The sequence below is a fragment of the Dreissena polymorpha genome, chromosome 12 (assembly GCF_020536995.1).
Source record: "Dreissena polymorpha isolate Duluth1 chromosome 12, UMN_Dpol_1.0, whole genome shotgun sequence".
Classification (NCBI taxonomy): domain Eukaryota; kingdom Metazoa; phylum Mollusca; class Bivalvia; order Myida; family Dreissenidae; genus Dreissena; species Dreissena polymorpha.
Genome location: NC_068366.1, coordinates 21,506,875 through 21,578,963, shown reverse-complemented (window position 1 = coordinate 21,578,963; position 72,089 = coordinate 21,506,875). Strand labels below are relative to the sequence as shown.

At 35.0% G+C, this 72,089-nt stretch overlaps 1 protein-coding gene across 6 annotated transcripts; it reads left to right on the top strand.

Annotated features, from left to right (window-relative positions):
- The first annotated feature begins 32,130 nt into the window (after positions 1–32,130).
- LOC127853407 (JNK-interacting protein 1-like) lies at positions 32,131–53,053 on the top strand. 6 transcript variants are annotated; one of them, XM_052387930.1, is made up of 11 exons: positions 32,131–32,354; positions 38,866–39,190; positions 40,514–40,655; positions 44,230–44,581; positions 45,020–45,184; positions 46,590–46,670; positions 48,227–48,324; positions 50,151–50,255; positions 50,687–50,766; positions 51,825–51,923; positions 52,842–53,053. In XM_052387930.1, the coding sequence occupies exons 4-11, from the start codon at positions 44,476–44,478 to the stop codon at positions 52,912–52,914; spliced, it is 807 nt and encodes a 268-aa protein (XP_052243890.1). In that variant the 5' UTR covers positions 32,131–32,354; positions 38,866–39,190; positions 40,514–40,655; positions 44,230–44,475; the 3' UTR covers positions 52,915–53,053. The 6 variants fall into 6 exon arrangements, with proteins under 6 accessions (XP_052243890.1, XP_052243891.1, XP_052243894.1 ...); XM_052387931.1 differs by lacking the exons at positions 32,131–32,354; positions 38,866–39,190 and adding an exon at positions 39,356–39,388; XM_052387934.1 differs by lacking the exons at positions 32,131–32,354; positions 38,866–39,190 and adding an exon at positions 39,433–39,454.
- The last annotated feature ends 19,036 nt before the right edge of the window (positions 53,054–72,089 follow it).

Here is a 72,089-nt window from a genome sequence, read left to right as displayed (position 1 = left end):
TATAAAGCACTTTCGAATAAACTTTTGGTCTTGGAACAAAGAAACTCTTCCAAGATATCGTTTCAGTAAACATAAACTAGAAAACCATTTGCAATATACGTTTTACCATAGAACAAAGCAAAACTTTTCGAAATAGCAATTCAATTGACATCTGACCATTTACCACTTTTCAAGCAAAACTATCGAGGTAGTATTTTCTATTTAACTTTGGCCACCTTGTCGCTGTTCAGTTAAAATGTCGTATCTCATTCATTGAAATGAAGGGGATACGACGTCTTGCTGAACAACGACAATATACAAAACAAGAACATTGGCTATACACTATAAGACAAGAAATATCTTTAAATTCTCACATTTGTATAACTAAATTGAGCAGGCGCCACAAAATAGCAATACGATACCTTCACAGAAAAGCAACTCTAATCGAGGTTACAGAACAGTGTGTAAACACAAACACAAGTTGAAAGTGCAATAGAAAGCAATTCGCTTGATTTCCAAAGATGTATGACGTAATCTTTGCGAACACTTGTGAAAATACATATGACAAATAGAGTTGGGCAAAATGATCACACATGTATCTGAATATACGTTATACTGTATTTGTTTCTCTGCTTTGGATCTGGGTGTCGATATGTTCAAGTAGGATGATTTAATGTATATCATGTCTTTTCCCCTTCAAATTTGAGCTTTAACCTGTGGTTAATGTGATTGTCTTCAGATGTGCTGTGCCAGACGTGCGGAAAAGCGTTTACGCATCAAAGTAGTTTAAGACGGCATTTGCGAACCCATGCAGGCCTTGGGATATATCACTGCTGTGGAAAAGTCTTCCAGGTAAATGAATGCAATTTCTTTTATGTTTACACAATATATAAATACTTTACAAGTTAGGCATTGTCTACGGTTCGAAATATATTGGGTCAATTAGGATCTTTGATTTTATCAATTTAATGATTTAAGCTCTTATTCAGAGTGTAAGAGGGGATGGCTTGGCTAGACGATCCCCACATGGCGTTTGTTATTTATTTACACCTAGATCCGGAAGAAACGCAAAGTGACTCAGCAGTGAGTTTCAAGCCTGCCATACTCGATATCTGATTATAGTTAAATGCAATGAAACGTCTGACTTATGATATTCAAAGGAACTTGAAATTTATCACAAAAGAACGTCTGTATGTTCATAAATGCCAATAGTCCCCCTCTTTATATTAAAAATCCGACTAGGAATGAAACACATTAAAGATATACGGCTAGACCCCAACTGTCAAAAGCACATGCATTCACCGACGAAACAAAGATCGATTGAAATCGTATCGGGTCATTTGATACATAAACAACATTGGTGATTTGTTTGTTTCATGGGTTATTTCATGTGGTTTTGTCAGTTGAGGCTAGACATATATATATCAAATGTGTATCATTCCTGGTTTTTATTTTATATAGGGAGGGGCTATGTTCAAACAAAAACATACAGACGTATAGATTTATAGTAATATAATTTCAAGTTCCTGTGGGATAATGCAGGATAAAACTATGACAAAGGGTAATGGCGTTTTCTGAATGGCGGTTCATCATAGGTCTAAATTCAATTGATGGTAATCTTTTGGATGGTAGTTTTAGCTAGTTTTAGGCATTTATTTTAAGGGGTTTTCCAAATATGACCTGAAAACAAGAGCACCGCCGATCGGCACAATATACGTCCAAAGGCATTTAAGAATATCATAGTGAAGGGCTCGTAACTCTGAAATTACAGAACCGATCCGGTTTTGTGTTTCTTCATGCACAACTAAATAGCATGGAAATCATGCGTGCGAGGTTTGGTTGGTTTAAATCCGTAGTATAGTATGAATGATATAATACACAAACAATCGTTGACAGACGGACGAACATACATACATACAGACGGACGCACGCGCCTTAACATAATGCGACCCTTCGAGCGTATACAAATTCATTTGGCCTATATTTCAGGATTCAGATCACCTTAAACGACACAGAGCGACACATCATGAGGGGCCAAAGAATCACGTATGTACAACATGTCCAAGGTCATTCGCAACGAGGCATCAACTGGCCGCCCACGAAAGGTCAAAGAACAGTAACTAAGAAATTGTGACGTGCACAACGTGTAGAAAGACTTTTAATTCAGAGAAGCTGTTGAAACAGCATGAAGGAAGTCATGCACTTGAGAAAAGATACAGGTGTACCTGTGGAAAGGCATATACGCATATGCCTATTCTTTCACGGCACAGCAAGTCCCACGATAAGAAATAAATATAGTGTTATTCATGACCGAACACTCTAAAAGGCCTACGCATACATAAGTCAGGGGTTGTCCGAATCATTTTCAATCACGGAAATAGTATTTGATTGATTTATATTTTTGTTCATTTTTTGTTCTTCTGTCAGTCTGTAACTGACTTTGTCGTGACCATAAATTTGCAGTGTATTATTATTTGAGCTCACTAGAGCTTAAAGCTCAGGGGAGGTATTGGGACAGATTTTTGTCCGGCGTTAGTCCATCTGTCCAACAATACGATTTTTATTGAGCAGTCTACGACGTAAAAATACCTGAGTAAAAGGGTTACATTTCCAAATAAATTAAAAACACTTCAATCCAACAAGATTACACATATAAAGTTGCTTTAGAACTTAATTTGTTACTTACACAATACAACACTTCTTAGTTGTCAACAATACATACTGTTGCGGACGACATGTCTAGCAATGTTCAATGTTCGAAGTACTGTATTATACAACCGCTAAAGCTTGCTAGTGACGTCACAGTTTGTTGACCTTATTATATCAAATTGATTAGCTGAAATCCTCAAGTGCAGATTTCAGCCAATCAATTCGATATGATAAGGTAAACAAACTGTGACGTCACTAGCAAGCTTTAGCGGTAGGATAATAATATAACTGACTCGTACAGTATTTTACGGATAAATCTACCTCGTGCTGTGAGACACAGTCCTGCACTTGGTAGACGCATCCTCATCATGAATATTAAGCTGCTATAACGGCAGTCACAACATTCAACTGCCAACTCAACAAATGTCATTGGTTTAAACAGAGCAAATGACCAGAAACGTGGTTCCTTCATATCACAATGAAAATGAATTCTTTAGTAATTATTAATATCGCATTTTCTCTAATTTTGAAGCAATTATAAGTGATTAATGTATGTGTTAATGCATTTATTGTAAAATAAAGACAATTGCCTGATCACATTGCCATTATAATGCCCATCGGGTATTATTGGCAGTGTGATGATGCAATTTCCTGTATGTCCCAATAAATGCAACAAAACATACATGAATATTTTTAATATCTGCGCAATTATCATTAGAGAGAAACTATGAAAACTACGTTTTATAACACAGTAAAAACTGTATATAGCGACTCGAAGACCATTCGGGGCATGTCAGACTGGTGGGCGCTAAATAAACGTTGAAAGTAATGACTGAATGTATGCACTGCTTTAAATCTGCATTTTGTGACATCTGATAGTGACCACCACATTTGCTGACGTGATTTTCACTTAATACAGGATTTACTATAACTTAATTGGTTTTGCGTTTGTAAAATGTCTTGCGATGTGTATATATATTTATATATATATATATATATATATATATATATATATATATATATATATATATATATATATATATATATATATACACATTATTATATTATTCATATCGCCCTTATATTTGTATGTTTCAATTAATAGTTCCGGTGCTTTCCTATACGATTTTTCTGATATTATTTTTGTGTTTATTTTGTATCTGAAGCGGAACGCGGAATATGCATACGATATACAATTTAAAGCCAAGTGACAATGTATCTGAAGGCTTGTTTCTCAATTACGATCTCGTACAAGTATATGTGTTTGTTTGATATTATACAATCAATCTTATCATTTCATAATAAATGTGATATATTGTCTCTGATTCAAAAACGATTTTTCTATGATTAAATAATTTTTGTTATTTTAATGGTTTGTTTTTAATTTGGACTGTAACTCCAAAACACATTAAGTGTTAACTCATTTTCGCATAACAGGCTGAACAATACAATAAGGTATTTGTCTGCATTAATTTTTACCTACTTTAAGCGACCACCTGTCCATTTAGACATTAATAGGCAAAAAGGATGGCTGTCGTTTTACAGCATATCACCGTCTGTTTTCGGTATTTGGTCTCATTATCGATCTTTCTAACAAAAAGTATGTATTCATCTCAATTCTTCTTCTTTTATTATAGCAAGCAATTTATTTAAAACTAGTCACACACGACAATTTTAAATTAGGCGCGAAAGGGTTAATAGAAAATCTACGCTTGTCAATGTACATTTGGTGAAAGAAATGTAAGCATTTGTTTGTAAATATTTGTTCACAATGGGTATTTGTGTTTACAAAGTATATTAGAAAATATATATTTGGTGGCCCAGGCTTCCAGCGAGATATAATGCAGTCAATCCTGTTTTAAGCGGCCGTAGAAAACAAGACCTTTCAGACAAATGATTTCTTAATGAGGTTACACGTAATGCAGAAACGTCCGTCTGGAGCTTACTGCATAACGATTGACCAGCATGAATCTACATCCGTTCCACAATGACCCCAGTATTCTCCATAGTAAGATCGATTAAAACATGTACAAGTCTAATGGTACAACGATGTCCTGTGACAATACTATCAGACCTATACACGAACACGTTTGACTAGCAGTCTATGCCCATCCTCATTGTTGGTAACAACTTGCTGTCATTGCGCCGAGCCCTCTCCCACCTTACGCCTAGTGAACCTCTCTGTACAGCGTTCCTGTCTGATGATATACTTTCTTCTTTCTTTCGACCTTTCACCCTGGCTCTTTGGTTTGAATCAAAGAAGTCGTCGCTGCAACAAAACGTATTATGAAAATAAACTTTATCTCAGAATAAATGGAAAAGTGTTTCCAGTCATAACAAATATCGTCGTTTTACACTTTCAAATATGTCAGTATTCGATGTAAAATTACAGAATACTGTTTTCAATACCTTGGTTAACAATAAACCTCGGTTAACCGACCCTGTATCAACAAACATATTAATCTTACAGAAAGACCATTGTTATGCAACTACTAGACATATTTTAAATAATGTGTCTATTTAAATAACATCAACCAATTCTCTAGATATACAGACGGCACCTATTTATCAAACTAAAGCAGATGACATTTTGAATAGCTTCGTGTTTATGCATCTTCTAGATGGCGGATTTGCCAAGAATTTAATGTACTCACTGGATTCCAGCATCATCTATAAACTCGTCGGTTTCGACAGCCTCAAAGTCATCTGCGTCCAGGAGAGGATAAACTGTTCTCGTGCTGGTATGGTAGGAGAAGTGCCTAAAAGTATGTTTATTATATAAAAGGTTATAAGTTCTTGTATTTAACCATAATATTGCTTTACAATTCATCATGGGGTATTATTCTGTTCCTCTCGATCATTTTGTTCTTCTCTAAATTGTGAACGGACTGCTTGGGAGGGAAGCCATTACTACCAATTCATATGTCATTGGGTTGACTCGGAATCGAATCCGGCCCTCCCGCTCCGCTAGCATATGCTCTACCTACTTAGCTATGCTGCCCGTTAAGTAAGTCCATCTTTATACACATATGGATTTAAGTCGATATAGCAATTAGTGCAATTCCAGATCAACTGTCATATCTCTTTGGCATCTCATTAGGAACTTCACATTTTGCTGCTGTTTAAATCCCTTTAATGATAAGAGCACCGCAGAGCGGCACAATATACGCCAGAAGGTCAGTATGCATGGTATTTTCACGTTACTCTGGGATTAGAAATCTGATCTGGGATTGTTTTACTTCATGCACAACTACATGGTATGGTTATTATTTGTGTAAAGTTTGATTAACATTCGTTGAATAGTGTAGGAGATCTAGCACACACGAACTATGTACTCAATATACATGATATTTTAAGTCAAGGGCGCGTAACTCTGGGGTTACAAATCCGATCCGCATCATTTTTTAAGTCAAACACAACTACTTATCAATTAAGGTTATCATTCGTGTGCGGTTTGGTTAACATTCATTGTATATTTTTAGAGATCTAGCGCACACGAGAATTTGATAACACAGACGGACAGACGGACGGACAGACGGACGCACGCGTCATAACATAAAACGCTCGAAGGATCGTATAAAAAGTAAAATAACTTTATTATATACATGTAGATTTCATTAGTTACTTTTATAGCACTGTTATACTAGATACATCTAATTTGGAATTAATACAATTGCAGACGATTTTGAAAGAAATGGGGAAAAACGTTGAAATTATTTAAAATTAAGAGTAACAAGTATTTAAGTCCTGCGAATAATGGTTACCTTTCTTTGTCAAATCGCATATGAAGCTTTTCTATGGCAGTTCCAGTGAAGGACTGGAATTCAGATGCAGATACAGTCCCATGACCTCGCCTGTCGTATAATGTTAGCTCCAAAAAGAATGTCTCTCCAACCAAGCTAGAAAATGCTCTAGTATTGTACGATTTCTGCCGTACAAGTGAATACAGCTGTGTTTTGGCATCTATATTTGCGAGAATAGTCTCCCAAAATTGAGAAGGCCATCCTCTGACATACACTCCTGGTGGGGGGAATGTTCCAACATCTAATCGACTCAAGAGCCGTCGTCTCAACGGCATTCGTAGATGCACTCGATCAGCGGCAGGTATGCCGGGCTCATCCTCTGCTCTCCAACAGTCACGGACATCTTTACACAAACTTGCTTCTTCGATATTACCACTTTTAACCATTTCTTGTTCAACAGACTTACTGAAGTGTGCAACTGCTGTGGGGACAGACATATGATCTATAACACATTCAACCATAGGGAGGGAAATATTTGTTGTTCCTGATTTTGAGACTGTAATCCATGCAGCATTTGAAAATCCATCTAGCCCGCCCTTGCAATATTTTCTCCTTAATCGTGTCATAAGATGACCGGATACAGCTCACCTCAAGTTGGTTCCTAGAGATGTTGTGCGAAGGAATATAAAAGAAATCTTTAATAATGGAGAATGTGCTAGTACACATCTCATCTGATTCTTGAAGGTACAAATCTGATCCGAGCATCGGTGCCCTCTTCCTCCAATCGAATAATCTCTCAGGCCAAATATACTCAGCATATATTATATTTTAATCTGTTTTTCTTAACTTTGACACTTCTGCAATGGCAATATCACACAATCTCTGTACTTAAGCAGTTGTTCTTTTGACATTGGTTCTTTTTCGACCGCTATCGATGTTCGTATCAACATGTTCTAATCCAAGTATTTCGCAGATACTTTTCAACTTTATTGCTTTGTTGGTGCTTTCCTTTAAATGCACATAACCTGCTTTTTTCAGATATCTTACTATGATATTTAAATCAGTATCAAGTAGATTTTTCAGGCTATCAGCGCTTTCAAAAATCAATTTGACATCAATGACTGTCTTTTGATTCTACACACCTCTCTTATTTGCATTTTGGTCGGTTTTTAACATGTTCAAGATAATTTTCGCACGGTCACTGTCTATTTTAAAGACATGTGTTTTGGTTTTGTCATTTACACTGTCACATGGTCCGGTATTCCGGTCTATGATCTGCGCCTCTCACGCCAATGTGCCCGTTCCACCGTTTCTTGTTAGTGCAGAAGGATGGTCTATCATAACGATTTTAGCTTCTCCACTATCACTTTTGTCTCTACAATCTCTATCTTCTTCTCTTTCCAATGAATGGCCTTCATTAATTGTGTCTATAAGTTCTACTGTATCAACTATCACAATGTTATTGTCGGCACCTTCCAACCTTTCAACTTCTTCTGCTAGATCTATTATTTCAACGATCTCGTGCATACTATCGTTTATCTCACCATCTCTTATGACTTCATTTCTTGGATTAGCTTCCGACTTATTCTGTTTCTTACTTCTAGCCTAACGGTTCCTGTGTACCTTAACACTCTCTGATATGTAGGGCACTTTGTCTCCAGTTTCACTGTACAGCGTATATCCACTTATATCTCCACTGTTGTTTTTGGTTATCGACCACATTGGATTCGTATTGCATTTCCGGAGACACAGACGAATCTCTTGTTTTTCATAGCACAAATCTCTCGCCAAACATTCTTCTGAAGCTGTTAGTTAGTCAGCGGCCTATTGGTGGCATCACGAACTGAAATATTGTGCCATAGTCCATCGAACGATATTGCAGGTATATGAATACATTTCTTTGCAAACTCATTACGAACATACTCTGCAACATTTCGCATCGTTGAGCAATCTAGGGAGTAGCCTTTTGTGAACCAGCATACTGGTGCTGCGGTACATCTGGTAGACATTCTGTCTAAAGGACTGCTCAAAAATACAACTGCTTCTGTTGCCTTTTCACGCATCAGCTGAATTTTTTTCTCAAATACAGCAATAATCTGAGAAAGCAAAAGTCCAACTCTTGGGGTTTTAAAGTGGTTTTCCTCATTATTATGTATTAATTTCTTTGCTGTCATAATGCACAGATGGAAAGAATCCTTTCTATTCGACTATATTTGTATCTCTGCAGGCGTCGACAATATCAACCTTCAACTGTTTTACCTCAGGGCTTTTTGCTTTCACGCGCTTCGGATTTTGCGTTTTATACACTTCTTCTTCAATACTGTATGCGGTTTTAAACAGTTCTTGTGTTCTTCTTATAATGAAAACGCTACTAAAATCTGGCCTCAAACAAAGGTACAACAGTGATTCGACGCCTAGTGCATCCATTTCAGATTCACACTGTAGCATGTATCTATGTGGTATAGTTGTATGAATTTCCATGACAGGACATTTAAGTTCAACTGCCATTTCTGTAGAATGCAGACATTTATCACTCCGGAGGCTTCCATTAAGCGACACTACTATAAATGGTTCATTGTTCTGATTTAGATCCTTCTCAACAAAACCCTCCTCACAAACAATCTTATCTGGGAAAATCACAGGTAATACCTTTCCAACAAGCGTTGCCATTGCACTTGGCTCCTTATCTTGTCCGTATTTCATATATCCCTTAACTTGTTCTGAAGGTTCACTTGGGTTTGTTCCACATATACCTTTATCAAAGTGTTCTTTTTTGCTTTTTTAGTCCATCTTATCCTAGTGCTCCATATATGGAACTGCCGGTGACTTTGGTGACCTTTCGCCGTTCATTCCAAGTGGATGTCCTTTGCGTTATTTCTCGAGTTGTTTCTGTAGTTATACTTTCGGCGAGCGAGCAATAGTAATATAATTGTTCAAGATTTCCCGTTCTTCCTTTCAACAGGTCGCCGATTGATTAAGGCATGCGATAAATAGTATGATTTCCTCCAATACTGAGCTTGCCATGATCATGTACTCATCTTTGCCATAGATGTATGCTATCATGCTGCTAATTGCCATGACAAATTTACTGTCCTTCCAGTTGGATTTACCACAACGTTCAATACGTTTCAATTTGGCATATTCTTTCTTTTTTCTCAATGCTTGTATTTCAATTATATCAAGTGAAAGTTTCTATTGGGCTATTTGAAGATTACTGTACAGAACAGAATGCTCTCTTTTTTTGATTTCTCCAATACCATCGCTCTCCCTTTGCGTGATGTTATTTAGAAGTTCTTTGTATGGAGATAGCGTATCTTCTAATACCATTCTCTTGTCTGTCAGACTGGGGCCGTCTTCAAATCTAAAAATGTCTACATCTCCAGACGTTGCTGTTAAGCCTTGTTTTAATTTTTTGCCATCAAATGTCAGACAACAGGAGCATCCATCAAGATTTTCCGACAGTGTGCTTATCATACTCTCAAGAATTCCATGTGACGATGCATTCTCGCTCACTATTTCTGCGAGCCCATATGGATCGAACTGCCGCAGGATGTTCTTTGTTGGGACGGCGAAATTTATTTCTGAATGCCTAGGATGCAGACACCCCTTTTCCCTTTTTTCTGTGACAACTTGACCATGATGTTTTAGGCCGCCCATGAAGTGTACAAAACGCCCTCCGAAGAGTCGGTACCCCAGTTTCCAGAAGACTTTACTCTCCCTGGAGTACCGCATGTCACTTGTACTTTTACACGTGTACCACTCCACTACGTCTTTAAACAGTTTAAACGCTATATTATTCAAGGGAAACTCATCAGTGCTGACCAATTAAAAAAAATTAAAGATAGCTCCGTCAACTCCCTTTTCTTTGACTTTATCAAGTGCACAAGCCCAGAGCGTTTCGGTAGTAGATAAGTCACTGGCTTTAGGTGTAATTGTCTCTGGATTTAGGCTCAGAGTTGCTGTAAATTGATTCACCAGTGACTTTCTTGGTTTTTTCTTCTCTGGTGGTCTTGACGGGGTTTTATTTGAGAGGCCGAGAAGTGGCGACTTTAAACATACTACTGGCGTCGCCGGCGTCGCCCAAACCTGCTTTCTCTTTGTAGACACAGGTGTGAAAGTCTTTGTTTTTGGCTGCTTGAACACCGTGAAGAGAGATGATATATTATTATTATTATTATTATTATTATTATTATTATCATTATTATACCGGATTTATATAGCGCCCTTTTCATGCAAGAGTGCACGTTCAAAGGCGCTTTACATAAGAAAATTTGACGTATCGCAGATACGAATACATTTTGCAACACTGTTTCAAAAGAAATCGATCAAAACTACTCAATTATATTATAAAACTACTCTATTATACTATAAGTACTACGTAAAAACATGCACAGTAACTATAGATTAAAAAGATCAACAAGACACTATAAAACTACCCTATGTGTAAAGCTATAAGACAATTAATGAAACAATAAAATCTTAAACTTAAACAATAAGTACTACGTAAAACAAAAAAAACAACATGCACAGTAACCATAGATTTGAAAAATCGGCAAGACAAACCAGAGACAAAACGGGACAGAGACAAGGGTAACGTCAGGATACCATTACCACGAGTCCACAAACCCCCAAAGGAATAATTATGCATCCTTTAAAAGGGTAAATTCAAGTTCATGCTTATTGAGACAAGGGTAACGTCAGGATACCATTACCACGAGTCCACAAACCCTCAAAGGAATAATTATGCTTCCTTTAAAAGGGATAATTTAACTTCATGATGAATGAGATTTTATATAATGAATTGAATAATCCACTGCTTATATTGCATAAGATTGGAAGAAGATGTGAGTTTTTAGTGCCTTTTTAAATGAATTCAGTGTTAAAGAGCCTCGAATTTTTTATGGAAGTGAGTTCCAGAGTTTGGGAGCAGCGTACATGAAACTTCGCTTCCCGTATGATACGGATTTAATCTTCGTTAGAATCACTAATGAAGTCGCTTCGTTCTTTGATCTAAAGTTTCGCCTTGGTTCGTAGACTTCAAGCAGGTTTTTCAGACATACAGGCGATTGTCCATTTAAGGCTTTGAACGCATTGGTAAGTATTATGAAGTTGATCCTTTTTTCTACTGGGAGCTAGTGTTATTCTTTTAGGATCGGTATTATGTGGGATGTTCTTGTGATGACACGCGCCGCAGTGTTTTGAACATTTTGTAGTTTCTTGATAGCTGATGTTTGGTTTCCATACAGCAGTGCATTGCAATAGTCTAGCCGAGACGTGACAAGTGAATTGACCAATGATTTTGTGGCATTTGGTGTAAGATATTGCCTGATGTGACCTGTTTGCCTAATCTGACCGAAACATGATCTACTTATAGCAATAATATGGTGTTCCATGTTCATTCTTGAATCAAACCAAGCACCGAGATTTCGAACGTATTGCGATGGTTTAATTGTCGAGTTCCCTACTTTTATAGTTAACCCATCTACGTACTTGGCGTTGTTTTGACTTTAAGATACTATGACCTCGGTTTTGTCGGTGTTAAGTTTGAGAATATTTGTATTCATCCACGAGATGATATCGTGGAGGCACTTTTCAACTCGATTTAGTGTTTCGTCTTGGGCTGCTCCATCGGTGGGTTCAAAAGGAAAGGTAGAGCTGCGAGTCATCGGCGTAAAAGTTATGCCCGAGTCCATGTTTTTTGCGAATTTCCCCAACAGGTTTAGTATACATAAAATTTTGGGCCTAACACAGATCCCTGGGGTACGCTGAAGGTCAACAGCACTGGTTCTGATACCTTGCCGTCAATGCTCACCGTTTGGAAGCGGTCAAATAGGTAGGAAGCTACCCACTGTAGTGGTTGTTCAGCAAAGCGAACTGTTGTTCGAGGCGGTTTAAAAGGGTTATGTGGTCGATGGTGTCGAAAGCGGCAGAGAGATCCAGCATTACAAAGACAGTGACCTTTTTCTTATCTAATGAGTGTAGGACATCGTTTTGATCTTTTAATAAAGGTGTTTCTGTTGAGTGAAACTTCCTGTATACAGACTGATTTTCTTCATTTAAATTGTTTTCTGTCAAATGTTCATCTATTCTTTTGCTGACAACTTTCTCCAATAATTTGGAAATATATGGCAGATTCGAAACCGGGCGATAGTTTTGTAGTGTTTACAATCAGGGTTTTTACAAACAACGTACAAATAACCACTGGGGCCATTTTGTAGTTCGCCAACAATGTTATATATTGTCAAAGGAATGGGACACATATTACAAAACTGACCATACTAACATTTGTTTACCAAACCCTCCAGCTCAACGAGTCAATCAATCTTTTTCCATCCCCCACCCACTTCTGCTTACTCTTTTCACGCCATTTAGCAAATGCGAATAGCTTTTACGTGAGTCATTTGCACACAAATGTCCAGCGCATAGCTCGGTAAATGAATAACTGTTATCGAACACAACGTTGTCGAACGGTGGTTGCTTCTTTTTTTATTTTGCAAATCGCTCGCTTTTATTTCGCACTTTCATTTTGCTAAGAAAATGTCAACAACCGTGACGTCATGAACACAAATATTTTATAAAATGAATTTATTTCACGTATATTTGTATTGAATAGTTATTAAATCTTAAAGAGATAAGAAAATTTGACTCTTAAATAAAAAAATACAAATTTATTTCGTGTATTTAGTATATTTTCGGACTTAACCGTAGATATCGCTTATAGCCGAAACGCTTTCCGAATACGGCGATATCGACCGACTATTTCCGATCTCACTTGGCACCTACTACCTTAGTAAGTGACTGTAGTGTAACGGTTATCAATATAGGGATAATACACGTTTTCGAGGGCATGATCATCTGTCCGAGAAAATGTGTATTTTCGCTATTATTGCATCAACAAATCACACATACCAAAATGAATTAAAATAACATTGAAAAAACTATGTTTTGTTCATTCGACATCGACAAAATAATTCGATTATTTCAACACAGTTCAATGTTGTGTTTTACATATGCCTCACTCGGTCATCATCCGAAATGACGAGGCTTTACCTTCGGATAGGCAGTTTTCGATTTAAAATGTGTTTAAACAGTGGATTAATGCAAAGTTGAAATGCAGCCGCGCAAAGTAAGAAATGAGGAATTATTTTGGAATTTACAGCAGGAACGTTGAAGGTACATTAACACTTACATTTACAGCAAAGTCTTTTGAAAGTGTTGAGTAAATAACCTTAACTTCATTGACGTTGCCAATAAATTATAGCTCTTGTCAAGCGAGTGCAGATGGTATAATTTGAAAAGTGGATTGAAATAGTCATTATCCCTGCATGCATAAGGAAACTGGTGCATATTCAGTTCCCCATTTATGCTTGGAAAGTCGTCGAAGGCTGGAGAAGGGAAGTAACTGCGCGTGGACCAGATTATGGATATGAAAAACACATAACAGGGCTTGAACGGCACGTGAATCGCCTTGTTAAAACATGATTTCTCCCGTTCAATGCCTCATTTTGCCAAGTCTCTGCACCCCGCCAGAGGGCATTATAGATAGAGTTTATGCAATAATAAAGCAATAAACCGTGTAATCGCTGTCTTCCTGTAAAATTGAAGAAAATACGCGTTAACCAAAACTCGAACAGCAAAAGTCTGCGCTATTGTTAGAAAAACCACAAAATAAATATATTTTGAATATGTCTTGTTTTTATAAAAAACCAGAAAGTTTCGCGTATTTGCCAAGTCCCTGTGATCTTTCCCCTGTGATCAGTTATTATTTAAACCAATTAGCTTTGCATTATTGGAAATAAATGCTGTAATAAATGTAATAGGCATAAATGCAGTACTTATTTACACTAATTTACACAAAAAATCACCACTATGCAAGATATTCTTAAAGCAAAAATATATACATTGATCCGTAAAATAACTTCTCCTCCCATAAGCGAAAAAAAAGGATTACATACTAGTGGCGGCACTCCAGTGCGAGGCCAATAACGCGCGTGGAATGAAAAGGTTTTGATTGGCTGTTATTTCTGGAAAAGCCCTGATTGGCTATAATATTCATTGACTATAATATTCGCAGGAACAATTAAATCTTCATTAGGAGGAATTCAAAATTCATAGGAAGATAAAATAGCGCGCGTGAAATGTAACGCGTATTTTGATGGTTGTTTTTTTTTTGCACAACCCTGATTGGCTATAACATTTGTAGAAACAATCAAATCTCCCCAAGGAAGAATTCGAAATTCACAGGAAGAATTCATATGTCGCGGCTAAAAGGGTCTTAAGTCACGAATTCCTTAGGAAGATTTAATTGTTCCTAAGGAAGATATATATCTTCCTAAGTACATCATATTCCGTCTTACCCCGACAATTTACTGACCCAGCACTGACCATGTAAGTCTCGGGGATGAAATTTACCGGCAAAGCGTAATTTTAAGTGGGGAAAAGTGTAGTTCGCATCAACCTAAACTGAGCAGTGTTACATCATATACTTCAAAGAGGCGATGATGTTGCCAAGGTTTTGGTAGATTATACTTACATCAGCCATTGGAATAAATGCAGTGTATTCATTCGGGTATGCTGGCGTCATGTAAAAGGTCATTTAAGGTGGAAAGTTGGGTTAAAAAGCTTTGCCGAAAACAAAACACAATACATTACTGATCGAAATTCACACACATAATAAACATAAATTTAATTGTAATCCGCGCTTATACCAGTGCTTGAATACTGCAAAAATAAAGTTTTTGCTATAATGATGCTTCAAATAAGCAACGACACAAGAAACAATGTTAATATTAATATTTGAACGTGTACATTATTTGACAAATATAGTAAAATTTTCTCAGATTATATCTGTTTACTTTAACTATTTTTTCCTTAATATAGAAAGTTTGCGTTATTGTCAGTAATGCTCGATTTGTCATTGTCGGCTCGGGTACTACTTAAATACCCCAACGGGTACTTTAATGTTCTCCGGGTACAGAAAATATACTATCACGTATCCGGCCAAATAGTTGTTATTCGGAACTCTCCAGTGTGTTTTTTTGATATTTGAGCACGCGCGGTAGGTAGAAACAAAAGCTGACTAGCATATTTTAAAATATAGTGAATCAATAACTTCTCTTATCGCTGAATATTAAAACAACTTGTTCTGCTCAAACTTTCTTTATAATTGATAAAAATACCATGATTTAATCATTTTTCTTTAGATGAACTAATCTTGAACGTTTTTAGTTTGTTAGAATACTATGTAACACGATATAATGCTGCATGTACATGTAAACAGCTTCGGTCACGTAACTATGTCATTGCATATACTGTGCGTAGGCCTGGGCTTCAGTTTTAATGGAAGTTTGTCAACGAAACTATCAAGACATTGCCTCCAATATATATATATATATATATATATATATATATATATATATATATATATATATATATATATTATACTATTCAAATATATTTAAAATCCTACAGACAAGTACAAAACAACAAAAACCTAACTATCCTCAGTCCATTAGTAGTACTAGAACTAATATATCGTTCCATATCAGTTGGGTATTTTTATGTCTATTGATATAGCTCTATTGTGATGCTTTGCTTTAATCTACTCTGAAAAGTAAAGAAAATTATTCGCTTAAGACTTAGACCTTTAGATTAGAAGGCACATCACTAACGAGCTTTACCATACATGGCTTTTATTTGCTCTATCTATAAAGCATGCCGAAAAAACAAGAACACGAAAACTGTTTTCAGAAGAAATATAGCATACATGTGTATGTCAAGCCGTTTGCATAGGTCCTTCATTACTATACAGCTGACAAAGTCTGTTTTTCGTGTCTTTAAGGATGTTAGCTACTGGACCCATTCGTATACATGTAGACGGCTGTTCACCTGAACGGTGTATTTAGACTTTAATCCTGTATTAAACGTACATGTATATCAGTATTAGATTTGTTATGTGTAATTACTAATAATAATGGTAATTGTAATAACAACAAAAAAGACATGAATTTTTACATTTCCTAAAAGAAACACTACTGTATTTTAAATACTTATTATCCATTACTGAATGGGAAGCAAATCAAATACGGACGTTGCTGGTCATTACTGTATTAATGACTGTGTGTACCTCCCCCGCGCGCTCAGAAATCGGAAAAACCCATAGCGCGCGAGTTCCGAATAAAATTTAGACTGTAACCGAGTTTTATTCACGCCCAAAATCCGATGTCGTAAAACGCGCTACGGTAAACAAAACAAAATTCTCTTTGAACAAAACCTGCCTCATCATGCTTTTATTAAGTAGGATTTGCGACAACGGCCAATTTCGCGTAACAATTTCCGGGTTAGTCTCAGTATATTTTTTGAACCCGAGATACATATAAGTATATTTGAGAGTACCCGGGGTACATTTAAGTAGTACCCGAGCCGACAATAAACAATCGAGCATCAGTAAGTTACCCTAAACGTAGGTAACCAAATACCACATGTGACACCAATTATAATGATACCAGTCAATAAATTTTAAGAAGTTTAACATGAATAAGGTGTTGTCATGATTTTAAGAACAATCATTATCACATTTATCTGTTACTTATTTTCCAAAAGTTTTTTATCCTCTGCTTTATTTACACTGTTGTTTTTTTCCACTCCATTCAAATGTATTACACGCGTTGGGACTATTGTCAAAATGTCAATATGTAAACTAGTCCCGTACTCTGTATCAGCAGACGATTTATTGCTTAAATCTCACGGTGGATTCCGGAGATAGTTGATGTATCATGATAGCTAGACCATTTAGATAAAATAAAATCTCAAAGTGGCCCTTAAAGGTGCATACCCACTCACCATGTAAATATAGCATAATACGTTTAATAGGCTGTAGGTGACGCCGCCAAATAGAGCATAATACGCTAAATAGGCCTATGTGAGGAAGAAACAACTTAAAATCCCGGGCCGAAACTAGATCAGCCCGACAGGCAGTTAAGCGTGCACTAGGTCGCTTCCTTGGAATAACTATAATTTGATCGAAAAGGGCCCTTAAAGATGCATACCCGCTCGACATGTAAATAGAGCATTATACATACGCTAAATAGGCTGAAAATGACGCCGACCTTAGTTAAAATCCCGTTCCGAAACTAGATCAGCCCAACAGGCTGTCGGCGTGAGTTCAGCGTGCAATAGGACACTTCCGGTGAATAACTCTTTTTTTGTCCGCAAGGGTCCCTTAAACTTGCAATGTAAATAGTGCATTATACACTAAATAGTCAGTAGGTGACGCAGACCCTAATTTAAACCCCGGGCAGAAACTAGATCAACCCGACAGTAAGCTGACGGGAGTTCAGCTTGCACTAGGTTGCTTCCGGGGGATAACTCTTCTTTGTCCGAAAGGGACCCTAACGGTGCATATCAATTCGCAATGTAAATAGAGCCTAATTCGCGAAGTAGGCTGTCGGTGACCCAGACCCTAATTAAAACACCGGGCCTAAACTAGATGAGCCCGACAGGCAGCCAAGGGAACTTCAGATTGCACTAGGTTGCTTCCGGGGGATAACTCTTGTTTGTCCGAAAGGTGCCCTTAAAGGTGCATACCCACTCGCCATGTATATAGAGCATAATACATACGCTAAATAGGCTGTAGGTGTCACCAACCCTAATTAAAACCTCGGGCCGAAACTAGATCATACCGACAGGCTGCCAACGGGAGTTCAGCTTGCACTAGATCGTTTTCGGGGAATAATTCTTGTTTGTCCGAAAAAGGCCCTTAAAGGTGCATACCCACTCGCCATGTAAATAGAGCATAATACATACTTTAAAATAGGCTGTGGGTGAAGCCGACCCTAATTAAAACCTCGGGCCGAAACTAAATGAGCCCGACAGGCAGCCAACGGGAGTTCAGCTTCAACTAGGTCGATTATGGGGGATAACTCTTGATTGTCCGAAAATGGCCCTTAAAGGTGCATACCCACTCGCCATGTTTATAGAGTCTAATTTGTTAAATAGGCTGTAGGTGACGCAGGCCCTAAGTAAAACCACGGGCCAAAACTAGATGAGCCCGACATGCAGCCAACGGGACTTCAGATTGAACTAGGTTTCTTCCGGGGGATAACTCTTGTTTGTCCGAAAAGGGCCTTAAAAGTGCCTACCCACTCGCCATGTAAATAGAGCATAATACATACGCTAAATAGGCTGTAGGTGACGCGACCCTAATTAAAAACATTGGCCGAAACTAGATCAGCCCGACAGGCAGCCAACGGGAGTTCAACTTGCACTAGGTCGCTTCCGGGGGATAACTCTTGTTTGTCCGAAAGGGGTCCTTAAATGTGCATTTCCACTCGCCATTGGAAGAATTCACAATCGGATAATATATTCTTCAACTACGTTCCCAACTTGCTTAATAGGCTAAATAAGCTTAATATTTCATCTCAATAGGCTAAATAGGATAAAAATGAAGTACGTATCAACCTATGTACTTAACCGGCTAAAAAGCCTAAATAGGCTGATTTGACTTACCTCACACACGTTACTTGAATCCATACAGTACGGGGTACGTAATTACAGCATGTGTGCTGTACTGGCTGTGCTATGAACAAGTAAAATCTCTGCGCGAAGGTTGTTACTTGGATCGCTGTAAGTGTTACGAGTACGGAATAGTTGGCGGTACAAAAATAAACTATTAAATTGTTAAGCACAGTCTACAGTTATTGAAAAGTAGCAGAAGCATGTTACCTGACTGGAAACAGAACATATTAAAACAACGATTCATCTATGAACATGAACAGGAACCAGAGATATTTACAGTACATTTACATGTGTAAACAAGTAACTTTACATCATGACAATGCAAATTCCGAGGCATAAACGAAAATATAGAGCGATTGAAATGTAATTTGATTCCTAGAGTCTCACAAACAGTGGGCTCATTTTGATTAACATTTTCCAAAAAAATTGCAATCAAGTAAGTGTTGGAATTTCAAACGTGAGAGGGATTTTTGCCATCAGAGTTTATCTTTTTTGCGTGTGTGATGTGTCTTCATTTCAATTGTAGGGGACACGCGTTGAATATAATTTAATTTATATCGAATAACGACAGTAATAGAATCCAAACAATTGAAGCCGAATAATCACATTAAAGTGTGTCTATAGGTATACATCTGGCGACCCTGCAAATGTATCCGAATATTTCGTTTTGCGTCTATACACGTTGACATTGTTTCGTAACCAAGGCAACTCGGCGGCATTTCTCAATTTCTCCGAAGTATCCTTATCATGCGAGAAGCCCAGACTGTCCAATAGGTTAACAACATATTCAAATGGTCGTTCGTTTATGTGCTGGTATCCGCCTTGACCCGGCCTTGCCCAGCTTAGGACAATACCTTCTTTTGCATGGCGGATAATGTTGTCTACGTAGACTGATTGGAAATCTGCAGGAATGTGCTCGGCTACCTCCAGACTCATGACCCAGTCATACAATGGAAGCCCGTATTGCGGCAGCGTTAGGTCGAGAAATCTCACGCGACCTTTGCTTGTGATGTCACAGTAAGGGGCGCCGTCATACGCGTCGTAGCCAGAGAGCTTTCCGGAATCGCTGAGAAGTTGCTTGTAGCGCCCTGGGCCATCACCGAAACTGGCTACATACTTTCCTGAAGCCAAATGGAAATAACCGCGTTAACAAAGCACTTAAGGGCTATAGAAGTAGAATAGTGTTGTTGTTTGTTTCAAAACAGGAGTTATTTTGTTGCGCTTCTTAATCTATGAATATCGACTCGCGTGTATGTGTATCGGGGCGCAATATTTTACTGAGTGTCTATGTCACCTTACATAGCCCATCAAGTTTTAAAACTTGACGAAAAATGGTAATTTACATACGATGTTAAACTCTTATGATTATCTTTCTCTTTGTTACCATTTTTTAAACAAACATGTGCAATTTGAGGCGTAATATTTGACCTACGTCTATAAATTAATGTTTATTATACATTTAGCAAAGACTTTATAGAGAAAAAATTATTTCAAATAATCTATGAAATAAATAGAAAATAGTACACGACTACGATGTTCCGGTGTGTTTTTCCGAACGATTGAAGTTTTTAATGCTGATTTCTGAGAGCCCGAAGGGCTAGTGAAATGCAATGTCTCGCAATGATCGACAGATGCGATACAGCGATTAGGAGTATCACTGTAATGCAATGAATCCATGCATTATATTCCTTCTAACAATAAAAACAAACATAAATGCAAAAAACATTTGAAAGCAACGATTCCATGAATCGGTACACAAAAGAAAAACATAGGTTGCGAAAAGACACCGCATGAATACTTTGTATAACGACTTAACATAGAACGTGTTTTCAAATGTCGCTCGCAACGCTTTACCGGGCAATGCATTCTGAGGCAGATTTTACAAATGTGTAGATTATTGTGTTGTTCTTTACCTTGGAAAAATTCTATTAAAGCCGGCACCAATTTCCTGTCGGTCATATGTGCACCACTGTCCTCTCTGCTTGTCTGCTTGCACCATCCCCCTGTTTTGCTCGTTGCACCTTGTTTCTCTTGAAGTTTCTGGTTTACACAATACAGTGTAGATAGATAAATGTTTTTTTTTATCATAGGCAAAATTGCTGGATTCACATAAAACAAATAAATATGATATGTATTGGTGCATTTTCATCCCTTTTGACACTATTAATATATAATCAGTGTACCATGTAAATTACAATAATTTTGTAAACCAAATGAGCCGTCGGTAACGTCGGTTGTTACCGCTTTACTACGCATGCGCGGGTACCGAAATCCTTCAAGATATTATTTACTTCGTCTACTGATGGTAAAACAGTAAATATCACTTACTAGTTTTCAAAATTATGTATCGATTTCCTTAATACAAATTTGATTAAATGTTGTTTTCTCTATCTTCTTACACAAAATATGGGTGTATTATGTTATTATTGGGAAGTAAACCACATCCACAAACGCCAAACGGGTACAGGAATCCCCCGTGTGAGTACACAATTAGGTGCTATCGATCTATTTAACAATGCTTAACGTACAGCTATCAATCTTTTTAATGAAAGTGCATCACACACATCATTCACCCAAATAAACGTATTAGTACTTTAACAATACTTAAATAGTACACATTGGTGTAATTGGATGAAAATATAAACACATATATAAACAATGTGCTCTAATGAGCACGATCAAAATTATTTATATGTCGCTGACTGTTACCGTATAAGCAGTGATAATCGGCAACAGCTGTTTCTGTTGCTACTGATGAACGATTACTACTAATGATAATGATGATGATGTCGATTATAAAGATTATGATGAGGACAATTAGGATGATTCTGATGATTCTTATGCTGATGACGATGAAGAACAAAAAGAAGATGGTTATGATAATAATGAAATATATGATGATTGCTAATCTGATGATAATGGTGATGTCTTCTATGAAGATGATGACGATGGTTTATATGAAGAAGACGAAGAAGAAAAAGATGATGATGATGACGATGAATATGAAGAAGAGGATAATGATGAAGATGATGATGATGATGAAGATGATGATGATGAAGATGATGAAGATGATGATGATGGTTTATATGATGATGATGATGATGATGATGATGATGATGATGATGATGATGATGATGATGATGATGATGATGATTATGATGATGATGATGATGATGATGATGATGATGATGATGATGATGATGATGATTATGATGATGATGATGATGATGATGATGATGATGATAATGATAATGATAATGATAATGATGATGATGATGATGATGATGATGATGATGATGATGATGATGATGATGATGATGTTGATGATGATGATGATGATGATGATGATGATGATGATGATGATGATGATGATGACGAGGAGTAGGGAGAGGAGGAGGAAGAGGAGGAGGAAGAGGAGGCGAATAAAGAGTATGTGGATTATGTAAACAAAAACATGATGAGGAGGAGGATAAGGAGGAGGAGGATGCGAAACCTGAGGATGATGAACAGGAGAAGGAGGAGGAAGATGCGAATAAAGAGTATTCGGATTATGTAAACAAAAACATGAGGAGGAGGAGGAGAAGAAGGAGGAGGAGGAGGAACCTGAGGATGAGGAACAGGAGGAGGAGGAGGAAGAGGAGAAAGAGGAGGAGGATGCGATTTACGAGTTTGCGGATTAATTAAAAGAAAACATACCTCGCATTCCAGCTGACCAAGTTTTTGCTGCTTGAGATTTAAAGCCCCTGATACGTTATTTCTTTGCGCAATCAGCATATTCGTAACATCGTCTTTTTCAATCTGAAAGTTGTCGTTAATATTCATAACATCGTCTTTTTCAATCTGAAAGTTGTCGTTCACGAAAAACTTCCTCTCCTCGGGTCCTCGGAATTCTTTAAACAATAGAACGCAACAGAGGACTACTATTACTACAACAAGCGCAACTGTTGTTTTATTCCGACACATTTCTGCAACGCGCATTCTGTTCGTTTGCATACACATGGTAATAACTTCCACTTAAAGTTGAAGAGATTTTCGGTACATTACGCTTTCAAGCGCCAATGTCGACTTATTTTTAGTGAAACGTTCGTATAATTATCCTATTTACTTATTGTGAGCGGCATAATAAAAACGTCTAAAATTACATTAACTCGTCTAGCTTGGGGATCAAATTTCTGACATATAAGTGAAGGAAATTTAAGCCACGATTCATAAACACCGTCCTTGTACTGGCTGTCAATGGATGCACACGACTGGTCGGCTGATAGAGAAGAACGACTCCCCTGATCAGTTGGCCCAGGACAGGGATGAACGTCACCACAAAGCAATAAGAGCATAGGAAGTGGATTCTTGGTGTTACAACATTGATAAAAAGTGTTTCTCTTTCTGTGTGGCGTAGAATAAGAAGTACATTTTTTTAATATCAACTGTCCATAAGAAACATTAATAGTCCATCCCTGTTCAAGCAAGTGGGTCGGGAATATGTCATGTCGGTAATATTCCATCTTGGATATAACGTTCACCGATCCGTGTAAGGATAAAACAGCAGTAAGAATACCTCTTGTGTAGTTCATTGGTGTTTAATTAACTTATAGCAATGATTGGAGTTGTCTGTATAACGTATTATCTTCACACTTATAAATATTTTAACAGGAAGTAAACAAACAGAGTTATGTTCGCTTCATAGAATGACCATTAACATTAAAAAGGCAAAACACGAAATTTTTGTTCAATATAATAACGATTCATATCAGCAAAACTGAAAGACTCACAATTGGTGGGTTTCATTCAGATTTTCATTTTCCATGATGTAACAATACATTTACTGATGAATACGTGTGATTTCAAACTTTGTGTGTGGATCTTGGAATCAGATTTGAACTTTTTCGAGTTTGCGATATGTTTTTTTCATTTCAATTGTATGGGACACGCATTTAACAATATTTTTTGTAATTCAAGATTGAATGACGAATGTCATGAAATCCAAACAAGCTAAGTAAGCAAATGGTGGTGATGTGTTCATATGTATACCTCCGGAGACTTTGAGAAAGTATCGGAATATGGCGCTTTGCGTCTATACACGTTGACATTGTTTCGTAACCAAGAAAACTCGGCGGCATTTCTCAGTCTCTCCGAAGTATCCTTATCATGCGAGAAGCCCAGACCGTCCAATAGGTTAACAACATATTCAAAAGGTCGTTCCCTTATGTGCTGGTATCCGCCTTGACACGGCCGTGCCCAGCTTAGGACAATACCTTCTTTTGCATGACGGACGATGTTGTCTACGTAGACTGATTGGAAATCTGCAGGAATGTGCTCGGCTACTTCCAGACTCATGACCCAGTCATACAACGGAAGCCCGTATTGCGGCAGCGTTAGGTCGATAAATCTTACGCGACCTTTGCTGGTGATGTCACAGTAAGGGGCGCCGTCATACGCGTCGTAGCCAATGAGCCTACCAGAATCGCTAATAAGTTGCTTGTAGCGACCTGGGCCATCACCGAAACTGGCTACATACTTTCCTGAAGCCAAATGGAAATAATCACGTTGACAAAGCACTAAAGGGCTATAGAAGTAGAACAGTGTTGTTGTTTGTTTCAAAACAGGAGTTATTTTGTTGCGCTTCTTAATCTACGTATATCGACTCGCGTGTATGTGTGTGGGGGTCGCAATATTTTGCTGAGTTTCTAAATAACCTTACATAACCCATCAAGTTTTTAAACTCGTCGAAAAATGGTAATTCACAATCGTTGTTATACTATTATTATTATCTTGTCTGTTTGTTACCATTCTTTAAACATAAATGAGCAATTTGATGCGTAATATTTAACCTACGTCTATGATTTAATTTATTATATATTTAACATATATTTAATAGAGAAAAATGGTGGTTATCGTTCTTAGCCTAGTTATGAGCACGCCGACTCGCAACGCGTAGTACTAACCTTAGTTGTTCGCAATCGAACAACTAAAAACGACACAGTGAACTCGGTAAAATAAAGATGTTTGCGGTAACATTTAAAGCATATATTGATGTCTATTGAGTAAACCCGCATGTTGCATATATAACATGTGTGCGTATGTTCATTTTGTTAGTAGCATTTCGTAACATGCTTTCAGTCACATGAACGTCATTTTTTCGTGTATGAGAAAAACAGCAATTTGAAACTTATTGAATAATACTTAAGGTTTGGCTTTAATGTTGAATATAAAAATATTTTGTAAAAGAAGAGCATTTTTTAAGTAACAGGAAATAATGGAATGGCTACTAATTATAATCTCCAATGGTGTCTTTTATAGGCCATATCAGCATATTCTCAAAGCGGTTGATTTTGTTTGTTCTTTACCTTTAAAAAATTCTATTAAAACCGGCACCAGTTTCTTGTCGGTCTTATGTTCACCACCGTCCTCTCTGCTAGTCTGCTTGCACAATCCCCCTGCTCGTTGCACCAGATTTACCCTTGAGTTTCTGTTTCACGTATAAGATAGATTAATAGATTTATTTCGTTATAGATAACATTTCAAGATCTAGAACGAACAAGTTAATGTATATTCATTAATGAAGTGGTGTTCTTCATCCCTTATGGCAATAATAAAAGGTTTATTATAATATATTTGAGTCGCGTTCTGAGAAATCTGGGTTTAATGCATGTGCGTAAAGTGTCGTCCCTTTGCAGTCCGCACATGCTTATCTGGGATGACACTTTACGCACATACATTAAGCCACGTTTTCCCCGAACGCGTCTCATTTAGCGTACTAATGCAAAAAAACGTTAATCAATCAAATTTGCAATCGGTAACGGAGATTTCAGTAAAATAAACCACGCTCTATTACGCATGCGCGGGTACCCAAATCCCTCAAGTAATTAGTTACATCTTGTAATTGCTGTATCATTAATAAATTATACTAACTACCGTAGTATGCAAGTGTTTGTATCGATTTTCTTAATAGAATTATTAAGTACGTATTAAGGCAATACTGATCGAATTTGGCTTTACTAAAAGAGGATTTATCAATATGCTTAATGGAAAGTGCATATCACAAATCATTAAAACAAATAAATGTGAGGAATTCTGTAATCCAACACATTGAATCAGCAAATCAACTTATTTGTAAAAAGAATTACACTTCTACAAATATAGTTAATGATGCATTTTTAAATATAAAAATAAATAAAAATAGGTGAAGCCTTTGCTCTTATTGTCAATGTTTTTTTTAATGTCGTTGAGTGTCCCCGTTTAAGCTGTTGCTGCAGCAGCAATTAAACAATTGCCGATGGTGATTGTAGTGTTTTACCCACGAGGGCATAGGGGCATGGCGAAAATCATTTTAAAAGGGCATGTTAAAACGCGTTTAACTCGAATAAAGCCTAAAAATCGCGAAAGCCGGTTTAGGGGGGAAATTTAAGCGCATAAGTTGCCGTTTCGGGAAAAATAAAATATATAAGCAAAAAATTTTAACTGTTATTGTTGTGTTATTGATGTATTTAACTCAGTTTAATTACTTTATTTTATATTTTTACCATTCAATACCACTCATTAAAGTTCCATGAAAATTCAGTAAATCGCACAGAATGACGGACAATACAAAAAATATGCATATGAATCTGATTTTACACAGTTCCACTAACATATAAATCAAACCATGTTTGGTCGTTTTCCAATTTTGAAGGATAAACTTTTAAAATGTTTTAACTTTACGATTAGACTGAACTCTTTTTTCCAACAATCGTTTCCTTGACACACATTGACTTTGTTGATTTCTCGAAATATGTATTGTTTGTATATAAAACGTATTCTCAATCGTTAATGGACACACGCTTTTTAGTAATCCCAACTATATGACGTCCGTCGTTAATTCAATATAAATTTGTCATTTTCGACGAGAATCGTTATTTCTTCTCTCCATTGTCTGCCGTCTTTGAATAATGACGTTTGCAGAGCAACGAACAATCTTATATTTCCGACTACATTCGCAAACCAATATTAAAGTCTGATGTCGTTCGGCGACAACTCGAGAGTAAGCAATCGAGAGACATTTCCGTCATGTAAACATCATCAACGATTTGTTTCCATGGAACTATATCGTAACGATTGTTGAACTTACACGATAACATAACTATTTACATATGTTTTGCATATATTTAAATATCATATAGTTTTCAATTGTTTTCATATAAAAGCAGATATGGAGGTTAATGGATCGTTTGGAAACAATTATATGACGAAGGGAAACATACGTCTAGGGGAAAGGGCCGATATTTGTTGGGTCTCAAAGGAGGAGAACAAACCTGCTATTAAATCTACTCAATTAAAACTCTCGATAAGACGCCGATGGAGTAAATCAAGTACAGTCGCTTTTAATGACCAGTTTGGTAAAGAGGCAATTAATATCATAAGCGCTAAGGGCGCGTGGCGGCTTTTGCTCTTTTAGAAAGGACAATTCGGCTCTTAAAAACGGCGCGCGCACTGGGCCGCTCAAAAAGCGTTCAACACTAAATATTGATGATGATAATAAAGATAGCTACTATGATGATAATGATGGCTTTGGTGTTTTGTTGCCTCACATTCCAGTTGACCAAGTTTTTGCTGTTTGAGATTTAAAGCTCTTGACAAGTTATTTCTTTGCGCAATCAGCATGTTCGTGATGATGATGATGATGATGATGATGATGATGATGATGATGATGATGATGATGATGATGATGATGATGATGATGATGATGATGATGATGATGATGATTATGATGATTATGATGATGATGATGATGAAGATGATGATGATGATGGTGATGATGATGATGAGGAGGAGGAGGAGGAGGAGGAGGAACAGGAGAAAAAGGAGGAGGAGGAGGAGGAGGAGGAGGATGCGAATAACGAGTATGCGGATTATGTAAAAAAAAACTCGCATTCCAGTTGACCAAGTTTTTGCTGCTTGAGATTTAAAGGGATCTTTTCACGCTTTGGTAAATTGACAAAATTGAAAAAAGTTGTTTCAGATTCGCAAATTTTCGTTTTGGTTATGATATTTGTGAGGAAACAGTAATACTGAACATTTACCATGCTCTAATATAGCCATTATATGCATCTTTTGACGATTTTAAAACCTAAAAATTATAAAGCGTTGCAACGCGAAACGATTGAATAATTTGGAGAGTTCTGTTTTTGTCGTGAAATTTTGTGAAACTACGAAGATTGCTTATATAACGTATAAAATACGTTTAGCATGTGTACCCGGCGGAATAGCTCAGTAGGTTAAAGCGTTTTTACTTCAGGACTCGGGCAGGACTCCAGGGGTCACTGGTTCGAAACCTGCTCCGGGCAATGTTCTTTTCCGTTTTTTAATTTTATTCTTGATTTTTTACTGGAGCTTTTACGATCCAATGTTTACATTTATCAATATAAAACATTTAATGAATAAATTAAAAAATGCCAAAATCTGTGAAAAGGCCCCTTTAAAGCCCCGGATACGTTATTCCTTTGCGCAATCAGCATATTCGTAACATCGTCTTTTTCAATCTGAAAATTGTCGTTCCTATTTGTAACATCGTCTTTTTCAACCTGAAAGTCGTCGTTCTCAGAACACATTATTTCCCCTGGTCGGCGTATGGATGCTTTTAATACTAGAACGCAAACATTGACTATTATTACAACAACAAGCACAGCTGTATTTCTATTCCAGCGAATTTGTGCAACGCTCATTCTATTTGAGTAAACCCGTACGTGATTAAAATCAAACAAACTTCGCAGCGTCTCGTATTGTATAAAGTCGGATATCTTTCCACATCTGAACGAAGATTATTTGCGTTATTATGATAATTATGTTCATATTTCCTCGTTTTCCCGTTTATTGACAGTTCACAGGTCCAAAAAGTGAAAATATACCTTGTGGACTGAAGTTGACTGAACATTGACAGCTACGCTCAGTCATAATTAAATTTTGAAATGGATATTGCAATAGTTTAAACTCACTGAACAAATGCACAGTTTGTTAGCGTCACAGGTGATAAGCGTGTGGCTATTATATTAATTAGTCAAAAGCATCATTTTGAATGAAAATTATCAAATCATAACGAAAAATCAAATTCTCTGAAAAAAAACACACTATCAACACACTATCGTATAAATAATTGTATATAACAAGGTATTCAACTCAAAATGACCCGAAAACATAGTCCATCGCTTTGAACAGACATAACTTTATTAATTGTTCAGCGGTTTATGTGGACTCGGTCTTATTCAACGCAGAAATTAATTTACTTTCTGAAAATGTATATATGTTGCAATATTTTTTACAAATCCTGTATACAATTTGAAGAAATAAAACGATAAGTTATGTTTGCTCAAAGCGATGCACCCTGTTTTCGAGTTTTTTTAGTTGAATATCTTGTTATATATATTTGATAGTGATTTTTATTTCAGAGAAGTTAATTTTTGTTATAATTTGGTCGTTTTTTATTCAAAATGATGTTTTTACTATTTAATATCATAGCCACGCGCTAACCACATGTGGTAAGCGTGTGGCTATGATAATGATTAGTAAAAACATCATTTAATTATATTTCTATTAAATTTATATATATTTAAAACAGACTGTTGAATGTAATGCATTGAGTGCAATATTTGTATAATTGAAAAGGGGGTTTAATACATGTGAGAAAAGTGTCGTCCCAGATTAGCCTGTGCAGTCCGCACAGGCTCATCAGGGACGACACTTTCCGCTTTTATGACATTTTTTGTTTCAAGAAAGTCTCTTCCTAGCAAAATCCAAGTTTAGGCGGAAAGTATCGTCCCAGATTAGCCTGTGCAAACTGCACAGGCTAATCTAGGAAGACACTATACGAACAATCATTAAACCCCCTTTTCATAAAGCGCGTCTAACATGGCAGTGCATGGATTTTTACTTGGTACACTTTGTTCTCAGCTTGACGTCTTTTGCATTTCATATGGTTACAAATAAATATCGAACAATATATATCACTATGCACACAATTCCGTATGATCTGAAGTGTTTGTCTGTTTCTTAAAGTTATTTTTTGTTGTTGTCCTTTTTGTCTCCATGTAGCAATTGCTTTACATAATCATAAGATTTCCCTCCTAAAACTGATAATTTTTAAGTGACAATTTTCTTAAGAGTTTCTTGTTGCTAAAAATCGACCGGTGATTATAAATATGGTAAAATATTTCAACGTGTAGGGTCTAACAATGAAGCGAACCACCGTTCTCATTTGCAGACTGTGATAGGGGAGATAACAACGATGGGATTTAGTCAACCGTCTAATTGTGGTGTCCCCTTCTGCTACGCCTGCAATGACGATTCCTTAAAAATAAATCTCACGCGGATAAAGATAACCCATTGTTAGAACAGTTTTCATTGACATTCATGATATAATCTAATGGAGGCTGTGAACTGCTTATGACTTTTGCAAATATTTTGTTTTTATTTGTTGCACTATTTTCACAGAGGGGGGGGGGGATAATTTATAAGACACATTTGAAATGTCATTCGAGTCAGGATGTTTTAGTTGCTGTTTAGTGATAAAATATGGATTAATATTTCGGAAATAATTCGCATTGTTGGAAAATATACCCGATTTTCTTTATTTGAAATTCAGTTTCAAAGCGCTCATAGCGTTACACCAGATGAAGAGACCCGTGAAGACCCGTACTGAGCAGTTTAGTCAACAAACACCTTATCATTTAAACGTTTTATACAATCAATAGATAATAAAAAATAATCATGTTATCTTCGTGATCGATGATCTATGGACCACATCGGTCTCAGTAATTGACTCCGACCAAAAAATGTTGGACCAGTAAAACATTTCCATACAATGTTCTTACACGTGCACTACTCCCAGCACATTTAACCCATTTATGCCTAGTGGACTCTCCCATACTGCTAAATTGGATCAATTTATTTCTAAAATTAGAGATGTCCAGTATATTTATTTCTATATTTAGAATATTTCTTACAGAAAATCCTTTAAGCAAACAGCGCAGACCCTGGGTCTGGGTCTACGCTGTTTGCAAAGGCCTTTTTTCTAGACGCTAGGCATACATAGGTTAATTCAAACAGTCTAACACATAACATTCATTAAATATAAAAATATGCATATACTAATTTAGTCTGGTCTTAACGGTACAAGTTTACTGATTGACCAATTAACATATGTCCAACATTTTATCAAAGATTGAAAAGGCATTATTCTTTCTCTTTAGAATTGTAATTTCACTCCAAAGTAGTATTTAAAATGCAAAAGTAATGATATCAAGTTCAACTTTGGCAACATACGATTAACATTGATAACATAGTGATGTAAACATGTAATTAAGTACATTTTGTTTAGTTTCGCGATTATTTAAACTCTATATTTGATTTCTTACATCCCGATTAATCGCATTAAATATATTCTGAGCATGCTTTTCTATAAAACCTTAATCAATCGGCCACATAGACCGTCTGCTTATTTTCATCTTGGGTCAGACAAATGATACCGCGGACAGAAAAATATGACGAGTGGCGTACATCTTTAGCTGAATACTATACATGTACACATATAGCATTGGTTACATTTTAATTACTGCAATCACATATACTTTTAGCTAGTTTGGGCAAATGTATGTGTACTCTTGCTCTAAAGAGTACTTTCTACAGTTAAGTGACCAATTGCACGACACCAGCATTTATGATACAATCTGTAAAAAATCATTATTATGAGACTTTTTTTTGGTATTGCACATTGTCCAATTTTGTTTATATACTCAAGTATATGTATGCAACTAGCAATACAAACGCATCTGGTATGAATTTTTATGAGCATTCTATGCTTAAGAATAATGCAGATATAGTCCTGTTATCAAGAAAATTTTCAGGTGCACGGTTTAAATGTTTGAAAATTGCATAAAATAATTTTTAAAAAGCGATTTAATTTAGATTTTCTCGCGTGTTTTTTTCTTACAAAGATGTGTAATACTTTATTTCTTAAGTTATTAACGTAATAAAACTAAGTATTCTATGTTAATACGATGTTATGTTTAAAGTGGATTCCCGTGTTTTTTTCTACAGTATGGTTTTATTCGACCATACATATGACGTGCCCACTTTTGTGTTTCGACCACAACGGAATTGCGTATTACCATCCGAGCGACAGTCGGTTTTATTGACGTCATCCAATTATGTAAACAATGAAATAAGGTCTTACAGAGCAGCGACGCTAGTGCTTCCGTAGCTTTGCATAATTTATTCCAAGAAAAACCTATACTCATTTCCACCGCTGATGTAGAACAGTATGGCGTGATGGAAATGGCGGACGTTGAATGGAAATCCTAACATGAATGAAACAAGGACGCGTACTAGTGTGATATTTTCTATTGTAATCAGGGTTTTTTAATTTACATACTTTGCGGAATAACTTCTTAGCATAATGATATCACTCCAGCGCCAAATGGACAGTGCCATAACTCTGAGGTAAAGGGATAAATTACTTATGTAAACAATAAACTGCCTTTGTCTATTTTGTTAACGTTTAGATATTTATCTTTTAATGTTTGTATAAACGGTGTACTAATATGTTTACATTTAAAACCACCCACGAATGTTGAAAAATAATAGAGTTCCTGATCGATCGTTATGTAAATATAATAAATACCAATATTATAATACGATCTATTTAGAAACGACAACAAGTCTCACGACCATTACAGACACATTCATTACTCATACAATCAATTCAGAAGCAACTGCAAATTATACGAATAATACAGAAACGAGCACAAATACATATACATATCCATTTACGACCATAGACCCTATGGCTAACAATGAACGACCAAAAGTAATACAACCAATACAGATTCAAACAATGGAACAACGACATATACATAATAATATATAAATGTATACTTATCATAAAGACGATAAGTTATGTTTGCTTAACCCTTTGCATGCTGGGAAATTTGTCGTCTGCTTAAACGTCGTCTGCTGAATTTCTAAAATTAGCATTTTCTTCGATTTTTTTGTCAAAGAATACTATCAGAATAGCAAACAGTTTGGATCCTGATGAGACGCCACGTTCTGTGGCGGCTCATTTGGATCCAAACTGTTTGCAAAGGCCTTCAAAATTCGGTCCAGCACTGAAAGAGTTAAAACGCATCCAATCAAAAGAAACAACGTAACAGACATCTAGTTTATCAATGTTTTGAACCAGACAACACAATCTACAGGAAGTTGTTGTTGAGATTTGCACTGCAGTTGTCTATTCAGCTTGAAACGATTATGTAAAATCACAATCGTTATTGAGCACATTTTAAAGTTACTGTAAAAGCGTTTTTGTCACGAAACATAATTGTTGCAAATGACTTTTCTTATTTTAAAACTATTGTGCTAAAATTGTAACATACTTATTATACAAATTACAGTTATAGTTGTATTTAATAGAAATGTTTTTTTATCCGGCGCAAAACAGATGATCTGTCGCTTAAATGGAAATTAGCATTGATGCCCATGCATATCAATACTTGAAACAAAAATGCCAGTGTATACCTACTGAGTTAATAAGAAACCTTTCCGCAAAGCAGAACGGGGTAATTTAATTGCCTACTGCAAATTAAGCATACTACAAATACGTTATGGTTTCGAATTCATTTAAGTTTGTCGGGTAAAATGATATTGTTAAAGGTAATACGCATTGGGTTTAAACATAAGCGTTATTATCATCCCTCCCACGGTAACCACTCATTTACATTTTAATGGTACGTTAAACAAGGCATTAACAGTGAACCGCCTTTCAGATGTGCTTTTACACATGGATTCTGCCAAGTAGGTGTATGGATTCAATACTATAAATATCGTGCTGAAGCCGCATTTGCTTGAAACATTCACGTCAGTACACCAATCGATATCGGAAAACATTTGATTTGCGTTATGTTTGTATGATGGGATGGTATTCAATTCTTATAGATGTTAATTCTTCTGATGTAAAATATAGAATTCCCGAATGACATTGGAAATGTCAAGGACACTATATACAATAATTTAATAAAGTTAGTAATGACAATATGAGTTGTAAGGTTAGTAATGGCATTATGTGTACTAGGGTAATGAATCTGAATATTACGTGTAAGGCTAGTAATTGAAATATATAAATGCAATATGTGTTATAGGGTTAGTTATAACAATATGTGTGGTATAGTAAGATATATAAATAAATAGATTTTGTAAGCCTAGAAATGAAAATGTGTGTTAAAATGCTAGTAGAACAGGTGTGTGATAAGATTAGTAAAATCCTATATGTGTGGTGTGGCTAGTAATGACAATATGTGTTGTTAGGCTAGTAATGGTACTATGTGTTGTAGGCTAGAGATGACAATATGTGTTGTAGGCTAGTAATGACAATATGTGTTGTAGGCTAGTAACGACAATATGTGTTGTAAGGCTAGTAACGACAATATGTGTTGTAAGGCTAGTAATGACAATATGTGTTGTAAGACTAATAATGACAATATATGACAATATATGACAATATGTGTTGTACGGCTAGTAATGACAATATTAAGGCTAGTAATGACACTGTGTGTTGAAAGGCTAGTAATTACAAGTATGTGTTGTAAGGATAGTAATGACAATATGTGTTGTAAGGTTAGTAGTGACAAAATTCGTTGTAAGGTTATTAATTGCAGATTTTAGTTCTAAGGATATAAATGACACTATGTGTTACGAGGTTAGTAATGAAAATATGTGTTGTAATGCTAGTCATGACACTACATGCTATGAAGCTTATAATGACAATATGTGTTGGGAAGCTAATTCTGACAATATTTGATCTGCGGCAAGTAAGGCCAATGCATAACCTTCCATTTTCAAAAGCATGATTATGTAAAACTAAATTCCCTTATTCTAAATAACTGGGCAAACAAGTTAAATGTCTAATGAATTAAATCCTATTAATATGGCCATCGAATAGCATCGCATCATTTACAAGTAGCCTTGTTACAAGGTTAGTAATGACAATATTAAGGCTAGTAATGACACTATGTGTTGTAATGCTAGTAATTACAATATGTGTTGTAGGCTAGTAATGACACTATGTGTTGTAATGCTAGTAATTACAATATGTGTTGTAAGGTTAGTTATGACACTATGTGTTGTAATGCTAGTAATTACAATATATATTGTAAGGCTAGTAATGACAATATGATCTGTAAGGTTAGTAATGACAACATGTGTTGTAAGGTTAGTAATGACAATATAGGTTGTAAGGTTAGAAATGACAATATGTGTTGTAAGGTTAGTAAGGACAATATGCGCTGTATGGTTAGTAATGACATCATGTGTTGTAAGGTAAGTAATGACAATATGTGTTGTAAGGTTAGTAATGACAATATGTGTTGTAAGGCTTGTAGTGACAACATGTGTTGTAAGGTTAGTAATGACAATATGTGTTGTAAGGCTTGTAATGACAATATGTGTTGTAAAACTAGTAATGACAATATGTGTTGTAAGGCTAGTAATTACAATATGTGTTGTAAGGTTAGTAATGGCAATATGTGTTGTAAGGTTAGTAATGACAATATGCGTTGTAAGGTTAGTAATGACAATATTTGTTGTAAGGTTAGTAATGACAATATGTGTTGTAAGGGTAGTAATGACAATATGTGTTGTAAGGTTAGTAATGAATATTTGTTGTAAGGTTATTAATTGCAGATTTGGCTTCTAAGGATATAAATGTCAATATGTGTTACGAGGTTAGTAATGAAAATATGTGTTGTAATGCTAGTCATGACACTACATATTGTGAAGCTTATAATGACAATATGTGTTGTCAAGCTAATTCTGACAATATTTAATTTGCGGCAAGTAAGGCCAATGCATAACCTTCCATGTTCAAAAGCATGATTATGTTAAACTAAATTCCCTTATTCTAAATAACTGGGATAAAATGTTAAATGTCTAATGAATTAAATCCTATTAATATGGCCATCGAATAGCATCATTTACAAGTAGCCTTGTTGCAAGGTTAGTAATGACAATATTAAGGCTAGTAATGACACTATGTGTTGTAATGCTAGTAATTACAATATGTGTTGTAGGCTAGTAATGACACTATGTGTTGTAATGCTAGTAATTACAATATGTGTTGTAAGGTTAGTTATGACACTATGTGTTGTAAGGTTAGTCATGACAATATGTTCTGTAAGGTTAGTAATGACAACATGTGTTGTAAGGTTAGTGATGTCAATATGTGTTGTAGGGTTAGTGATGTCAATATGTGCTTTAGGGTTAGTAATGACAATATGTGTTGTAAGGTTAGTAATGACAATATGTGTTGTAAGGTTAGTAATGTCAATATGTGTTGTAAGGTTAGTAATGACAATATGTGTTGTAAGGTAAGTGATGACAATATGTGTTTTAGGGTTAGTAATGACAATATGCGTTGTAAGTTTAGTAATGACAATATGTGTTGTAAGGTTAGTAATGACAATATGTGTAGTAAGACTAGTAATGACAATATGTGTAGTAAAACTAGTAATGACAATATGTGTTGTAAGGTTAGTAATGACAATATGTGTTGTAAGGTTAGTAATGACAATATGTGTTGTAAGGTAAGTGATGATAATATGTGTTTTAGGGTTAGTAATGACAATATGCGTTGTAAGTTTAGTAATGACAATATGTGTTGTAAGGTTAGTAATGACAATATGTGTTGTAAGGTTAGTGATGACAATATGTGTTGTAAGGTTAGTTATGACAATATGTGTTGTAAGACTAGTAATGACAATATGTTTTGTAAGGTTAGTAATGATAATATGTGTTAAAAGTCTAGTAATGACAATATGCGTTGTAAGGTTAGTAATGACAATATGTGTTACGAGGTTAGTAATGAAAATATGTGTTGTAATGCTAGTCATGACACTACATGTTGTGAAGCTTATAATGGCAATATGTTTTGGGAAGCTAGTACTGACAATATGTGATTTGCGGCAAGTAAGGACAATGTGTAACCTACCATGTTCAAAAGCAAGAGTATGTAATAATAAATTCCCTTACTCTAAATAACTGGGCAAAAAAGTTATATGTCTAAAGAATTAAATCCTATTAATATGGTCATCGAATAGCATCATTAACAAGTAGCCTATAATGAGTGCTAAAAGCATTTAACAATCGCAGAATCATCCATGTAAATACTCACTGCAAGCATTTACTTTTGATCCTTTCATCGGACCATTCGTAATCGATTTATCGATCGTTGCATATAGCATTTGGAGATACATGGTTTTTCGAACGAACCGGATTATTTAATGTGTCAACATGCTTTTTAATCGTCTTCTCAAATGTTACCAAGCTATTTAATATTCAACTACATTATCTTTTGACAATCGAAATCGCTGCAGCCTGTCCTTACCCTTATAGTGCATATTTTATGAGACGTATGCAGAAATCAATACACTCTGCAGCCGCAAATACAGAATGTGTATATCAATACGCAATGCTAAATATGTTTTTTTGTTTTGTTTTTTATACCACATTTATAAAGCGCCCTTTTAATACTCGAGATGTGCGTTCAAAGGCGCATTACATTTTTCCCTGATCAATGGGTCATAAGTCGTCCGTTAACATCTTGGCGCAATAAGCAGCCACGGCACATTGGCTTATTTCCCTCACAGGTACCCATTTATACACCTGGGTGGAGAGGAGCAGATGTGGGATAAATTTCTTGCTCAAGGAAATTCCAGTGGTCAGGGCGGGATTCGAACCCGGGACCTCTCGATCCCTAAGCCAGTGGCCTACCATTAGACCACTGCTCCCACGAGATGTCATGTCGGTTGTTAAAAAGAATACATATTTGTTTTGCTTGTTTGAACATTCTGCATGCTTTTTTGACAATGTGTTCAATCAATCACCAGGACATTTACACATGTTCATAGGATAAACACTCTGAAAATATGGGGGTGAAATATTGACACGGAAAATATTCATTAATCTGTGTATGTTTTTATTCCTCAGTATAAGTAGATATGTGTTGTGTGCGTTATGTGTGCCATTCAAATCTTGATATTTTGCCAATCATTGCGTCTTTAAACAATCGGGTCCATGACATGCCCATGTGTTTTGTTCACGATTTTTATCACTGGCTTGTGCCTATGTTTTGTTTTAAATGTCACCACACGTGGCCATCAAACTAGAGGCATATCTACTAAACAGTTCTGTCTTTCGGTCAGCTTTTCTAATTAGTAAAGTAGTAGTTAAAAAAGTAACAACACGGCGAAACAGGTTAAAGCTTCTATGTTTAGAATAAACCGCTATTGGCGAAATTGAAACTCTGTGTTGTCACATATGAAGGGTTAACCAATATAAAACAAAAATATTGTAAACAACTAAATCGGCTGAAGGCTAAAATGGACACCATGTTTATTTCTATTTCACTTAATAATTGTGTAGTTTGTAATAACAATCACGACCAAAATGAACTATAGCGACGAAAACAAGGAATCTAGATTTCGAGAGAAATTGTCTTTGTTAACGCTGTTCGTCCATATTTAAAATTTTTCAAAATATTTCCATACACAGCACACGCCAATATCCGCTTTTTTTCCGTGCTTGCTATTTACACAGTTTTCAAAGAAATAAAAAAACTAGCAGCTAATTATATTAATATTTTGCAAGTGTCGTGTTTTTATTTTAAATATAAAGCTGAACTCTGCCAGATTAACTTAATTAGAAAGATGCTCCCTTTTAACAGTTTTGTAATTTTAGAATATCATGTCATTGGTTTAATCGATATTCCAAGTCAATTATAAACGTTTTTTGACAATGCGATTTGCCAGAAAGCATATTTTCCACTGTTAAATTGACCTGTTTTTCATTACCTGTCAACAGTGTTTGTTGATTGTTTGCCAATACAAAATGTATAGTCGTGGTTATTAAACCGGTAGCATATTGCCGCTTTAAAGCTTAGGTTTATTGTGTTGTTCATTTACAGATTGGTGCACGATCTGAGTCCAGATTCCGAAGAGAATTATACGGATGAAGATGAAGAAAGCCTCGCAGTTCAACGCGAGAGCTTTCTCATAAGTTGTCTCGCGCAAGCGGCAATCAACAACAACAACAGTATTAGTCACTTGTCACAGACCACGTGCGATCGCTTCTGTCACAAGACCGAAAACATCACAGAGTCTTTCACACGCTTCGAGTGGAAACAACATCAGTTTGAGCGTATCAATAACCACATTAATGAGCAGCATCTATACAAGACTCTGGAGGAACCGATAGCCAATATCAACCTTGTAAATAACAACTATTTACAGGTATTAAGTATTATTATTAATAATCCGCTAGCAAATATCAACCTTGTAAATAACAACTGTTTACAGGTATAAAGTATTATTATTATTAATCTGCTAGCAACTATCAACCTTGTAAATACTTATTATTTACACGTGCTAAGTAGTGTTATTATTAATCCGCTAGCAAATATCAACCTTGTAAATAACAACTATTTACAGGTACTAAGTATTATTATCATTAAACCGCTAGCAAATATCAACTTTGTAAATAACAACTATTTACAGGTATTAAGTATTGTTATTATTAATCCGCTAGCAAATATCAACCTTGTAAATAACAAATATTTACAGGTACTCAGTATTATTATTATTAATCCGCTAGCAAATATCAACCTTGTAAATGACAAATATTTACAGGTACTCAGTATATTATTATCAATCCGCTAGCAAATATCAACTTTGTAAATAAGAACTATTTACAGGTATTAAGTATTGTTATTATTAATCCGCTAGCAAATATCAATTTTGTAAATAACAACTATTTACAGGTATTAAGTATTGTTATTATTAATCCGCTAGCAAATATCAATTTTGTAAATAACAACTATTTACAGGTATTAAGTATTGCTATTATTAATCCGCTAGCTAATATCAACTTTGTAAATAACAAATATTTACAGGTATTAAGTATTGTTATTATTGATCCGCTAGCAAATATCAACTTTGTAAATTAACAACTATTTACAGGTATTAAGTATTGTTATTATTAATCCGCTAGCAAATATCAACTTTGTAAATAACAAATATTTACAGGTATTAAGAACTGTTATTATTAATCCGCTAGCAAATATCAATCTTGTAAATGACAAATATTTAGAGGTACAGAGTATTTATTATAAAACCTAAATTCTGGGCTATGACTTCACATCAGTGTGGGAAATGTGTCAACAAGGCTCATTCATCGTTTATGACCAACAAGTGATATGAGAGAAAAACGTCTGCAAATGTCTTATTCGCGTTGCCTGAATTTGGTTTTTGGAGAATGCGTCCAGAAATTAAAAATTTCCACTGATATTTGCGCTTAATAATTTGTTAAGGTTGACATCCTATTTTACGCACACTATGTACAAGTGTGTTAAAAGTTCGTGTTTTATTATACCATAATTCTAAGAGACAATGAAGCATCTTTGGCTTTTATTAGCACATGTGTATCATGCCATATATATATAATGTATAGTAATTTACCGAAAAGTATACAACAGTTTTAACATATAAATAAAGCACTTTGCTAATCGAGGTTATTAGTTCAATAGTGTTACAAGTCTGTTTTGAAATCCTTCATAGTCACCGGAGGTGGATTGCGATTCCAGCGACAAGGAAAATGTTAGACCGGCCTCGCCACCGTCTTGTCGAGGGACCGTTTCGACCTTCAAAAGTAGCAGACGGCCACGGAAGTTGCCCGATATACCAAAGCTAAACGTGCAAGGTTGGTTTTCTCATCCGCATGAGCAATTTTTTCGGCGTAAGCTGTATTAAGCCAGCTTTTCACCCTGACTTGACCTTTGTAAGTGTCCAATAATATTCAAATAAAATTTCCCGCGGCTAGGTACGAATGAATACACTTCATTTATTCCATTGGCTGATTTGAGCATAACACCAGAACATTGGAAACATATCCGCGTCTTTGTAACACTGTTTTACTGCATGAAACAATTTTATCTCTAATGAAAAGGCTCAATAGATAGAACAGTTTTACAATCAATTTTCGACATAAATAGTTTGTGCATTCACCTTTTATTTTCAGAGAATTACCAGCGCAAAAGCGTTTATACTAAAGGCTATATTCTCATATTTAGTACTTACTTGCATTGCATTTCAACCCGCGAGGTTTCGGGTCAATTCGCGGCCAGTGTGTGAAAGTCAGAGTTTATATACACTTCATCACCGGAGTTCGCAGAAGGGGTTGCGATCTTTTCATTGAAGGAAAAAATTGGAATCTATGCTATTTTTGTCTGATGGAGTAAATAGTTCGTTTAGTCGCTTTGTCGATATATCGATATTTTAGGCACAGCTGTTGCCTTGGTCGTGTACAGTTGGCGTAAACAAGCCGTCGTTTCAGCAGCAGAATTGTTACCTAACTTTAATGCATTGCATTCCAATCCGCAAGGTATCAAGGTCAGTTTGCGGTCAGTTGCAGAAATCTTTATATAAACGCCGTCTCGTAAATTGTTTGCACTTGAAGTCTGTTTTGATCAGAAAGATACTAAATAAAGATATTCGGCGATATTATTGTGGTATGTCAATCATCGATTTTTTATATGTTTTCAACATTTGCATGATAAGGACTAATTTTGATAAAACTAATTAGAAATATTTATCCATTTAGACCAGTTTATTAAGCATGAGCAAAATAATTCACTATACTATAATGATGCAATTAAATAAGTTTTGAGTATTGCCGGCTGACCTATATGCACTCGTTTATTTTCATGTTTCTTGTGTTTTTCTATTCTGTAAAAATAGATATCTGAGTAATAATATCACATAAAGCAAAATAAGTAACGAAATCTGGCGCAACACCCCGTAATTGATTTGCTTGTGATGTAGCTAAGAACTGCGCAGAAAAAAGGCATCCGTTACTTTTTATCACATAGAGATAACTTTTGATCGTTCATAAACATCGACCACAATCAACGCCGTATATCTTTTTTAAAGATATTTCTTGTTACTTTTAATTGGCAATCTGAGAGGTGTGTGATATATAGTCCTTTAAACCCCTATCCCAAGATGATTATTTTATCTCGCAGATTTTGTTTGTTATTGGCATTTTTAAGACAACATAGATCTCATTGAGGTCTTTCAAACAATGACGATACATTTGATATGTCTGAGTACACGATCTCTGGTTGTGCCTAAAACAAAAAGTCGCACTGTAACGTACAGTATATATTTCATTCGCGCAACGCATATTCGAACATACGAATAATTAACTGCATGCCATATAAACAAACAATTGCATCATAGAACGTTATATGCTTTAAGATAATTTGATACCATAAAAAATTTCAAATTTAAGTCAACCAAAACATTCGCAAAAAAAAACAATTAACAATGGTTTTGCAAAAGCTATGATGTTGTCGTTTTCTTATAAATACTATAAGTATTTGAAAGTACAAGCTCGTGCTCAATACACAAAACACTTTATGTCGTAGTTAACAGATTCAAGTGTATCAAAGCCTGTTTTAAATGGCCTCAGTTCTTGAATATAACTGTCGAGCAATCACATATGTGTAAATTGAAATAGGTACAAATAAGTGTTTAAGAGCAAACACTTGCATAAATGAGTCCGGAACCTATGGTGTATGCAAGATGTCAATGTCAAATATTGTATGATATGAACTCCGTCATACGAAAATGGTTCTTATGATATTTTGTGTCAGTGGCGCTCCAGACCAACTTGTGCATGCTGTTCAGGAGCTACCCTGTCCTCTATTGAGAACAAGAAGCCTTGCGTGACTTGCAGGGTAGCTACTCACAAGACGCTTAAGCTGTTTTTATGACGCAGCTCAATACATATTTAATCTGAAATGTTTAATCTAACGTGACTGCTTGTTTTAGATGGATATATTTATTTGAATAAGATTTCATTCATTTCTTGAAAAGCATCCATTATTCCAATATAATTACTTTTGAACAAAACTATAGAATGGAATGGCATACATTAAACTGATTTCATACAGGAAAACATGCTTTAGACTGAAATACTCGGTTTTCATACTGGAAAAGTAAAATCTATACAGGAACATATATACTTATATACCAATAAATAGACATATACAACACTTAATATCGTGGTTTTACTCAAATAAGATAACGTCTTTGTATAGTTGAATTATTATTATACTATTACTCTGGTTTGCGAAAAGTAAACCAATTTCAAATGGTGCGGTGTAAAGGAGAATGTTCAATAACATGTTATAATTTGCTAGAAATTTTGCCAGTGCTTATTTAAAAAGGTAGATTTATAAAAAGGGGGCTTTAGGCAATCCCAATAAATGTATAATTTATTTTCGTAGTCGAAAATATTGAGATATAAAATACTAGACATTTATTTCCAATTCGGAAGTCCAGTTTCCGTTAGAGAATGTTTTTCTTTGTTTCGGATTTTTGTATCATAAAATGAATCTTCATGTAGTCCTCATTCTTCCTTTTTATTATCAGAACCAAATGCAAAAGATTAATTGGGAAATAAATATGGATAAACCAATATGAAGGAACATAATTGGATGTTGTTTGTGAAAAATGACATATTAAGTGGACTTCTATTTGTTGCTGAATAGAGACACTGATCGATTTCACAATGCAATTCAAACGCGGTACTACTTAAAACAGCTTGAAATGTACAAATGTATAAACGTATATTTGTATATGTATTCTTTAAAAAATATCGTAGAGAAGTTCTTTTACAATACAAACATAGAAACTGATCGGGAAATGTATGTGAAAACACCTTTAACAAATGCAAAGAGAAATCCGATAATTTAAAATAAGGATACTATTAATTATAACATATGATTAAATTCACATTACTTGATCTGTCTGGTATTTAAATACGTATATTATTGAATTAAGAAGTAATTGTCGCCTTATCCTTACTTCCAATAAACCCATAAAAACTGATTACGAATTAAGACCTAACATCGATAGAGCATCGTTTCGGGTACTAATTGGGTACATCGTGTCGGGTACTTATTGTTCGTATGAACTTGACCACTTTGGCATAAGCACGAGTGATTGAACAACAACGCACCAGAACAACAAAAAGTTGCTTACTTCAAATAAAGAGACAGCAAGAAATGTTTGTTCGATATGGGAAAAACTGACAAATAGTTTCGCACATTTTAATGAGAACTTAGAAATGCTCTGTTGAAGGGCTGGATTACTATTTTCTGTGTTCTTTTATTCCTTGTTTACATAGAGGTAAGCGACGATCATGTTAGAATAATTATTATGTATAACAATTAATGACAATTAATTGTTAATGAAACTCGTACTTACAGCCACATCGGTGCCCTTGCGGCCAAAAGTAGAGTTACAACAACCGATGTCTTGCGGACGAATTGCAACAAGCACTCTTAAAGAAGGAGCTAAATCATGATACAGACTATGACGCTGATGACGTCTTTCTTCCAAATGGCACTGAGAAGGAGTACCCTAAATATAGCGGGAAGTTTCTAGAGGAACTTAAGTGTGTGAAGTTTAATTCTGTGTCTAAAAATACACGGGCCTACTTGAACTCTGACAATATGTACCTGAAGGAAGATTCGTGTTGTCAACCGAATGACTTAGTACAGTCACGTGACCAACCTCTTGTGGCCACTGGCGGGCGAAATTTCGAAGGAGGAGGAGAAGGTACATGTTTTAAAATTATACTAAACTAAAGGATGATAGCCGTCTGTTCATCCAAGAAGAGAAGTCTTGTCGTATAACAATTGTATTGCACTTTAAAATGGACACTCTTGTTCACAGAGGTTTGTATTTGTGAAGCATGTCATGCGAATTTTTGAATTAACTTCGACTTTACAATCTTAAATACGATAATAAGGAAAAGCTATTAGGGTCCAAATGTTGCTTCTTAATTTTTATATATTTCATGTAGGTATGTTTGTAGTAATGAATGATTATCCGTCGGACCTATTTTGAGTTAAAATTTGGGCATTTCCAACAATAAGAAAATATACTAAGATACGTAATAGAAATGTATTCTTCATAATGCACCAACATTTCATAATATCAAGTATCAAACACTCGTCAACCCTTTAGATGTACTTAATACACCATTATTATCAGATTCCCGTCGAAATAGCTCGTGTTTACCGGGTACCGCCTACCAGGACCTGGTGGTTACGCACAGAGGCATGCACCGTTTTATACCTCGACACAAGGACGAAGTGTCCATAGAAATAGGTGACCCCCTGCATGTCGTAAAAACCGGCGATGATTTGTGGTGCGAAGGTAACGTTTTAACCCTTTCTCTTAAAAAAGTGTGAAAATGGGGTTTCTTGCATGCGCTAAAGTGTCGTTCCAGATAAGCATGTGAAGTCCGCTCAAACTTATCAGGGACGGACACTTTTCTATTTCATGATATTTTTTCGTTAAAAGAAAGTCTCTTCTTGGTAAAATATGCAGTTTGGGCGGAAAGGGTTGTCCCCGATTAACCTTTGCGGATTGCACAGTGTAATCTGTTACGACACTTTACGCATATGCATTAATCTTCCCTTTTCACAAAGCCATGTCCAATATTTCTATTAGATTCACAATACAGAAAAATACGTTACTTATTTGAGTGTGGACATGGAGACCGTTTCAATCAGTTAGTAACAATATGTAAAGTACGTTCGACAATCGCAACTTTATATCTGTTAGCGTTTCAAAAATGAGTGCGACTGTTTTATCCTATCGTAATCATGTTGTATCGTTATCATTGTCAACACGATAAACAAACTGTACCCACACATAATTAGTACAACCTTGTTAAATATTCCTCAAAGTAATGCATATGATGTTAATATTATGAATGCTTGTGCCGTATAGAAAATACCGCCGTCGTATTGGAACTCAATGACATATTGAACATTGACAGTATTGTATTGGAACTCAGTGACATATTGAACATTGACAGTATTGTATTGGAACTCAGTGACATATTGAACATTGACAGTATTGTATTGGAACTCAGTGACATATTGAACATTGACAGTATTGTATTGGAACTCAATGACATATTGAACATTGACAGTATTGTATTGGAACTCAGTGACATATTGAACATTGACAGTATTGCATTGGAACTCAATGACATATTGAACATTGACAGTATTGTATTGGAACTCAGTGACATATTGAACATTGACAGTATTGTATTGGAACTCAATGACATATTGAACATTGACAGTATTGTATTGGAACTCAATGACATATTGAACATTTACAGTTTTTTGTTGTTGACCTGCTAAGCCTGCTGATTTGAATAATTTAATCCATTCTATTTTATGACATAATCCATCTCATTACCCAACATTTAAACACAACAACAAATATAAATGTAAACGGTGCTAATTCGGGCGTAATGCGTGCTAAGTTTTTATTTTTATCGTAAAGAATATTTTCGAAGTCAGCTGAATTACGTGTGTTCATGGGGAAAATATTTAGTAGATATGTATTAGAAATGCGTTGATAAAAGAAATCAATGACATATTTTGAAAATTAATAAAATGTTTATTGCAAATAAATTAAACACACGTGGGAAATAGTTGTTTTCGTTTTTTTTTTAATAAATTAAAATGTTTGTTGTTAGTATTACCAGCAAACACACTTTGTAAATTGAAAAGTTATTCATATTCCCGTTTTTCTTCAAAAGGCGTCAACCTACGTTCAAACCAGAGAGGCGTATTCCCTTCCATGTATGCTACTGACCTGGGGTTTCTAGAAGAAGAAGAAGGTAGGAGATTGAGTAAAAAAAATGTTTTTCAAAGAGCAACAGCAGTGCGATGCTTCCTGCTCCTGCTCTAAAATATGCGAGTGTTTTGTGTGCGTTCTGTTTGGCTCGGAAAATAAGCTGTTCAAATAGTGTAATCTATGAGTATTATTATATTATATAACTTAAGTTAGGAACCACTTATGTAACATGGTTTACAAGAGTTGTCTATGCGTATCTACATGATTGGTCGTATGATTTGTGTGGACACACTGTTTATAAGCCCACTACCGGTTTCACCGGAGGAGACTATAGGTTTACCCTGACTCCGTCAACCATGTTTGTCCATCCGTTCGTCTGTCTGGCAGTATGTCTGTCTTTCTGTTCTTCCGTCAGCATTTGTTCCTGTGATTTGTCATAAATTATTGGTCAAACTTGAATTATCTTTTTATGTATTTATATATAAAAATGTGAGGATATACATGAACCCTAAGTGCCATTTTTCTTGGACGTATAGTCAAAGATCTAGAGCGCAATAAAAGATCGATGTTCCCTGGTCCTTTTTGTCATTCCCCTTTTGCCTGGACTAAAATGGAAAGATCTAAAGAGCAAAAGCGGATGGTGTGCCTTTCTCATTTTTGTCCATCCGTTTATGCATGCACTAATTGGGAAAGATATACTCGTAGAGCGCAATAACAGGGTGTGTGTCCTGCTCCTTTATTCCATGCCTATCGGAACTATTCATCACACTCGGAGTTTACATATTTAACAAATTAACATTAAGTTTGCAAATAATCAGTTGAAAATAAAAAATATGTACACAAAACTCTTAATTACAAATTTTAGACCTAAAATTCTAAAGAATTACGTTTTTTCCAACAAAGTATTAATAAACCGTCCAGGCCTTTTAACGCGTACCTTTTATGTGTATTGATATATGTCTTCATTGAATTTGCAAATAGTTATTGCACTATATAACGATTGGTTATATTTACTTTGTCTACATTGAACAAAATACGGACGCTGTACTTATTTATAGCCGGAGCAGAATATTCTATTAATGACAATAGTAAACACGTTTAACTATTCTTGTCTAATGCTGCCAAGTTGGCAATTTGTTAATAATGCAAACAATGTATACTTGTATACGATGTTTAGACAAAAAACGTACACATGTACTTGCTATCGATAAGTGTTATTAATATAAACAATATCATATTAGAAATATAAATGTTGTACATGACATCGCAATGCACATCAGCATTTATGTTTTCTGACGTGGTGTTGTCATTCTTGACAAAATGAGCCTTGTTCTGAGAAAACTGGCCTTAATGCATGTGCGTAAAGTGTCATCCCAGATTAGCCTGTGCAGTCCGCAAAGGCTAATCAGGGACGATACTTTCCGCATAAACGTGATTTTCGGTAAGGAGGGACTTCCTTTAAACTAAAAATACCATAAGAGCGGAAAGTGTCGTCCATGATTAGCTTGTGCGGATTGCACAGGCTAATCTGGGACGATATTTTACGCAAATGCATTATGCCCAGTTTTCTCAGAACGCGGCTCAAAATGTATGTTTCAGAGGAGAACGGCTGTTCAAAGTTCTTCCTGCGTTTCCTTGGTTCTGTAGAAGTCAATTATCATAAAGGCGACGAGGTGCTATGCCAGGCAATAAATAAGGTGATCACATGGTCTTTACACTACATTTTCTACATGCATGTACTTAATAAAAAAAACAATTTCCGAACGAATTGATTAAAATATGATACGAACTGAAAACGATTGTCAAACCATTTCAAGATTCGTGCTTTTGAAACGAAAACACGAAAATATACTTTCACTCAATTGTAAATTATGTTTTTGTTTAATCGTAAACCATATGTATTAATGTGACGTCATTTCATGTGGACCACGTCATTTGAGAAATAATTCATAACATTATGGAGTTGCCGAGTAACATTGTATGTACTGCAGTATATGCTCAAAATCTTAATTTTCGCATTTATAAGACAAGGGTATTCGTTTTGTTAAATGAAGCACTTGATACAAAATGTATTGACAGGAAGCAAGAAAATAGTTTTCAAATCGCATTATATTTGTGTTGATAGTGGTAAGAAACTTTCAATTTATTTAGTCCCTAATTTTTGAAATTATACAATAAAAATATATACAACCTATAAATCACTATGTAACTTAATGATGCAGCTACTTATGTAAAACTTGAGAAAATCACTGCACTTTTATAAAAATGAATAGATAGAAAAATTTACTACGAAAGCGTACTTGACAAATTTGATCATATGCCAATACATACGAGGGACAGCGTCGCTGTAATATGCCTAGGGTTAATAAATTCTTGAAGGAAGAACCGCCATCAGGGAGATTGTGCTCGGATGTTGCAGTATTGATCCTCTGAACTTCACCGTTCTGTCTGCGATCGACCACGGAGTCTCCGCAGAATAATATAATGCGTTCTCTATGATTTGAAATCGATGTATTCATGAAGCAACGAGAGTCGATTAGTGGGTGTAGTATTGGAAACAATACATGTTTGTATTGGAGCACATTATGCAATATTTATTGTCATCGCTATTGCATAAATATCGGGTCGTTAAGTGTCTGCATTTAAACATGAATTTTCGATAGTAGAATATGTATACAAACTTTTCTCTAAATTTCATATATGGAGTCCATAATAGTGAAACCGCTATGGATAACATCCTCGTTGCTACCAAGCGACCTAAAGTCATGCCTATGTATTGATGAACGCCTACTCGCATGGGTTCATGAAAAAAAAACAGTGAATATCATTAGACTAGTGGGTGATGTTGATGTTTAAGTGATATTATGGGCATGTTTCACTGTGGAATTGAAAAGAATTAACAGGTCAAAAGAGTTAGTTACAATGTGGTAACTGACCAATTATCTAGAACTCACTTGCTACCAGTTGTTTCAAAAAAATATATATATTATATTCAATATTTTACATGACTCATCCAGTCCTCTAGCCGAAATGATTCGTAAAACAAAATTGTGTCGTGTGAACGATTATGCATGGAAACTACATTAAGACTTACATCGTATATCGAATCATTTCTGTCGTCAGTTGTCAAAACGAAAGTACTTTTGATATTTAAATGCATTATTTTTCTATTTCCGGGAAATTGTTTTAGTATGTTGTTGCTGCATTAACAAATATAAGTGAATATGAAGTGAAAACATCAAAAATAAACAAGGGTTGCGATAGACACCTATAAACATAGCATATACTGTTAGATGCACATAATATCACTTTAGCATTCGCCGTTATAACTAATTGTTACTTGTTAATAAAACGGTTATTGCATTGTTATGAATTTCGGCTGATTTCACCGACATATAAGTATTTTTTATTTTTGTTTTATTTCGGAAAATTGTAAACAGGAATGCAAGTGCAGTTATTAGACCATTCTAATAATAATCATGCCAATAATAATTACTAAGTATACATTTCATTGACTTTGCAGGTGGCCCTTTCACGACGTGCAGTGAAATCGTCACTTCCACCACCCGTCTGTAACGTAGAAATCAGCCAGTATGGTGTACGGATGTTTGACAAAAGCATGACCGGGGTACGACCTTGATCAACACATCAAGCAAAGTCGCGATTATTTTAGTATAAACAAAATCATGCAAGTTTTTTTATTAAATGTCCAAGTCCAGTCTTTAACTTTAAAAGAGAAAACACTCTATCTACGATGTTTGGATGTCCTGGAAACTATGACCGGAGTTGCCTTTTATTTATATAAAGGTCGTTCATTTTAAACATATACACATATGTGCTTATTACCATAAAAGTATGTGAACAAGCTTCGCTTCCTTATTGACAATACTAAATATGAAACCTATTTAACACCATATGCAATATATGAGACCTATTTAATGACATAAGTAAGAAAGAGTCTTTGTAAAGTAAAAGAAAAGGGCATTTGTAATAATTTATGAACTTACAATGCATTCAAACAAAGTGTGCCATTCTAATATTTTTGTTCTTTTTCGATAGCACGGTAATGATGACACGTTTACGCATTTCTTCGCATTGAAAAACATAACATTCTGTGGACACCATCCTCGCAATGAAAGGTGCGTATAGCTGTGTTGATTTATGCACCGTTTTAAACAATTTATACACATCGATAGCAACGAAGGATTATTTATTGTGTAATAGTTGTGTAATTTGTTGAAAACAAATAGTGCATACTAGTATATGACGTATATAATGTATATACTAGCATTCTAGACAGTGTATACAGGATATACTATTTCTCACACAGAAATTTAAGTAATCAAAATTAAATAGAGCTCAGAGTTGAAATTAAAACTCCAAATTTTAATTAGTCATTAACTCCCTGAAACGAAGTAAGAGGTTATCTAATGGGTTCACCACACAGGTCTTTCTGTCTGTCTATCTGTCTGTAAGTAGCCACAAACCCGATCATGTGTTCTTACGTGTTTCAACGTAAGCAATAGACCGTTTCTTATGAGAATATTTGCGGATGCCTAATGTATCCTTCGTTAGGTGCAATTTTCATCATATAACTTCACAATTTGTATTATTACGATGTGCTTTATCATTCGACATGCGTTTTCGATGTTCCACTTGTATATCTCTCGTTATTGCTGATTTGTGGTGAGCGTATTTCCGATGACGATGATCAATATACAAAGCTACATGTAATAATGTGTTAAAGATCCACAATAGTAGTAGAAAGTATATTTGTTTTGGCAATGTCTGTGCGACTCATTTACGTACATTGGCTTTGTTTCACGTTAAACGTTTATCATGTTTCAACCAATATCTCATCATGTTCGGATCTGTTGTATTCCGGAGATGACTCGACTTCAAAACGAGATGAAAGGCAAACTATATCAACTCAAAACACTGTTTTACGAAATCAGTTGAAAGGCAGATGTTTGTCACATGGACTGTTTCGTTTTATTGAGTTCGAATCATTCGGAATCATCAGATTTTCTCATCAGATGTACACTTTTAATGTAGGCTAATGGGTTCTTTTAAATGTGCGCATTCCCGGAGTAGTGGATATTACGTGTGTAGACATTGTTCATTTAATAATATATGTAGCTTTACATCCATAATTTAACGCCAATGTCAATAGTATTATATTATTTCATATTTGCAGATATTTCGGGTTTATCACAAAACATCCGAACCAGTATCGTTATGCATGCCATGTATTTCTTGGAGAGAAATCCACTCGTTCCGTGACAGACGCCATGGGGTACGAAATGATTACTAATACGCCTATTTGTATTGTATAACTTCTTGTCTTAAGCCGAAATATCATTTCGAAAAAGCTTATTCCGTTACACAATAGTCTTATATACGTGTCATTATATTCTGTTAAACTAAATTCTTACATTAGTAAACAATACACATTATAACTAGATGTTTATATGAAAAGACATCTATATAGAAATGACAGCGTTGTGCGTGGTCAAAAGTGTGTTTCGTCAAGCCCTATTATTGAAAGTAAGATAAAGCAGTCACGATTGTAGAGTAAACGCTGTCAAAGCTTATCCACGACCTGCATGAGGAGGTGGGTTTTGCGTGTAATACCTGTCCCATTACCTTAAAGGTCAAGGTCACACTTAAGGGTAAAATGTAAAATATATCCGTAAAACAGCGTGCCCTTAATGCGACTTAATCACTCATCATCATGTATTAAAAATACTTACAACGTATGCCCACAATAAAGAGACAACACACTCACGTTGCAGCATTCTACTTATATCAAAGGTCTTGATCTAAGATTTAAGTTAACCATGAAACAGCTCGTCCAGGCTGAAACGTTATCATTCGTCATGCTTTTTTAAGTGACTTACCAGATATGTTACCATGTGGAATCAATGTGTAAGACACATTGGCCAAACTCCAAGGTTACACTCACACTTATGCCATACACCAAATGTTAGCATAATACAGCATGTCCAGACGTCATCGCTCGTCATGCAATTTAACATAACAACAAAATATCATCATGCACAGATGTTTTCGCTTGTTTGACCTGTCTAGCTAAAAGATCAAAGTCACAATTAAAGGTCAAAATTTCCAATGTGGGCATATTGAAGTTTGTCTGACGTTTGTATTTAGTTCGTGTACATACTGCTAAATAACAGTGCTCTTGATTCTGTTTTAGGCAAGCATTTAAGAGGTTCTACCAAGAATACATGGCTTTCACCCATCCAACGGAAGACATCTACATGGAATAAGCTAGCAATGTCAATAGTTATCCTTAAATGACACTTAAAAACTAAATTTTTATTTAAAATCAATGTATGATAGTCAAGTTTTATGTTGACGAAATATACCTTAATGAAACCACGCAAAATAAAATGATCCTCAACGTTATGTTTATGTGTATTTATCATCTCAATGGGAAGCAACTTCGTATTTTTGAACACATTCCCCAGCTTTTCCCGGGTACTTTATTCTATGTTTTCAATTTATTTCATTGATAGGAAGATTGTTTTCATGTTTGATAAATTATACTGGCATATTCACTTCTGACGAATAGTAGCACTGATATGTAAGACACTATTTTAAAATTGCCCATGGGCATTTACATTTTTCATCAATTTGATCATCGCTGTGTATTTGTGGTTTTATGACGTACCTGAAGCACATTATTATCATCATTATACTTACAAGAAGACAATAATAGTGGTATATTTGTTTTTTCTTTACTTCATATAGCCTAACACCATAATACTTTTAAGAAGGTGTATAAACAATAAGCGAGGCCAACTTGGGTTTTTTTAGTTTGTAAAGCCCAAATAGTTTCTAATTAGTTTGACCACTTAGGTCATGCGTCATGAGATTAGCTACAACTAAAATAATGCACAACATAACACATGACAACACTTTGTTTGAAATAAACATACAGGAAACACATGTTAGGTGACATCTAATTGCGTCAGTATAAAAATCGTACCAACATCCCGAACAACACTAAGGCTTTTGTGCTGCAGGGTAAACATTTAGTATCCACTTTGTTTTTGTTTTTTAAATCTCTAGATGAAAGAATATTCTCAACCACCAAAGATGAGAACTTTGTATTGGTAATATCGCCCAGGTGACGATTGTAACAGGCAACTTAAAAAAAAAAGATTTTGGATAATATTTTAATCAATTGAATATAAAAATTAATGATCGTGTTAATTAATAAAGCATTTGTTCGACAACATATATTTTGAAGGAAATCTATATAAAGCGCCAAATCATTGCTTTCAATAAAATAAAAGAAAATGCTATTATTTCATAGTAAAGGAATTGAAAATTTTCGAGAATGAATGTGTTTGTTAACGTAGAAATGGTGAGTCCACAAAACAACAAGACCATTACTATTACATCAAAAATTAAAAAATAGAAGTAACAAACAATAGTTTAAATGCATTAATATTTAGAAGCTTTGTGATGATCGTTTTTATTCAATCACTATATTTTTCATATGAAATATACATTCAATACAATCATTATTTTCAAGTAACGCTTTATGTGGATAAAATCGACTTTTTTAAGTTACTCCAACTGACCGCATATGTTCGGTCTTCGACATCTTCGTCTTATGTTGTAGAAAAGTGTGATCACTATTTAAAAGTGATAACAACCGCCGGCGTCTGCACAAACGGGACATATAGAATACGATCTGCATCCATTACAGCACGGCTTTGACTGACTTATAAAGAGGCACATACTTTTCGAGTAAACCATATTTGTGTCTTGTTCTGTGAAAGCTGGTCATAATGCATGTGCGTAAAGTGTCGTCCCAGGCTAATCAGGGACGACACTTTCCGCTTAAAAGGTATTTTCCGTTTGAAAGAAGTCCCTTTTTACCGAAAATCTAGTTTAAGCGGAAAGTGTCGTCCCTGATTAGCCTGTGCGGACTGCACAGGCTAATCTGGGACGACACTTTACGCACATGCATTATGACCAGTTTTCTCAGAACATGACACATTTGATATGGCTCTTAGAGAGTGTGACTCTTTCAATTTCAATGTTCTTATACACAGGCGCATTAAAGTGATTTTAAAAAACGCACATCATTTTTTAGTAAAAACTACCACCCTGAACATTGCTGATTTAAGTGAACTGAATTGAACTATATATACGCGTATAATTTTCGAGAAAACAATATCAACATCCACAAGGTTGCCTACAAGTGCATTTTAACATTCACATCAGCCCCGTATTCTACCAACAGAAGTCATTATCGGTTACTGTTTTTGAATCAGATGGATGATAGATGGTTTTTCTTGTGACATGGCAAGAAATCAGTCAACGGGCAAACAGTATATGGCGCTTGAGTTGAATGTTTTATATTGTATGGCTTAAGATCATCACCATGGCATCGTATTAAAAATACAAGAGCAATACTAGAGAATAATTATTCAATATAATGGCTTTTTATTACTAAATGGTTAAGAAACACCAGAACAATAGAATAGCAACAATTTGAGGCAATATATCATAAGAATAAGAACAACATTCCTAAATACCCCGTCATACTGGAAAAAATTCCTTAATATGACTTACAACGTTTTACATGTTTTATGCTCCCTTCGAAGAAGAGGGTGTATATTGTTTATTTTGAAAACGCTGATTTAAACGTCGATGATGTGTGTTTCTTAGCTTCAAGTTATTACCATAACACATTTAATTTAAATTGTGTAAAATAAGTCAACATAATAATTGCATATGTTTCTCGATGTTTATTTTTTGTATTGTTCGCTGTTTTATTGCACAATACAAAAATATACTTAATATTGTAATTACATTTACATTGTACAAATGTTTACTGCTGAAATATTAGCAATATTATTAGACAACTTATTCGTTTTATTTCTTGTTTAATACATAGCTTAATTGGCCTCCAAAGGCTAGACTTACAGGCTTCCATGTACCTCTAGCTACGGAACTGCTATACATTGGTTGACTTAAGAACTGTATTTACATAGGAAATGGATACTTCAAGATGCTGAAAACCTAAGTTAAAGAACGAATACTTAAAGATCACGAATGCATGCATTCCTTTACTGTTGACGTAAAGTACGCCGTTGCTTAATTATTGTCTCTGTTATTTATAATACACTTTTAATTCTTCAACGTGCTATGTAGAATAGCACTACATATTGACTTCGTGAGCGAAAATGATCATTTTATATATGAGTTGTGTTCTGAGAAAACTGGGCATAATGCATGTGCGTAAAGTGTCTTCCCAGATTAGCCTGTGCAGTCCGCACAGGCTAATGAGGGACGACACTTTCCGCCTAAGTTGGATTTTTGCTAAAAAGAGATTTCATTTAAAACGCATCGGAATTCTATGAAGGAATATCCTTTGATATTCCCTTTTTTCGTTGCAAAATGAAGAAAAACAGGTGTTTTTTTCTCACTTTTATTGCATACAAATTTAACCTTGAATCAAAATGCATGAACAGGAATTATCAAACTTTTATATTCCCATAAAAAGTGCGTAAATTTACGAACATTTTTAATGCAAAAAGAACACATTTGACATCAACTAAGAAATTTTTCGTAAATTTACGAACATTTTAAGGGAGAAAAATCAGTAGTTTTTTTCATTGCTTGTCACCATGTGGCATAAATTTATGAACTTCTTTTTTTTTAAGAAATATATGATTAACAAAACCATTATTCGTAAATTTACGCACTATTAAAAATGTTCAGAAATACTTGGTGAATTCATAGATTCTTACCAAAACCAGACTTTTAACAAAACCATACTTCGTAAATTTACGCACTATTTAACATTTTCATTGGTAAATTCATAAATAAAACCATACTTCGTAAATTTACGCACTATTATAAATTTTCAGAAATACTTTGTAAATTCATAGATTCTTAACCAAAAAATTCTTTGTAAATTTACGCACTATTAAAAAAAAAACCAGTCATAGATTCTTAACAAAACCATACTTCGTAAATGTACGCACTATTAAAAACTTTCAGAAATACTTGGTAAATTCAAGATTCTGAACAAAAACATACTTCGTAAATTTACACACTATTAAAAACTTTCAAAAATACTTGGTGAATTCATAGATTCATAACAAAACATACTTCGTAAATTTACGCACTATTAATAACTTTCAGAAATACTTGGTGAATTCATAGATTCTTAACAAAACATACTTCGTAAATTTACGCACTATTTAACCTTTTCAGAAATACTTGGTAAATTCATATTCTTCTACATAAAACCATACTTCGTAAATTTACGCACTATTAAAAACTTTCAGAAATACTTGGTAAATTCAAGATTCTGAACAAAAACATACTTCGTAAATTTACGCACTATTAAAAACTTTCAGAAATACTTGGTGAATTCATAGATTCTGAACAAAAACATACTTCGTAAATTTTCGCACTATTAAAAAAATTCAGTATTTGGTGAATTCATAGATTCTTAACAAAAACATACTTCGTAAATTTACGCACTATTTAACCTTTTCAGAAATACTTGGTAAATTCATATTCGTCTACATAAAACCATACTTCGTAAATTTATGCACTATTAAAACTTTTCAGACATAATTGGTAAATTCATATTCTTAATAATACCATACTTCGTAAATTTACGAACTAGTAAAACTTTTCAGAAATACTTTGTCAATTCATATATCCTTAACAAAACCATACTTCGTAAATTTACGCACTATTATTTTTTTTCAGAATTACTTCATCAATTCATATATTCTCAGGAAAACCTTACTTCGTAAATTTACGCACTATTTACAATTTTCAGAAATACCAGGTCAATTCATATATTCTTAACAAAACCATACTTCGTAAATTTACGCACTATTATATTTTTTTCAGAAATACCCCGTACTTTGTCAATTCATATATTCTCAACAAAATCATATTTCGTAAATTTATGCTGCATTAAAAATATTTTCAGAAATACAAAGTCATGTACTTGGTCAGTTCATATATTCTTAACATTCGTCGAACATTTACACACTATTATATATTTTCAGAAATACTCGGTACTTGGCAAATTCATAGCAAAACCAGACTTCCTAAATTTACGCATTATTAAACAATTTCAGAAATACTTGGTGAATTCATAGATTCTTAACAAAACCAGACTTCGTAAATTTACGCACTTAAAAAACCCAGAAATACTTGATAAATTCATAGATGTCATCATTGTTGGTATTTATACGAACATTTTCAGGGAAAAGGTCTTTTTTTTTGCATTAACAATCAACATTTTTGATATATTGTATTAATACGAACTATTATTAACTGTCATCTTTGTTCGTATTAAAACGAACATTTTCACAAACAAAGTCATTTTTTGCATTAAAAATCAACATTTTTGATACTTGTATAAATACAGCTATTATAAATTGTCATCATTTTACATATTCATACAAACATTTCCAGGGATAAAAAGTCAGTTTTGTCACTAAATATAGTCAGTCGCGAGAGGCTAGTCTTTTTTAAGGAGAAATTTGCACAGATTTTCTCCCATATTAGTGTCAGATACTGTTGGATTGTTTGTGGATTTCTTGAACTAGATTGTCAGGTTTTACAACAGGCAAAGTTTGCAATTTGAATTTAATGTCTGGTGCAACATGACTTTCTGACCCATCAGAGCCTTCGACATCATGCTCTTGTAGTACCTTTACTTCTGCAGCGTCGGCTTCAAAAGCTTTTTGCTGAGAAAGAACTTGAAGATTCGCTTCTGATTCTGCCTTTTGTTTCAAAAGAGCTGCTTCTTGTTGAGTATATTTCAGTTTTATCTTGGCAGCTTCGGCTTCTGCTTGTTTCAATGCGATGAGTTCACTCCTACGGGTAGAGGATCTCGAACTGTGTGTCTTCTCACCACCATGGACAGAGTTTGACTTCATGCTGGATATGACTTTTTTTAATATTGATTGTTTATTTTGGTCAATCTTTTCCAGCGCATGTAACTTTGCTTTTTCCTGTAGCGACACGTCTGTAGTGAGAGCCGATAATTCATTAAGACTTGCTTCACATTTCACATTTTTTTAAGTACACTTTAAATTCGTCTTTAACTTTTACCTAACTTTCATAGGTAATTGCTGTTCAATCAGGTTAATTTCACCAACATTACTCTCATACGTTAAACTACTTACTATGCACAAACTTTCAGTCACTTTGCGCCATGAAGCAGAACAGTGCTTCCTAAAGTCATCAATTCTCTCTTCATATAGAGCCCTTCCTTTTGCAGAAAACGGACGTATGTACATGCCGTGTTGACATACAATAAACTTTCTTAAGCCGGTTGAAATACAGATGAGACTTTAGTGCGACCAATTTTGAACGTGGATTTAGTTGGATGTCCAGTACCAGTCATCTCCATCTGCTACTAGCAAAGTGTAGGTCAATTTACTTTTTTGTTCTGGAAACAGATAGGAGGTTTTGGGGATTCCGATAATGACGTCACGTTTGCGCATGCTCAAATTTTGGCCGTCAAAACTGCGGCCATTCTGCTATTGTTTGCATTGATGAAGCGCATCATGATAAGGTTACAAACATATTCGCGACCCTTTTGAAGAACAAAAAATACTCAGAAATTGAAATTCTTTCAGATTAAATTGAATCCAATGAACGAACACAAATAAGGACGAAAACAAACAACAAATTGATTGATTTTATGTAATCAACATATAGAAACTGATTTGAACCTCTTTGTCTGTAAAAACTTACCTTGTTACAGATTAACTAAATCCTCTTGATAAATGTTAATGTTTTTTATTTAATTGTTCACACCAATTTTGACACTCTTTGTTTCAGCATTTTAACCCAGTGTTAAATTGCCTCTTTTTTATCACAAACCAATTATCTCGATATGATCGGATACTGTCCAGACAATTACTAAGAAAACAGTGTGTCATAAACCCAGGGACCTATACTTGTATGACTCTGTATGGGGTCTCTGCAGACTGCTTTAACCACATGTGTCTGGTCATTAAACACAATTTATGATACCTCCATGTCATCTCTCGACATATTAAGTCAAAAACTTAACAGTTGCTTTAACAAAATATTTGAACATATTTAAAAATAGACATTTGTCCGAAATGGATTAACAGCTAGGAACTATTAAGTATATATATTAGGCAGTTTAAACATAATAATAAAGTGTTTAATAACTATACATTTAAAATATTGTACACATTTACTGCTACACAATTAACGTATTTAACGGGTACCTGCAAATGTTAACTCTGCTATAATGTGTAAAGATTGTGCGTTACTGCAGTGTTCGAAACATCATCATGAAAACAAGCAATCGCGTTTGGTCATTATAGGGATATAAAATACTTGCGTTAAAAAATAAATGTGTAGATTAATGGTATCATAAAATGCTAGATTTGTATCGCCCATTATCACTACAGACGAGTTTTCAATATACGTGTACATGCAAAGACAGTTCAATTTGCAAAATATGCAGGTGTTTTTTTCAATTTAAATGCTTAAATTTATTAATATTTTCATTCAATGTTAACGAAACCAAAATTCATTAAATGTAAAAGAAAATTAAAAATACATTTCAAGATTGAAATGTATTGAGCTATTTTAGGGCTTTGTTTTATAACTGATTTAATGCACCCCTTACACTAAATATCGATCGCGGATGAAAAACAACACTATCGCATCCACACCACTTATTTTGCTTAGTTTGCTTACAATAATATTCAAATTATTATATGTTTTATTATTTTGTGAAATATCATTTATTAAATTCTCATTTTGAAAAAGAATACGGGTATTTATAGTTTTGTTTTTCGAAATTGTAAGTATTAAGTCTTCCGACGACCTTTACTCTGATACAATGTAATTGGCCGCGATCAAGAAGTTGACGGCCAATCTATTTTTAGTAACGGAAAACCCCTCTTGTGACGTCACACAAAAACCTCCTATAGCGGACCGATCGTGACGAAAAAGAATACTGTATGTGGTGGTATTCAGTATTTATTCTTAGATTCAACTCGATGAATGTGGTAAATTGCTGCAATAAAACAAAATAAAAGATGTTCAGTTTTGCAGTAAAGAACAATGAAAATGATGTATTGTAATCAAAAAATACTTTAAATGACTGAAAAAAGGTAAAAAGAATAGCCTATACCTAAGTAATAAACAATGACATAGTTACGAAAGAAAAGCTTTGGAAATTACCCTAACATATAGGACATATAGCCTCAACTGGGTCGAAAGGGTAGGTACGACGTAATTTGGGTACGAATAGCATTTACTGAAAAAACCTGAATGAATGAATATACCTCATAAATAATTACTGCCTTAACAAAAAACAAGTTATATAGCATTGATAACATGTGGAAACTTACACCATGCGGAGCTATTAACCGGTATACACGTCTTAAGAAAATGCCGAAATAGCAATATCGGCAAACGCCTCGATTTAAAATTCGTAGGTGAACAAACACTGATATATCCAAGGGAAGTAAGCAGCGCAATATTATACGGTTACATATGATCGATATAGCCAGCACACAGGTTTTGTTAAAAATGTATACAAATTGCTAGAATAATTAGTTTGTTTCTCATTGATTGTGTTTTGTTGTTTGACAATACATTTTTAAAAGGATAAAAAAACAAAACAAATAAATGACATAGAAAAACAAATTTTGCTTTCGTGTTCGCTGGGTCGTCTGCACTGAGGAAGGTATAGCGTCCATGACCTTAATTTATGGAAGACATAATTGTAAATATCTTTGATCCTTATCAGTTTTTTTTGCCAAACATGTACTTAAATTAGTATTGAATTCAGTATTTATGAAGATGGCTGGTCTTCTGATAAACAAGAATTGTAATCAGGCCTTCTTGTATTAATTATTCATGTTAAAATTGCCAGAAACCAGCTTTTTATGGCTTTGTACTTTTTAATAAAATCTACCAATTAATCGCTACTTACAAATAATGTTTGAAATTAGCAGGAAATGATTTTCAGTGCGCAAATATTATGAGTATGCATTAAATAAATGCAAGACATATATTGAAGTATAAAGAATAGGCAATAAATATATATTGCTCCATTTTTTTCTATCTATAATGAATAGGCAATTAATAGTGCTCGATTTATTTCTATTTAAACAGGGGCGTAGATAATGGGGGGGGGCAGGGGGGCGGCCGCCCCCCAAATATTTCGGCTAGTCATCGTTATATAAATAAACGTAAAATCCCCCAAAAATCGCCCCCCCCCCCCCCAAAAAAACCAGTATTTTTGTAATCACGCGCCGTCAGTGCAGAAGCCATGTGTCCCCTCTCCGTCTGCTCTGAGGTTGCCAATAGTCATGTGTCATTCTCCCTTGTTACGTGTCATAAACTAGGGGCCTGGGTAAATGTCATTGCGTTAATTGTTTTATTGTTCTTTTCCGTGATTGCACTGTCGGTGTTTTGATTAGAGACAGGCGATTCTTTTAATTTTAATTGATCGCTTTAATTCAAAGGTAACTGCCACTTAAAACAATTTTGAGTAAATATACGCGTGAAAAACAGTAATTAGTTTGAAAATATGTTTGTTCTCTTAGTACATCAGTTATTATTTGATTAGACATCATTGAAACAATATCATATATGTATTTGTTTAATGTTCAAAATGAGTATTCCTAATCAGCCTCGAAATTTTGCGTTTCCTAAGCTTTCATTCGGGAAGAAAAAGCCAGAACAGCGTTCATTCCAATCTTGTTGGTTTGATTCCTTCACATGGCTCCACTACGATGAGGTATGTATATAAGTATTAAATTTTAATTTGCGATCGTTCTTATCTTTTATGAACCTAACGTTGATCTTAATACAAACGAAATTTAGAAAAAAAGACACAACATACAAAAAATACTTGTATTGTAAAAAAAATTTGTTGCTTAATAATGTTTCTTATTATTATCATTAATATTTAACACAAAATTTATTACAATGTTATTCTTTTCAGAGCCGGGACCTTGCGTTCTGCCATCTCTGCATGGCGGCCAAGAAGTTGGGCAAGATCGGCAACACGAAGGTGGACGGCAGCTTCATCAGTGACGGCTTCTTCAACTGGAAAGCGGGTACCGAGAAGTTCCGGAAGCACGACGAAAGCGAGTGCCACAAGGAGGTGGTCGAGCGACTGGTGACGCTTCACGCCACGACGCGTGACGTGGGAGAGATGCTGTCAGCGGGGCACGCTAAGGAGAAGGCCGACAAACGGAAGCAGCTGCTGCAAATCCTACGCAGCATACGGTTCCTCGCATGCTCGAAATGTGGATACATTATTTACTAATCATGTCATATTGTATTGGTTGTTGTGTATTTTCATGTGGACGAATGTCAAACGAACCTCTTTATGTTTCCAGTACAGAAACTGGACCGCCCCCAATGTTGGGAGGTTATTTACGCCCCTGATTTATAATGAATTGGCAATAAATAATGCTCTATTTTTTATCTATAATGAATTGGCAATAAAAAGTGCTTGTCTTTTTATAAATAGTGAATTGGCAATAAATCGTACTAAACATTTTTCTGTTACAATGGATGGGCAATAAAGAGTACTCAGTGTATTTTCTTTCTCAAATAAAGTGTACAGAAATCGGGACTAAATAATGAGTTGACAACATATAGGGTTAGGGCTTTCACTGAAGAAACCAATTTATTGCTTATTCGTTAAATGAATTGGTAAAAAATGCTAATGAATTGGATTTCTCTGATTTATTACCAATTTATTGACAATTTTAGTACAATTTGCTTTAGATTTTTTTTGTTTGGGATAGTGTTTATTTCTCTCAAGTTACAATTCTCAACTCGTTTCTTTTGTTTGAGTACAATTGCAAAAACACAACAACTCAGCTTTGTTCAAATAATCAAGTATGATATAAACATTACTGTGGCCGATTATTTTAACAATTACGTTCCCAATTATATGAAAAATCCGAATTTATATAACGCGACCCTGTAAACTTATTTCCATTTTTAGTAAAATATATTTGTTATTAATTATTATTTAATTGACAAATATTAAAGGCCACTAATACAAAAACAGTTATCAAAGGCAAATTAACATATTAAAAATAACAGTGACCAAATAACAAATTGAACTCACCACAGAAAGATTAAACAACGATATTTATTCGCTAGTTTATCAAGAACAGAACAGAACAGAATATTTATTTGACTTAAGCATAACAAGCTTATCGTTAATCGTTCTGTTCAGTTTATCAAGAACACTGTTTGTGTGGTATTCATGAATTAATTAAAGCGCATGAAATTGTAACGTAGCGGTTTAGCACAAATTGTTAAGATACTGTTTCTTCGAAATCACATCCTTGTATACCAAGAGTCTATGCCATAGATATGTTCTGTTCTGTTCATTATATAGTACTATAACGACTGTACAATCAATTATCGCGTGACATTAACCAAGCTCGTCTAAACGATTTAAACTTCAAAAGACTCGAGGCGAATTCGATCCAAACAAACAAGACTTTAATTTATTATAGCTCAATAAACCCTCTACTGTCATTACTAACTTATACTCAACAGCCACACATCTACACTCACTCACTCACTCACTCACTCACTCACTCACTCACTCACTCACTCACTCACTCACTCACTCACTCACTCACTCACTCACTCACTCACTCACTCACTCACTCACTCACTCACTCACTCACTCACTCACTCACTCACTCACTCACTCACTCACTCACTCACTCACTCACTCACTCACTCACTCACTCACTCACTCACTCACTCACTCACTCACTCACTCACTCACTCACTCACTCACTCACTCACTCACTCACTCGTATTCATATCACCTACCTTAATCCCACTCTTACCACTCTTATTTACACAATGATACTCACTCATTCACTCACAGAATACATGCACTATGTTTTACCATAAATGTGTTCATTGTATTATATTGGTTTTTTATTGTCTCTTATAATTCAAATTTGAAGGGTCATTTACAGTTGTTGTAATATATGTGTTTTTATATCTTGTAAATACTATGTTGTAAATGTAAATAGATGAGACTGAAATAAAATAAAATAACAAAATGTAGTGTACAAATTGTAACCGGGACTACGAAAGCGCTTCGAGCCATCAGAAAATATGACCCTTGCGAATCCGAGAAAAACGACCAAAAAAATTGTATGTATTACAATAAAAGCAAATGGTACTTCGAGGAGACTTTGAGTCAATCGGAAATTCGAGCGAATTGATTACAAGCCAACGAGATTCGACTTTAATTCTTTAATTTTGTTTATTCGCATCGAGTATTGTATCTGTTTATCAAACATTAAAGTTCAGATTGTTATCTAAATATATTGTATGACGGATAATTTGGGAAGACATACAGTTTTATGAGGGCCATAAATAATCAAAGTTCGCAAGCTATTACAATCCTGGGTCCGAGTTCCTTAAGAACTCCACATGCCTCCAATCCACAAAAAGTGGCGCACGCACAAAGTGAGCTGATAACATCGATGATGTCTCGTGATCTTGGCAACGGAGTGTTATTTAATTCTTTTGACACAATCTCTTAATGTTTGTGTCTCCAACTTAATTTTTTTTATAGAATGTGACCACCTGAAATATGTTCACATCTTTTCTTAAATAACTTATCTAAATAATCTAACTAAATAATCTTTAACATTTCTCATTTCATAGATCACAGTTTGAATACTTTTTTAAAATATTAAAACTTATATACCTTGATTGTTTTATATGATATTATTAACAACCGATATTGAATATTATGTAAGTGGCTGAAATGTGTGCCTGATACATATATTAAGACTTGGACAGTGTACTGTTGTTAACCTGAACAGATAATATCTGCAATCAACTTATAACTTCAAATATTGAGTAATGCAAACAAAAAAACAAAGAATGTACATGCAAACATGAACATTTTGACAAGTAGTAATAACAGGTAGGATATAAGCCCCCCAGTTCTTATTTTGCATCTGGATATTTGCCCCCCCAGTGCTTATTTTAGGAGTGGACATTTGCCCCCCAATGCTAATATCATATGTTTTTTTCCATTAGACTAGTATATCTCTGTATTTGGATTCAGTATTATTTCATATCTCATAAATATATAATCATAGAAGCTTGGATCATTATAATTCGAAATAAAAAAGGTCCAGAAACTCACTTTAATAGCCTAATCTTAGGTAAAACAAACATCTTAAAGAATTTGAATTGTTTTTTAATTAATCAATCAAAAGGATTATCAGCTTGTTGAAGGTGTTACATGTGGCTTTGATCATATACTTGTTAATGAAAATTAAAGGCTTCTGTATTTAATCAATCAAAAGGAATAAAAGGTGGTGATAATTGGACATGATTATCTGCTCAATCGAGTAATGTCGTTTAAAATTAGGCACTGGGGGGCAAATGTCCACTTCTAAATTAAGCACTGGGGGGCAAATGTCCAGATGCAAAATAAGCACTGGGGGGCTTATATCCTACTTGTCATTTCTTCTGGGGGTCAATTGTCCAAATGTTCATTTTTTCATTGGGGGTGGGGGGGGGGGGGGGGGGGTTTGTCCTGGGGGGCTTAAGTCTGGATCCCATGCAAACTTGTTCACACTTCGTTTAATTGTCGATTGTTTCCTATTTAAGTGTGGGGATATTTTATATCTCAATTAAGTTAATTAACCTGTAAGTAATTTTTGACCGTGATACAGGTACGTCCACTTGTAAAACCAACGGTTTTTATCTGTGGTTTGACAACTTCACATATTTTTCTGTTAAAATGGAATTTATTTGACGTGCGCCTTCCAATGAAGGTGCATTATATAAATAATAGAAAATTTGGAAGATTTCCACTGTATATCGAGAGTTATATTAGAATAATTAAAAACGTTTTGACACTTTACTCGGTTTAACATGAAATAGTATTTTAAACAACATTTAAATGATCAGTTGAATAACATTACTGTTAACCATTCTCGTACAAACTGGGCCTCACTGGTAATATCCTCACTCGGTTAAGATAGAAACATTCATCCCGAAGCTAGCCCAAGTCTCACTATTGCCGGTAGAGCCCCGGTCCATCCCGGCGAGAAGCGGGATGATTTGTAGATTTTTTTAACGCGATCACACTATTTCCCGGTGCCGCCCAGGTTGAAGCAGGTCAACAACCCGGCAGAGTCCCGGTCAACCCCGGACTAGCTACAGTTTATCCCGGTGAAGCCCCGGCAGAGCCCCAGTCGTCGTCGGTAATGCCCGGGTGGAGCCCCGGTGAAAGCCGGCAGCGTTCGTGCAGAGCCCCGGTATACCGTAACTCCACCGACACTCACCGGGGCTATACCGGCATCAGACCCTGGAAGAACTACGGCAACGCCCCGGTTTAACCACGGTCGTCGCCGGTAATGCCCAGGCGGAGCCCCGGTGAATGCCGGTGGCGTCCTGGCATGGCGCCGGTTTACCGATGTACCGTAGCTATACCGGGACTCTGTCGGCATTCACCGGGGCTCCACCGGGGCAAAACCGGCGACAACCGGGGCGTTGCAGTAGCTCTGTATGGGCCCCGGTGGAGCTACGTTGCCGTCCCGGTTGTTCCCGGTGCCGTCCCGGTTTTTTCAAATAATTTAATACTTTACCGATGAAGCCCCGTTTGTTCCCTGTTCATCCCAGTCGTCCCCGGTGAAGTACCGGTTCATCCCGGATCACGCACCGGGGCTCAGCCGGCATCATAGTGAGACTGGGCCTTAAGAAATCGACTTCGCAATATCTATATTAGCAATGTTTTGCTAATTAAAATTAACGTGGTGGTCGGGAATTTTTCTGGCTGGGTTACACAGATATATATTTGCAAAATACCTTTATCGTCCCACAATTTAATATGGAAATTGGTCGGAAATATATTGTTCAATATCGAATCCCGGACAATCGCTCCTACGGACTGTAGCTCCTACGCTAAATTTGACAGGGCGGACAGTCGCTCCTACGATGTTTTGACAGGGCAGACAGTTAATGTTATTATGCCCATGCATACTCAGGAAACATTCGTTGCGTAAAAAATATACACAAAAAAATCACGAATAAATAGGGACTGCACGACTTTGTTAAATATTTATGAATTTATATAAAATGTGTAAATCTTGTGAGCTATTATATTCCAAAAGATCACCAATAATTTCCTTTCGTATGTGGTCGACTTTGGCGTATCATTCGTATGAGAGGGGATAATACAAAAATTAAACTTAATTATAACTGAGTGTCAAATATATCGAGGTATTATTTGATTAACGTCTTGACATCATAAAATTGTATTTTCCTGCACAAAACAAAAACACATTTCGAGTGTATATATAAAACGAATCACCATACAAAACAATCTTTAAAGAATCTGATTTTCTGACCTAGTTTTGAGTTATTTCACACGCGCTGTTTTTTAGTTATTTCACACGCGCTGTAAACGGTTTGTTAAATTTTACAGAAAGGTAAGTAATAAATTGTTTATCCAAACACTTTTTTTCTAGGTTTATCTCGCTTTTATTGTTACCGATATGTATAATGAAAATAAACAACGGATTTACTTTTATGTTTAGCTTTTCCAGAACTTATAATAAATATATGAAAATAGCATCTCCATTCTGTATAGATAATTGATATGACTACATTTTTTAAATAACTCTTAATACATGATTATTTACAGTTTACGTTCTCAAAATCATGATGCTTTTCCTTCGATATTTTTACAACAGAAATGTACCTGTTAAAATGTAACATATCTCATGCAAAGAATCTTTATATTGTTTATTTGTTAAACGATAGGCGTTACTGCTTAAGGTGAATAAATATTTTGGTTTGGTGATTTGGAAATGTAATTCACGCTTCCTTTTGAACTTGCGTAAAATATGTTTTGCAATAAACAAAAGCTTTTTTTATTGAATTATCATGTCTAGTGTGGAAATTAAACACCTAACAACAAGTATACAATAACGTTCATATACTGTCTTTCTATTCTCTTTTTTTACTTTAAATTACTGAATGTAAAATAATTGATACATTTATTTGAAACAGCACAACTCAAAAAATAATGCATATGTTTAAATCTGTTAACGGATCTAAATGCAGTCTGTAATATACTGTTCATTATCTCAATACATATTTTACTTATAATTATTATCGATCTTGTATTTCTGATTACTTTCTATGAATTTGGTTCAGTGCGAAGTAGTTAACAAGCTATTAGAATCTTAGATCACAGTTCCTTTAGAACTCCACATGCCGCCTATCCACAAAAAGTGGCGCACGCATGAAGTGAGCTGATAACATCGATGATGTCTCGTGATCTTGGCAACGGGGTGTTATTTAGTTCCTTTGTCAAAGCCTTTTTGTGTTTTGTAACTCCAATAAGATATTTATTTCCCCATTTTACAATTCTTATCTAGTCGTTTTCGTTACATTATTTAAATCGCAAAGTTAAACACGATTCATGCTTAATGTCAGTCATTATTGAACATGTGTTTGTAAGCGTTTAAACAGTTATATCCGTTATATGGTATGAACATGTACTCGTTCTACATTGTATTTCATTTGTGCTTTTTGCGAAAAAAATAATTATGACTGGGGCGGGTCCATTTAATTTTTCTATTAATTTCAAGTAGTTTTCAAAACATCAAGAACAAAACACTGTTACTTGAAAGCAAAACTACTAATTAGTAATTATCAAAGTTGCAAATAATATAAAACTATGATAGTACACAATATGCCCCTAGACAAGAAACCAATACACGTGCACATTTAATTATAAAGTTTTTTTCTTTTAAGGAGTAGATCTCAAATGTTTTAAACAGTGCAGGATAACACTAATTTTCATTGCGGTTATAAACAATTCGAAACAAATAATTACTCTCGTATATCAATGATATTTTCATACGCAGGAAAGCATATGACAAAATGACATACTTATAATTGGGCCCAATCTCAGGTACAAGCTATCAATACATATTTAAGGAATGTGGTTTAGTGTGGGTTATACAAAGTAAAAGCGCGCACACTATTATTATCCTTGACTCGAGTTGCCTTACATCTCAACCGACAACCCACTAATTAGGCTGCACACAATCTATAAAGCTAAAAAGGTTCATGGCTTTCTATCTTTGGAACATTACGTTATTAAATAATAATGATATTTTAACAATTTTATTGTTTTGAACATCCAGACATTATTTTGTTCTTTCTCTAATGATGATGATGATGATGATGATCATCATCATCATCATAATCATCATCATCATCATCACTTGGGAAAAAAATATAAGAACGGAAGTCTTGGGTAATAAGAAAACCCGCATCTTACAGAAAATTAGATCCATATAAACAAAGCTATGTACTGACACGTCTCTTACTAAGAAACTATTATCTTGTTCATAGTTAACCGTTGTTTAGTAATAAATATCACCAGGGAAAGTGCATTTGATTTTCAAACTGTTACATATTTTGTCTTATATGTAAAAAATAATTATTATGATCCAATTTAACTAATCATGTATCTAGTTGTTCAAAAATAACTATGTTATTTCCAATTAATTATTTCTCTTAATCTGTGTTTTTTTCCATATATCAACATTTTCAATTATTCAAATGCATCATCTGTATATGAAAGTCGATGAAAACTTTAGTTCATTATAGATAAAAAATAGAGCATTATTTATTGCCAATTCATTATAAATAGAAATAAATCGAGCACTATTTATTGCCTATATGCGTTACGTATACAATAGTAGGAGAATTAGGAACAAACTGTTAATATAAAATGTTTCTTGTCACATATTTAAATGTTTATTTATTTGAAATTTATTGAAATGCATACACGTTATTTGATTTATAAATCTTGTTCCATCATGTTATTATTTACTTCAGTTGAAATTATGTATTTAATGAAAACGCTTTGAATATTTTTTAGTTGTCTTTAATATAATTTCGAACTTCCAGAAATAACACATCGTTTTGGTTATCAGTTAGTTCTGGGATACCATATAATAGTTTGTTTTCATTAAGAATGTGGTATGGACGAATTTTGGTAAAAAGCACGATACGTTGCTCGGAGAAAAGAGGACATTTGAAGAAGAAGTGATCTACGTCCTCGACATGACTATTACAAGCGCATTTTGGATTGTCACGTAAGTGGTTTAAATGTGAATCGGAATTTAAGTCGCTACAGTGGTTTCTTAGCCGAGCATGTAGAATGTGTTGCTTTCGTTCGCCAACTAGGAAATACGAAGGAACTGTAGGAGGATTGCACTTCCGCTTTACTGCACTTTTAAAACTAGAAAGCGTTGGTAGAGACCTTGTTCCGATGTCAAGGTCGTTCTATAATTTAAGAGACGTGGGAATAGTTGAATTTGAGTAAATCGCAAGTCTGCGGGCAATTGTTGTATAGTCGCCACGATTACGTTAGAAGTAAGGAATGTTGTCTGTTGTGACTGAGAACCGATATCCAATCACCAAACGAGAGTTGCATCCTTTTTTTCACTTGATAACCCAACAATGATATTCAGTTGCAAAGCAAGTATCAAAAATACACTAGCATCGCGTCAAGTCTTCTAAGAAAAGCCACGTCCTCCTTGTTTACCAAACTTTAAATTAAAAATAAACCGCTCTTTCGAAATAATGACAAATGTTTAAATTCACACTTAAAGTTTTAGTAATTTTGCATCAATCATTTACTTATTTGTGCCAGTGCATTTACGTCGCTAACTATAAACGTGATGTTTACAATATTGACAGAGCGCGTAACATGCTTCTGAGAAAGCTTCACGCTTCAATGGCAATATATTTTTTTTTCTTGGTGTACAATGCAGAAATTCGCTTTGCATCAACATCACCCTTTGCAAAACATGTTTCGCGGTAAATATTTTGTAATAACGTTTAGATGTAAACAGACAGACCACAAAAACATATTAATCAAATTTTATTTTTAACAGGTTGTTATGGACAAATGTTTAATTTCGTAGCTATTTTCAAGTGCACCAGGGAAGAACGAACTGCTGAACAAAAACGTGCATCCTGCACGACATTGCCTAATTTATCATTCGTTGTTTTGCTTTGAGGTTAGAAGCCTGCACAAGATTACGACATTGTCTAAGTAATCATTCATGGTTTCGTTTTGTGGTAGGAAGCCTGACAAATGATGTGCGGTAGTCGGGCGTATCTGTTTCTCACTGTCACTGATTTGATTTATTAAAGTTGCACATTTTACATTTCATTACTATTCTTGGAACATAACGTAGTGTTATTGAAATTTACGAAACGATTTACGAAAAAAACAAAAACCGGACACGTGTAAACTGTTTGGTAAAATGACGATTTTCAAAATAATTATCAAATATGCAAAAAATAATGTATGCATTATATTGAAACAAGC

What these genes read in the sequence shown, in the direction of transcription:
- LOC127853407 (XM_052387930.1), top strand. Translation starts at nt 44,476, where the DNA reads ATGTACCTGAAGGAAGATTCGTGTTGTCAACCGAATGACTTAGTACAG. An exon ending in CGATGATTTGTGGTGCGAAG is followed by an intron (nt 45,185 to 46,589) that starts GTAACGTTTTAA and finishes TTTCTTCAAAAG; the next exon opens with GCGTCAACCTACGTTCAAAC. An exon ending in GTTTCTAGAAGAAGAAGAAG is followed by an intron (nt 46,671 to 48,226) that starts GTAGGAGATTGA and finishes TGTATGTTTCAG; the next exon opens with AGGAGAACGGCTGTTCAAAG.